The following is a 72,089-nucleotide window of genomic DNA, read 5'->3' on the forward strand; positions in this document are numbered from 1 at the left end:
ATAAATGTACTTATTGCTTTTTTTCCCTACTCACCTATGAAGTACGGTATCATTTGCAAAAAAAAATAAAAAAAATAAAATCCGTCGGGGGGGACAAGTTCCCGTGCCGCCCCCCCCCCTCGCTGGATACGACAGCGATCGGAGAGGAAACGGTGCAAAACCTCAAACCATCGTAAGGCCGTGTATTCGCATAGAATGACAAAGATTCAACAGAACTGCTTTGATGGATTGAATATGAAAGCATAGTGTGATAAAGGACGTGCATTAATTACGCCGACATGTGTCCAGAATGCTGGAGCCTTTTAGACTAACTAGGTACATAGTGGCAGAAGACAAATAAATTTATAGCTATGTTAAAATGTGTAAATACCGCCGAACCATTAAAGGGACGTACGGTGACTGGAGGCAAACACTTCAATTATGCTGAAAATGTTAAAGTGATCCCATAGCTGTAAGATTACAGAGTCTATTGAATTTACGAGCAATAGTCCGATGACGTGTACACAAATAAGCTTAAACACGCTGTCTTAGAAGACAGTGTTCGGTGTTTCTTCTTTAAAGCCTTCGCAAGCCTCATTTGATATGACAGCCATTGAAAAAAAAATGAAAGTAATTTTGCTTGTAACTTCTGTTCGTAGAACAGTAATCCGAATAGGCCCACAGCTGTCACTGGTCGTGCTATAGAATTCTTCATTACTGCCGGAATTGTGTTCAAAATCATGCCATACAATGGAATATCGTGACCATGAACTTTCCGAGAAAAATTGATTGCATTGATTGTATTCGATTTAATTCTTTCGGTCGGCTTCATTGTTCGATCGAGAACCCTGACGATATTTCTGGAGTAAAACCACGGCTTCTTGACCTGCAGCAGGTCGCCAGTCTACTTGTACTTGTTTTGTATGCTCAGCCTGATGTCGTGATGCGGTACAAAAATATGAAAACGAAATCTCTTGAAGAATTTAATATTTGTCATGTGTTGTTACACGGTTGCTAAAGCTGTTTCATAACTAATGTAAATGCAATAAATAGTGAGTTTTCGTAGATTCCCTCATTGAACACTTTACAAACGGTCAGTCGTTTTGTCAATACACTTGTTCTGTTTTTTCAGATCACTAAAATTTAGAAAACTCGTGTCACGGTGGATGACTAATTCTAATTGGCGCGAAGAAGATAAAACTTCATGTATTCATGGAATGAAAAAAAATGCACCTGTCGGTCTGTCAGTTTTTTCATGTGCAAAAATGTACAAAGGTATCATGAAAACAATTTTTGTTGTAAAGTAATGAGTAAGGAGTCATTAACTTGTCCTAAATACCCTTTTTGAAATTCTCACGCAAATTATGTCTATCCGAGAACCAGAAATAAAACCCGCTCAAAGTGAGAGTGTATGGTCAACTGAGCACATTTCTTACATACGAATTGAACCAAAAATTAACAATAAAAAATATCCCCTTTGCCATTCTTGTTTATAGACTATGCGCATCCTCGAGGTTTATTTACTCGTCAGAAGTCGACATCTTTCGTTCACTTCCTCTGTCTTGATTTTTTGTCCTCATTTCACAATTACCCCTAATTTTGTCGTCCGTATTGAGCGCATGCGCACTCAGTCTCCTACATGTACATATCACCTTTAAATAACAAATTCCCTACCAGCGTTTCCATCGTTCTCAAGTGGGCCCCATTTCCAATATCACCTCATAATGTCTGCAGATGGAGAAGTCTACAACTTCCCTAATGAATTTGGAGTATCAGGGTTTGTCACTGTCATCGTTCAGAAAAGAACGAGGTTAATTGGGAAGAAGTCAGTCGGCAAATCAATTAAGTCATGCGTTTCCCTCCTCCTTTTGAATGTGAGCAGTAATGAATGGGACATAATTACGACAAAGACTTAAATGTAGTACCGCAGTTTAAGTTGTCAACATTACTTTCCTGTTTGACAGTATGGCAGACAGTGTTTTTTATTCAATTTGGGATTTCTGTGAATTGTCAGGGAGTGGTATATATGTGAATGATAGTGGCGGGAAATAGACCATCTCATTTGAGCGTGGGCGGGAGGGTGTGACTATAGGGCCTAATATACTTTAGGGCAATGGTCGGAGTCTAGTTTCCTGACACATTTAAGTTTATTCTTTTTGTCATTACTGGTTAGGTGCAATCAACTGCTTAAGTTAATAATTAATGTTTGGTCTCAAAGCACTTCACCGTGATTGCCCCGTTCACTGGCCTAGTATGAGATCAGTTTTTCTGAAGTAGCTTGAGATCAGCGTAAAGTCATTTCAGCCCTCCCAGGTAGGGCCTACACATTTATGCTCCTGGGTAGAATGTGGTTAAAACCTGTGGGGTTCGAACCCACATACCGTCACATGTGAGTTGAACACCACAGTGAAGCCAAACGTGACTTGTAACACCTTTGACGCATTACACACTCTATCATCAACTTTATTTTAACGATTTGGACAGAAAAATACTCATCTGTATTTTTGTTTGACTAAAGAGACAGTAAGATTGGCTATTATCAAATTTCTGTCGATCAGAGATTCTGCCTTTCTGCTTTTCGTTTCAATGTCTGCGGTCGAACTTCTTGTGTGTGAGGGAACCGCGTTGAAATGTCACGACATCGTAGGCCCAACAGTGAGTCCAACTGACCAAACTTAACTAGATCGGACAAGACCGATGAACAATAATGTTATTGGACAAAGAAAATGTAGTTTCTTGAAGTACCTGTCTAGTAAAGTATGATACCTTTTAGCTGTGCACTGGTGATCCGTGTCACTTAAGCGTGTAATTTCTTCCTTCCTGCTGGTCCACAGAAGAATAAGACTCAAGGAAGAACAGAAGGTGCTTGCTTCAAAGTGAAAAAGAGGGGTCTGTGGTTATTAAGTCCAATTTGACCCCTCGGCGAAAAACCTAACGAGATAAAATAATCACCTTCGTACGAGCTGGGATTAAAATTGTCAAGCCGCAGGCCACTGGCCGCGGTCTGAACAAGCGACAGACGGCCCCTGGTTGTTGACACAACCCATCAAAGTTTGGCTCAGGCGGACACTAAAGGTATCACCTCTCGTGTGGTTGGCAATTGCATTACGGAGATGGAAGGAGTAGTTTTCGCTTCGAGTTAAGACAAAATGCACACATGTTGAAGGCTTTACCGAAAGAGGTTTGGCAAGGGGGTGTGAGTTTTAAGTTTGCCAAGCTCGCATTACTTACAAACTCTAAAATGAATCTTGACTGAATGGAAACTGGGGCAAGCTCATTGCACCTACCTGTAAGTAATATAAGGGCTTGTATACCGATGTATCGTCACTATAGTCTTAGTACGTTGATAAAATCTTCAAATCGTACAACAGGGTAAAAAAAAACCCACAACAAATGTGAAAATAGAAGAAATACGCAGCAAATTATATTTCAAAATTTCACTTGCCACAATTTTATCAGATATTTATGTTCCTTTAGGGATCCATTCATTTTTGCATTTTTCGAGACGGAGTACCTGTACTTCCGGCCAGACGTTCCTATTTATCTGCCAAGTTTGTTATAATTATTAATTCGTTGATTAAGAGTGCCACAATAAAGTTACTCTGGCAGGCCTGCATTGCGGGTGAAGAAACATGCAGGTGTGTATTACTGGGCCCAAGAGAATATGTTCCACCTTTGAAGTGTCGCTAGCCACGCGAGCGCTCCCGTGAGACTTTTCAGGCAACAGCGCCAGGCGGGAAAGACTTTCAAAATATGCAAACAAGGGAAATTGTTATTGCAATCTTGATGCTGGTCGTTGTGGTTTGGACTTGGTGTAGAAGCGATGAGATGTGATGAGGACTTTGGACCATTGGGTGACATAAACCTGAGGAATTTCTTGCGTCATTATGAGTCATGATAGCATGGGATTACTTAGAAAACAAACGACAAAATCGGATCATGACTTGGGACGAGAGAAAACGAAAAATGCTGAGACCAGACAAGAAGAGATCGGGGAAACAAGAAGAGATGAAGATGATGACACTAACAAATATGGTGCGTTGAAGAGAAATAAGAAGTCTTTGCTGAAACAGGAGACGTTGTGATATGAGATGAATAAAAATGTACAGTTTTGTTAACCCGAGTGAACTACCTCCTTAGGGGACCTAATCATCACCATCTATATCTCAATGCTACTCGACCTTGCCCCAAACGAGGTCAGTTTTAATAATATCAGCATCTCGAAGTAGTCTTGTATTTTTCCAAAGTAATATGTTTCCCTGTCGAGTGTCAAAACAAGCTGGACTTGGACTGGACGCTAATGAGTCAAATTCAATTACACGCAGTGCTTTCCAAGATTCGCGGACTTGCAATGTTTGGCGAGATAAGAGTTTGGATTAGTCCCGTGTCTTCAGATGACTATACGATGTGCGCTTCGCGCCTTTGCGAAAATGATCCCGCAAGGAATGATGGGATTACTCCGCAGATAAACCGGTACTCCTCCCCGGGGATTGTTTTGATGGCCCATATATAAGCTGCTTCTATACAGAGGCTGTTCATGTAATAATTATTAGCAACTGCTGCAGCGGTAGCAATGAGTAATTTATAGGCCACATTTCTGATGAAAAGATTCGTTTATGTTTTGTCACTTCTGGGGGATTCCAGATCACTTGGAAATTGTCAGGATGAACGGATAAATTTTCGACCATTTTCAATGCAGATAGTGCTTCATTTATCATTTACAAAGCCCTGAGGGTGCTGATAGGTATGACATTTCTGTGACAAGTTGCAAGCTTGTATGCCTTAGGGCAAATGAACACTCAAACTATTAAATTTAATGACATCTTGACATGAAGTAGCATTGTTATCATTTAGTTACACTGAAACAAGACTTGCTGTGTGCACTGAATATACATATCATTGAGATGCGTGTAGGCGTACAGCAGCTGCTGTCTCGCCCTCAGATAAAGAAATAACCGTATGCAAATAACATGTCACACGTCAGTGTTCTTTACGTTTTAATACATTTCACGCGTGACCTTGACGCGATGTCGTCCCTGGTAACAATACCACTAATTTCATCTTCATTTGAATCTGTTTGATAGTATTTGAGGGAAAACATCACATAAAGTGCACGAAAAGATTACTTTCTGGTTTGTTGAAACTGTTAATGGATGATGTCGAGATGACAAACAGCATCCCACGTTTGATTTAAGAAAGAATGACCTTACAATGTAAGTGAAAATGTTTTAAAGCTTAAAATAACGTTATCAGTGTGTAACAACGAATGTGCCCTGGGTGTCTGAATTCTGTGTTAATGTCGTTTCTCTCTTCCCTTTGTTTGAAGCAAAGAAAGTAAAATCTCAAAATTCGTAATAAAGTTTGTGCCTATAATATTGCTGTGCTATAAATTACCCTCCAACTCATTATCTTGACGCAGCCCGGGGCTTGGAGGTGTGAACCTCACAGCCGACTACGCCGAAACGGACTGGCAGCTCCAAGTAATCCGAAAAATTTACGCGGGTAAATGCATCGCAGGTTGCCTTGACACGATCTCACGTAATGGAACGTGTTCCAAGAGAGTCGATTTAAAACTTGAATTCGTGATAGCTTCAACTTTCCCGAGAAGCTGGTAAACGCTGATGTACTTTGCTGTAGGTGCTTGATAATAAGGTCACAGTAGGGGTCACGTGCTTCGCCATGCGCGAATCAAGCTTGTAAATACTAATATAGCTCTGTGAAAAATTGTCTCCCTTCTGAAGGGTCTTTTTACCCATTCAACTTTCACCAATCCGCTTAATAAGACAAAGAAGGTCCTACCTTTACCCGCGTGAGGATAGCACGTTCGGCGGGGCTTAGCCACTTTGAATGTTTTACTTTACCCTAGAATTTTTACAGTTTCCTCAACGGGCGAGCAGTTAGCTTTAAAAGGCTTTAAATTTAACACTTTTCTTAATTCGTGACTTACATCTTGACAGCATCCCTATTTTTCAATTCTTTTTCATTTGACCCTGTGAAAAGTGACATCGCAAAAGATTTTTCACTTACAGTCAAACACACGAGAGGAAAGGAAATGGAATCCATTTCTTTTGCATAACTACATCTACATGAATCGTTCCTTCAACCTTCCATGACATCTTACAATTTGATGCCCTCATGTAACAGATACGATTACCAAACCAAGGAGTAATCATTTCTGAACTGAACTTCGACGCTTCATTTTTAGTCTTTGTTTAAAGCTGGCTGCGCGCCCTATTGTAAAATCCATAGTTTGGCACTGTTCCAAGAAAATTTGGCACTGTTCCAAGGACTGCTCACGAGCACAAAATAAAAGGAGCGACAAAATTGCAACTAGGATCTTTAATTGGACATCTAGAAATTCAAACGATGGGCAATTCAGTTAATAACTTTGCTTCCTGCTCAAAAATATCAAAAATGTATACAATATACTAATAAAATCTTCCAAAAATATCAATTGCCGATACCCCTGAGCAGTACTTCCGAAATGTTTTCTGATTTACATTAATTTGTTATTTACCAGTAATTAAGACCTTTTCATGATATGAATTTATCCGTCAAAATAACATTATTTAACGGTTTTCTAACAAGCAATGCCGCAGGCCTCCTAACCTCACGGAGCCACAATTCGACTGCAGCAACCCATGATCCCTCCGCTGTTGCCGTGCATGGACGACGACGTGAGGTAGAATTTTCCCGCTTTGGGCCTCACGGATTCCTCGTGCCTACACAGCCAAGACGAAAATCGTCGCCTTATTGCCACAATTCAATTCCATCAGCACAGCCATATATGTTTTTATTTTGGGGGACCCGTGCACGTCCCATCTTCATAGACGAAGGAACACTAAACTCAGAGTCGATCTCTCGTTACGGGGGGGGGGTGGTTGAAACCTCGAAACATTCATGGATTTGCAGACAGTTTCCCGCCAGTGGGCTTTGCATGGGTGGTACCCTGGTCACGTTGCTACGCAAAACACCTGTTCTTTGCCGGAATCTATCGGCAATCAATAGCTAAAGCCTGCGGTCCGATTTCATCGTGTTCAGGGACCTACGGGTATGTCCATAAGAAAAAAAGTGGAGACAGATGTAGACAGAGATAGAAGCCCCGAATTAAAACGGCGCGGATCGGTTATGACGTTAAGCCTGCTGTGCCTCGGGCAAACAGATCTGTTCGTGCTGCTCTCATGAATCGGAGCTTGACTGGGAGCGCTATTTTTATTTCCGGCATCAGGCCCCATTTTATGCAAAATGTGATTTGAAAATTTAACCGTATAAAACATGGCAGCGACCCTGTGAAAGGTCATTGAACCAGTACAGAGATGTGATAGCAGGCAAGCTATAAAAAAAGTTTGACTGGAGGGTTTACCGAATTAAGGTAAACTGTTGTAACTTATCTAGAAAATTGGGGAAAAACAAAAAAAAAAGCTAATACCAGAGATGAAAGGCATGGATGCACGGTACAGAACACTGAAGAAAATCCCACACAAATCAGTTGCACAGTAAAGACATTTTGATCACTGGCGGAATCAGGATAACATGCATGCGTCCGACATTTGGACAGTGGTTGGTGGTGAAGTTCGTGCAGATGAAAATGATGTAGTGATGAATAATAACGTAATGCTAGTGGTATTCTTTGTTATGTTGTACTATTCGTTGCCATGGTTATCATGGTGGTGATTATTCGTGGTGATTTGGTGAAGATGGTGTGATGCTATCGTGGAAACATGGTCATAGTGGTGTTTCATCTGTAACGTGAGAATTCTACGTTTTGATTGGGAACTTCCCTACATACATTTTAGGCTGTGCCCGAAACGAGCTTCCAGAGCTAAGGCTTGGTCTTCTTCCAGTGGATTGAAGACCTAGACCTAGCTCAAGACAACAGATTCGGATGCATCTTTACTCGCCTTTAATACACTGACATGGCTCAGGTGCTTCGCTTTGACGTCATTCGTTTTTAGACACTTCGAGTACATTTGGTCCGTCACTAGACATTAGACCATCAACCCGCATTCTAAGGCAGCCAATAGAGTACTGTACGCTCCTTTTTAGCTTGGGTAAAAAATGTTCATGGTTCACATTCCCGGGGACTCCTAGGCGTAAAAGGTTCCTTCGAGTATGCCATCTAAAAGACTCAAGCACAGTTCAGACAAAAGTGTTGCCCTGGCAACCATGGACGGACAAAAAGTAGAGGGAGAGGACCCCCTAGCACCTTTTTGGCGCGGTTGGCAAATATGCAGAAATCATTATAGTGAATGGTTGTTTTGCGAAGAGTTTTGCAAGCAGCGTGGTTTGGACAACACAGAGACGGCGACGCGATCGACTTGCTAACTTAATTTGTCGGTTCGAAATCAGATTTCAGATATCGCAGTCAGTTTGAATTCAGATAATTCACAGTCTATTCTGGGTTCTATTTGTAATGTAGCCGCATCGGTACTTGCATGCATCTTGTATCATGGACATCGCTATAGGATTTTGGTGGATAGAGCTACTTTTGGGAAGAGGAAAGCACTCATCAGCTAAAAACATTAACACATTAACAGCAGGGGCATAGCCACAAGGGGGCCTGGGGCATGTGGCCCCCTCCCCCAGTTCCCCCTGGTGTCCCCCCCCAAAAAAAGGATGAATGGATTTTGAACAAGGCTAACAAAAACTTGCCCCAAAACACACAACTGAAAGCTGGTGCCTCCACAAGATGCTGGTGCCCGCCCTGTGCCCCCCCTCACTAGTAAAAACCTAACTATGCCACTGATTAACAGTTAGACAGGTTCAATTTTGTGGTTTTCCTTTAATCCTTTTTTCCATTTTTCATCTTCCCAAGTTTTCAGGGGGAGCAACCAGGTTTCCCCCTAGCCCCTTCCCCTTGCGACACCCATGTACATCGCAGAAGACAATTTATTTACCGTAGACGTGGATGTATGCGCGGCAAACGCATATTCCCTTGTGTGAGCTCAATACTGTGGCTGCGAAGCAGAGTTAGAAGAAAGATAGATAGGGGAGAGATAACCCATGTTAAAGCGAAATTCTGTGATTGATTTGATCAGGAAATCCCAAAATCAATTCTCTTTGCTCTGTGAAGATAAATTGCTGGCTCTGGTTTGTATTGTCGCTTGGCCAAAACTCGTCCTTAAGAACTATCATTGGAACATTCGGTTTTATAACAGAATAACGAATTAGAAGCCCCTTAAGCATCCAAAACCTAAATAAATGAGCGTTTAACCATTCCTAGCTCTGTGGTTTAACAGTGTACCAGTTACGTTGAATTGATAAAGACCGTGAAATGGGATAGTTGGATACCGACTATCTTTAGACTTTAAGTGCGTTTTCAACAATACCCAGACGTCTTGATCACCAATACAGTCGTTATATACCCACTTCACATGATAGTTTCGCATCTGCTGGCAATCACAGATCAGTGCTGGCAATGCTCTGACGGCAGTAGAAGACAGCGCCACCCCATGTATGGAACGAGCAGGTTGTTATTTATACCTACTTTCAGAGGTATACCCCAGGACTTCTCCACATAGCTCGTGATGCTCAACCCCCCCGGTGCACCTCAGGGGACTAACTAAGAGGGACAGCTACATCGGAGCTGATAACTGTATTGCATCTTCGTTTTTTAGAAAGTAAAAATTATTGTTACAATGTTTATAAAGGGTAGCTTAAACAGCTAAAGCTGGTTTTCATTGAGACCCTGTGTCATTAGATATTCAAATATAAATATGCCAAAAATTACTCAGAAGTATTAAGAAGTATGAAAAGTAATTAGAAGTATTAAAAAGTCCAATTAAAACAAAGGTTAAGAACACTATACAGTCATACGAGAGCCATAAATTCTCAGAGTAACGTATAAAACTAAAAGGAATTGTACACTAAGAGCAATAAAAAGACAAAGAGTAATTATATAATTAAAACAGAACATCAGGAAGGAAGATACTGTGAAATAGATCAGAAAATGACAAGTTAAAAAGTGTTGCCTATAAAGGTGAAATTTAAAAATCGATAATGACGAGGCGGTCTTAAGACTTACAGGCCATTTATTCTAAATATGGGCACCACTTAGCTGGAAACCTCAGGCTTGTACTCTGTTTTTACAAGAGGAATTTTTAATATCATATTTGCGCCTTGTCTTGTTTGCCGATTCCTAAATAAGTCGACATATATAGTTTTCCATATAACCCGGCATATTGAGTAAACATTTATATACTAAGACAGCTTTCTTATTAAACTCTAGCCTCTGCGCAAATATCGAAGGCGTAAGGTTGTGACATCCGATGATTAACCTAGCAGTTCTTTTCACAATTTTATCTATGGCATCTTTGAGTGGGGCTTGATCCTGCTGGCCCCTCCTTAGGCGCGCCACTGCACTGCCCATTTTAGCTGGAATACTATCAGATATTTTGTGAAGCTGATAATGTGGAGGAACCAGCCAGAGGTTGCAATAATGCCACTTGTCTGACACAAACTGAAAACATTCTGCTAACAAATTCAACCGACGTTCTGTTGATAGTATACCAGACTATTGATTCGTAGTTGGACGCTTCATTTCAAATTATTGGATAATTATACCATCTCAGGCTGCAATACCAGCGGTGAGGGCGTAGGCTTAAATTATGAGGGCGCAAGGTGGACTTTTTAAGTACTACCTTCGATTTGCTTTTCAAATTTCCGTCATCCAGAAAATCTGAGGAATTTTTCATCTTACCTAATTTCCTAGTCGTCGTCACAAATCTGTGCCATTGATCGTCTTTACCGTCAACGTCTGTTTAAGGTTAAACTTCACGGTATTCACACATACATTATTCCAATCTTGTTCTCATGAATTTCTATGCAGCTACCCCTGAATGATTTCTGGACATGTTTCCGAGATCTGGAGGGGACAGCAATCGATTATTCAATGAAAGACATTACAAACACTCGACTCCACGATGGTTTGGAAAAACGCGCAACCCGTCTGAAGGTAATGCAAGCCGCATACCGCACACCGTGAGGCAATTTTGTGAAGTGTGGAAGGGGAAGAGCATGACATTTCAGCGCTACCCTATTCTCTCGGGTTCAAGAGCGAGAATTTGTTTAAGAGTTGGAGACTGCAGACGCATTTGGCTTTAGAACCCTTCACTGGCTGTTCTGTGGGCGGACATGTCAAAGGTTCATGCAATGCCAGTGGGGACCTAACAGGTAGGCCTATAATGTCTCGCACACACTCATCATACTTGATCCGTAGTTGAGAGGACCACACCTGTATTGTGAATTATTTATTAAGAGGACCGAACATATTGTGAGAGACCATCAAAGTCCTCACAGCAGCTGTTCCAACACTTTAATTTGCCCAACTATTAAATTCTTCCCTCCAAAAATCCCAATTTTACCCGTCACCAGCTAAAGGGCAGAGTGTATGTCATGAGTTGTGTGGCTTGACGGCGAGTGTGCAGCGTTGTACCAGATCTCCCTTGTACAAGTCGACTCAATTTGACGTTCAAAAGTGCACAGGTGTTCAGAGCAAATTGATGTTTAAAATAAAAGCATGTTTAGCTTTGTATTCTTTGACTTTGAGCCTATGTAGACCTCCAAACCCGACCTCCAAACTTCCCCCATAATTTACTTATTCCCCTCCGTGAAAAATACTTTTACACCAGTACCCTGAGGGCGCTGTTCAGTCCAGAAAGGTCGGTTTCATGTGCAGTTCTGAAAACCTAAATTTGTTTTCCAGAGATCTCTTCTTCATCAGCGTTTACTGCATACTCCAATAATTATAATCACCAAATTGAGAAACATCATGAAATCAGAACCGAAGAAAGTCTTTTATAGGCTCCCGCAACCAGTGTTCAGCTTTATGATACTCTCAATCAAAGGCACATGCTATGCTCTTCTACCAGCCGTACTAACTTAAGTTAGGCTATATACAAGGTAGTTTGAGGTTTTTCCAAAATCGAAAATTCAAGGAGAAAAGTACGTTATGGTGTGATTTCATTATAGGCAGGTACGTAACCCCTCACATTCTCCGTATTCTCCCCGATTTTCGCAGGCCTTTCAAGAATGGCTGCATGCGCGTTCCTTCGCTGAGATTGCGCAAGGCATGGTAGGAACATAGAGTTGGATATAATGGGGAACCAACTGCACAAGCATCCTGGCCCAGCATGCAGTTGGACTAGTCACCAAGTTGAACCTCTTTGGATTTTTATGTAACTTCATTTTTTAGCAATAAAAGCATAACATTGCCACATGGGCCTATGTGGTCAACGTTCGGACAATTAATTCGCAACTTGTAAAACCCAATCTCAGACGAAGCCGTAATTTGGCAAAAGACCTGAGCACTGCATGGGTACGGGTACGGGTGCAGCCACAAAAGAGGAATACCGCCCCCTGTCGATTACATGTTCACATTCAAGATGGCGGCCCACATTGACTTCGATGACTCGGCTCCTTTCGAACCTTCTTTGAGGAATATTATCGACCAGACGTCACTAAAATGGGTATTTGTTGGAGGCAAAGGAGGAGTTGGGAAAACTACGTGCAGGTATGGCCAACATGATTAAATTGTTGCCAGAATCTTTTCAAATTTTGTGCGATAAGGTTTTGTCAAGACTGGAAAAGTAGGACAGTCATGACAGGACTAGACCATGTAGACCCGTGTTTATAAACAGGGCCCGACGAATACTCCTCCGTCGTATACTGGGCCCTGTCGCGATTCATAGGGATTTCTTTCGAAAAATGTATATCCAGGGGATAACTAAACATCCGCTTGATTTTATGAGCTGAAATTGCACCGGTATGTTCACTAAGTTACTGTGTAAACTATCCACTACTGGCACTAGGTTGCTAATAATTGCAGAAAACTTGCCTTTTCCTTGTTTGGAGGACAAAATGTTGCTTTTTTTGCCGTTTTCCCTCTCCAAATGAATTTAGCCCTACTTGCACAAAACTGATGGCTCTTTCCTAGTTTTGTCACTTTCGTGTCACATCACAGAGAGCAAGCCGCGCTACCAATGATTTGCCGCCAACAGTGTGTGACTGGACAGGGAACCAGCCAAGGGCATTGCGTATTAGCTGCGACACAAAACAGCCATAATTTTCTATGAGTACTTAGATCGATAGGTACTCTTGCAGATCTGAAGGAGATTCGTAGGTGCTGAAGTCTGGGTGCAAACTAGACAGGCTCTCTTATAGGGTACCATTACTTACCCATACAAAGGAGTCTGTGTAATGTACAAGTCAGGCCAAAATTCGTACGGACCGGGAAAACAGCAAAAAAAGGCAAAATTTTTTTCCTCTAAATGAAGAAAAGGTGAGTTTTCTACAATTAGCAACCTAGTAGATAGTTTACACCGTAAGTAGTGAGCATATACCAGTGCAATTTCAGCTCATAAAATCAAGCGGATGTTTAGTTATGCCCCCAGATATCCTGGATAAATTTTTCAAAAGAAATCACTATGAATCAGGACAGAGCCCAGTATACGATGGAAGAGCATTCGTCGGGCCCTGTTTACGGGTCTATGACAGGACTTGAGTCTAGGACAAGTCAAAAGCGACAATATACATGTAGACCTGGCCCTAATACATGTACCAGTATACAGTACCCCCTCTGTGTCAACCCCCGATTTTGCACACGACATAATTTATTGCATGGCTGAATTAGAGTCAGTTAGTGAGGTTGACATGAGTTTTTGGGGGCGCTAATATTTGCATCCCTCCCGTCATGCCTGTACATGGAACATCCTTGACCGTATAGTTGCCAGGTCCCTTATTTTGCCACTTACTGTGAAAACCAATTAGACTTGGCAATAGGTGGGAAAATTAGGGACCTGGTGACTATATGGTCAAAGACGTTACGCCTACAGGAGTGTACAAGGTTACATGTACGTTACTTCCAGACAAGTGAAAAGTGACAGATTTAACCTTGTATTGTTACTGACTGATTTGTCAGCTGGTAGCCTACATAAAGCCAACAGGAACTTTAGGCTATTTGGATTGCTTGGAGTACAGACTTAGGCCTACTCTGCCATCATAAATCTTTATGCCCTTAATTTTGTACGTCCTTTTAGTATGGTTAGATGTAATCTGAGGAGATTCTTTACATGGTTTACTTATGTCTATTGAAACAGTGAAATTTGCAAGAATTTTGCTTAACTGGGCTGTAGAATATTTACTAGCATTGTTGCAGTACAAGTGGAAAGATCATTGTCAGCAGCATGACAGCTTGACCAATTACAGCGCTGCTCGTATCTGTTTCTTTTCTGTCCCTCTCACCCTTTAATAAGAGTTGCGCTTGTATTGGTCACTTCTATTTTGCAGTTACAAAATAAATCAAAGAAATTAATGCAGCTCTTAAAAACAAACTGAAAACAACTAAAACATAACAGGTGGATCATAATGCTCAAGTCAACTTGTCTGCTGTTAAGCACATGTATGTAATAATACATGTATGTATTTCACAGTGTTTGGCATATTTTGTCATTTTTCTGAAATACTGTGAAATTTCCTCCGTTTTTTCTTCATTTATATTGTGTAGTTGCAGTCTTGCCATACAGCTGTCATTGCATCGTCAATCAGTCCTCATCATCTCTACAGACCCTGCCCACAACATCTCTGATGCCTTTGATCAGAAGTTCTCTAAGGTACCATCCTTGGTCTGCGGTTACAGCAACCTCTTTGCCATGGAGATTGATCCCAACTTGGGCATGAGTGAGCTGCCTGATGACTATTTTGGTGATGACAGTAAGTACACTGTATTGTCATCCGAATTGTATCCCAAGGAAAAAAGGAATCTGTAAAAGGTTGATAACTCCAAACCTGTCTGATCCTTTGAAATACATTTGAAATTGAAGGATTTTGCAGGGTTACAAATGTAACAGTCCAGCCACTGTTTCTATGACAATCCTCACTATTGTGATGCCTCTACTTGGTTGTTTAACATAGTGTTTTATCTTCTTATTTGTGTATTGTTTCAAACTTCCCCTGCAGCCTGGGCAATTGTGATTTCTTACATGAATTAAAAAAAGTTGGAGCGTATGGAGAACAAATGTGACATTCTTACCATTCTATGGCAATTGGAGAGGGACGAGTTCTCTAGATTTCAGGAGAGGTGTCCTAAGCATTGTGATGCTACAAAGTGTTTGTCGGCAAATGGCAGAGTGTCAAGAATGTCGCCATTAGATTCTATTGGTTGATATGAGTGGATTGAGGAAGATCTTTCACCAGAATAACTTAGCTCAAAATTTAGGATTCCTAAGTAACAGGGGACCTGCAACAGTTCCTTCAAATTGGTTTCACCTTTTTTATGCAATGAACTTCTAGCCCATTTCAGCTGTGATGATATCTGTCTTCAAAAATGTCCTACAGCTTTCCTATTCTATGATCCTTACAGTGGTTTATCAGTTCTCAATTGTTTTGCTATATTGTTGTGTATTTATACATTATTTGCTGGTGTACATATCCTGTTTTTTGACAGGTCCTTGGGCTGTTGGTAAACAGTTGATGCAGGAACTCATGGGAGCATTCCCGGGCATCGACGAGGCAGTCAGCTTTGCTGAAGTCATGAAGTAAGTTACGTGTACCTTCATCCTTGGCTCTAGTCAATGACTTTGTCTACTCATCTGTATTGAACATTTTAGACTGTGGCTGGAGCTAGTCATACCCAGTTTGTTTTAGACTGTGGCTGGAGCTAGTCATACCCAGTTTGTTTTAGACTGTGGCTGGAGCTAGTCATACCCAGTTTGTTTAAGACTGTGGCTGGAGCTAGTCATACCCAGTTTGTTTTAGACTGTGGCTGGAGCTAGTCATACCCAGTTTGTTTTAGACTGTGGCTGGAGCTAGTCATACCCAGTTTGTTTTAGACTGTGGCTGGAGCTAGTCATACCCAGTTTGTTTTAGACTGTGGCTGGAGCTAGTCATACCCAGTTTGTTTTAGACTGTGGCTGGAGCTAGTCATACCCAGTTTGTCTTAGACTGTGGCTGGAGCTAGTCATACCCAGTTTGTTTTAGACTGTGGCTGGAGTTAGTCATACCCAGTTTATTTTAGACTGTGGCTGGAGCTAGTCATACCCAGTTTGTTTTAGACTGTGGCTGGAGCTAGTCATACCCAGTTTGTTTTAGACTGCGGCTGGAGCTAGTCATACCCAGTTTGTTTTAGACTGTGGCTGGAGCTAGTCATACCCAGTTTGTTTTAGACTGTGGCTGGAGCTAGTCATACCCATTTTGTTTTAGACTGTGGCTGGAGCTAGTCATACCCAGTTTGTTTTAGACTGTGGCTGGAGCTAGTCATACCCAGTTTGTTTAGACTGCGGCTGGAGCTAGTCATACCCAGTTTGTTTTAGACTGTGGCTGGAGCTAGTCATACCCAGTTTGTTAGTGTCTTCCACTGACTGAAGTAGAGTAAAGCTGCGTCTGAATCACTTGGCTGTGGCTTGAAATCACCTACATCTCTATGAGAAGTGGCTGCGGCTACCACCATAGACTTGTGTATAATTTCAAGCCCCAGCCAACTTATTTGGACGTGGCTCTACTTTCTGTCATCAGCCATTTCTTTAGTAAATGTTTACAACCTATAAAACAATATCAGTATTTATCTATCACGCTGAATTTCAATGTCTATTTTCCACTATGTCTTATTTCCGCCTCATCCTCTTGAAGCCTCACCTGGAGTGGCCTTTGTGACTTGTTATTGGCCACCTGTATTATAAAACGTCAAGAGTTCTTTTCCATTGTTTTACACCCCCTGTTGGCCTTGTTTTAATTACATTCATCATACTTTACTTGTTTGTTTTTGCAGGCTTGTGAAGAACATGAATTTCTCAGTGGTTGTATTTGACACGGCTCCAACCGGACACACCCTGAGGTTACTGTCCTTCCCCGCGCTGGCAGAGAAGGGTCTAGGAAAGTTGCTTCAACTCAAGAATCAGTTCAATCCCTTCATCCAACAGGTACCCATTATCCTGTCATCCATTAGGTACCTATTATCCCCTCATCCAACAGGTACCTATTATCCTTTCATTCAACAGGTACCTATTATCCCTTGATCTAAATGTTCATGTGACGAGTACCCAGACATAGATTGTTTACCTTTGCTGCTCTTAATGTACATCTTCCAAATCACTCTGTTATTCTTCTGAAGAGAATATTGTGTACTGCAATTGTTGGTATCCACAACATTCACTCAATGACAAGCATAATAAGCCTGATGTGCAATTGTTTTCCTTTCCTGTCAGAAAACTTCTTGTTGGAATCGTGGCATATCTGGTTAAATGGCAAACATCACACCAAAGATTAAAGTGTTTAAAAGGTCTCCTGACTTGAAATGTTCAGAAGGTTGTCTTGTTGCCTGTAACATGCATTGTTTACACAATCCTATGGAGATTCATTGTCCTAGTCCCCACTTGGCACATGTAGGAAAGCAAGTACACACAATCCTATGGAGATTCAGTGTCCTAGTCCCCACTTGGCACATGTAGGAAAGCAAGGACACACAATCCTATGGAGATTCAGTGTCCTAGTCCCCACTTGGCACATGTAGGAAAGCAAGGACACACAATCCTATGGAGATTCAGCGTCCTAGTCCCCACTTGGCACATGTAGGAAAGCAAGGACACACAATCCTATGGAGATTCAGTGTCCTAGTCCCCACTTGGCACATGTAGGAAAGCAAGGACACACAACCCTATGGAGATTCAGTGTCCTAGTCCCCACTTGGCACATGTAGGAAAGCAAGTACACACAATCCTATGGAGATTCAGCGTCCTAGTCCCCACTTGGCACATGTAGGAAAGCAAGTACACACAATCCTATGGAGATTCAGCGTCCTAGTCCCCACTTGGCACATGTAGGAAAGCAAGTACACCCAATCCTATGGAGATTCAGTGTCCTAGTCCCCACTTGGCACATGTAGGAAAGCAAGTACACACAATCCTATGGAGATTCAGTGTCCTAGTCCCCACTTGGCACATGTAGGAAAGCAAGTACACACAATCCTATGGAGATTCAGTGTCCTAGTCCCCACTTGGCACATGTAGGAAAGCAAGTACACACAATCCTATGGAGATTCAGTGTCCTAGTCCCCACTTGGCACATGTAGGAAAGCAAGTACACACAATCCTATGGAGATTCAGTGTCCTAGTCCCCACTTGGCACATGTAGGAAAGCAAGTACACACAATCCTATGGAGATTCCGTGTCCTAGTCCCCACTTGGCACATGTAGGAAAGCAAGGACACACAATCCTATGGAGATTCAGTGTCCTAGTCCCCACTTGGCACATGTAGGAAAGCAAGTACACCCAATCCTATGGAGATTCAGTGTCCTAGTCCCCACTTGGCACATGTAGGAAAGCAAGGACACACAATCCTATGGAGATTCAGTGTCCTAGTCCCCACTTGGCACATGTAGGAAAGCAAGTACACACAATCCTATGGAGATTCAGTGTCCTAGTCCCCACTTGGCACATGTAGGAAAGCAAGTACACACAATCCTATGGAGATTCAGTGTCCTAGTCCCCACTTGGCACATGTAGGAAAGCAAGTACACACAATCCTAAGGAGATTCAGTGTCCTAGTCCCCACTTGGCACATGTAGGAAAGCAAGTACACACAATCCTACGGAGATTCAGTGTCCTAGTCCCCACTTGGCACATGTAGGAAAGCAAGTACACACAATCCTATGGAGATTCAGTGTCCTAGTCCCCACTTGGCACATGTAGGAAAGCAAGTACACACAATCCTATGGAGATTCAGTGTCCTAGTCCCCACTTGGCACATGTAGGAAAGCAAGGACACACAATCCTATGGAGATTCAGTGTCCTAGTCCCCACTTGGCACTTGTAGGAAAGCAAGTACACACAATCCTATGGAGATTCAGTGTCCTAGTCCCCACTTGGCACATGTAGGAAAGCAAGGACACACAATCCTATGGAGATTCAGTGTCCTAGTCCCCACTTGGCACATGTAGGAAAGCAAGTACACACAATCCTATGGAGATTCAGTGTCCTAGTCCCCACTTGGCACATGTAGGAAAGCAAGTACACACAATCCTATGGAGATTCAGTGTCCTAGTCCCCACTTGGCACATGTAGGAAAGCAAGTACACACAATCCTATGGAGATTCAGTGTCCTAGTCCCCACTTGGCACATGTAGGAAAGCAAGTACACACAATCCTATGGAGATTCAGTGTCCTAGTCCCCACTTGGCACATGTAGGAAAGCAAGGACACACAATCCTATGGAGATTCAGTGTCCTAGTCCCCACTTGGCACATGTAGGAAAGCAAGTACACACAATCCTATGGAGATTCAGTGTCCTAGTCCCCACTTGGCACATGTAGGAAAGCAAGGACACACAATCCTATGGAGATTCAGCGTCCTAGTCCCCACTTGGCACATGTAGGAAAGCAAGGACACACAATTCTATGGAGATTCAGTGTCCTAGTCCCCACTTGGCACATGTAGGAAAGCAAGTACACACAATCCTATGGAGATTCAGCGTCCTAGTCCCCACTTGGCACATGTAGGAAAGCAAGGACACACAATCCTATGGAGATTCAGCGTCCTAGTCCCCACTTGGCACATGTAGGAAAGCAAGTACACACAATCCTATGGAGATTCAGCGTCCTAGTCCCCACTTGGCACATGTAGGAAAGCAAGGACACACAATCCTATGGAGATTCAGTGTCCTAGTCCCCACTTGGCACATGTAGGAAAGCAAGGACACACAATCCTATGGAGATTCAGTGTCCTATTCCCCACTTGGCACATGTAGGAAAGCAAGTACACACAATCCTATGGAGATTCAGTGTCCTAGTCCCCACTTGGCACATGTAGGAAAGCAAGTACACACAATCCTATGGAGATTCAGTGTCCTAGTCCCCACTTGGCACATGTAGGAAAGCAAGGACACACAATTCTATGGAGATTCAGCGTCCTAGTCCCCACTTGGCACATGTAGGAAAGCAAGGACACACAATCCTATGGAGATTCAGTGTCCTAGTCCCCACTTGGCACATGTAGGAAAGCAAGGACACCCAATCCTATGGAGATTCAGCGTCCTAGTCCCCACTTGGCACATGTAGGAAAGCAAGGACACACAATCCTATGGAGATTCAGTGTCCTAGTCCCCACTTGGCACATGTAGGAAAGGAAGTACACCTAATCCTATGGCGATTCCGTGTCCTAGTCCCCACTTGGCACATGTAGGAAAGCAAGTACACCCAATCCTATGGAGATTCAGCGTCCTAGTCCCCACTTGGCACATGTAGGAAAGCAAGTACACACAATCCTATGGAGATTCAGTGTCCTAGTCTCCATTTGGCACATGTAGGAAAGCAAGTACACACAACCCTATGGAGATTCAGTGTCCTAGTCCCCACTTGGCACATGTACGAAAGCAAGTACACCCAATCCTATGGAGATTCAGTGTCCTAGTCCCCACTTGGCACATGTAGGAAAGCAAGGACACACAATCCTATGGAGATTCAGTGTCCTAGTCCCCACTTGGCACATGTAGGAAAGCAAGGACACACAATCCTATGGAGATTCAGTGTCCTAGTCCCCATTTGGCACATGTAGGAAAGCAAGTACACACAATCCTATGGAGATTCAGCGTCCTAGTCCCCACTTGGCACATGTAGGAAAGCAAGGACACACAATCCTATGGAGATTCAGTGTCCTAGTCCCCACTTGGCACATGTAGGAAAGCAAGTACACACAATCCTATGGAGATTCAGTGTCCTAGTCCCCATTTGGCACATGTAGGAAAGCAAGTACACACAATCCTATGGAGATTCAGTGTCCTAGTCCCCACTTGGCACATGTAGGAAAGCAAGTACACACAATCCTATGGAGATTCAGTGTCCTAGTCCCCACTTGGCACATGTAGGAAAGCAAGTACACCCAATCCTATGGAGATTCAGTGTCCTAGTCCCCACTTGGCACATGTAGGAAAGCAAGTACACACAATCCTATGGAGATTCAGTGTCCTAGTCCCCACTTGGCACATGTAGGAAAGCAAGTACACACAACCCTATGGAGATTCAGCGTCCTAGTCTCCATTTGGCACATGTAGGAAAGCAAGTACACACAATCCTATGGAGATTCAGTGTCCTAGTCCCCACTTGGCACATGTAGGAAAGCAAGGACACACAACCCTATGGAGATTCAGTGTCCTAGTCCCCACTTGGCACATGTAGGAAAGCAAGTACACACAATCCTACGGAGATTCAGTGTCCTAGTCCCCACTTGGCACATGTAGGAAAGCAAGGACACACAATCCTATGGAGATTCAGTGTCCTAGTCCCCACTTGGCACATGTAGGAAAGCAAGTACACACAATCCTATGGAGATTCAGTGTCCTAGTCCCCACTTGGCACATGTAGGAAAGCAAGGACACACAATCCTATGGAGATTCAGTGTCCTAGTCCCCACTTGGCACATGTAGGAAAGCAAGTACACACAATCCTATGGAGATTCAGTGTCCTAGTCCCCACTTGGCACATGTAGGAAAGCAAGGACACACAATCCTATGGAGATTCAGTGTCCTAGTCCCCACTTGGCACATGTAGGAAAGCAAGTACACACAATCCTATGGAGATTCAGTGTCCTAGTCCCCACTTGGCACATGTAGGAAAGCAAGTACACACAATCCTATGGAGATTCAGTGTCCTAGTCCCCACTTGGCACATGTAGGAAAGCATGTATAAAAAAAGTTTGATGTCGTCAGTACAGAGGCCGAATCAGATCGTTTGTTGTTGCTACTGAGAATGGCTATGTGATAGATTTGTGAAATATTAGAAAATGTTAAGTTCTGTTCTCATTCCATGACTGCTTTCATTTGCCCAGCATTTCTGACTTCCTTGATTCTCCAGATTGGTGGTATGCTTGGACTCCCAGACATCAGTGCCAATGAGGTCCTAGGAAAATTGGAAGACACACTGCCAGTTATCAAAAGTATCAAGGAAGCCTTCAACGATCCCGTAAGTCATGAATATTCATAAGTGCTTGGTTATTTATGAATTGTTATTGGTTGAGGATGTCTTGGATAGCTTGATTGGTGTCACCATGTGTTGTCACTACTCCCATATTTGGTATCTACGCTGTGCAAAATTCATCATTTTACACCATATTTTTGTTTACTCTCATCCTTCAAGTTTGTAGTAAAATGAAAGGATCACCTCTGCAAATTTGGTAACTTTTTATTTCCTGTTTTCCATCCCCCAAGTGGCTGTGGGGGGACTGTAGTGGCAGGATTACTGCTTTGGTTGTCTGCTGCCCTCATCTGTTCACATTGCAACTTTCTATTTTAACACTCCTCAGTCCTCAGTCCTCCAACAGGTGAAGGATTGAGGAGGGTTAGGGTTAACAAACTCACTGCCAATTACCAGGACAGTTTGCTCCTGAAATCGCATTTGTTGGTTGAAGCCTTCATCAAAGATATCAAAAGTGTGTTCTTTACCAAAAAGCATTTACTCAGAAATGAAGAGATATACAAGGAAACTGTGTTGAGTGTGTGTGAGACTTCATGTTTAACATCTTTAGTCTGAGCTTTCAAAACATGTATTATTGAGAGATTCTTTAGAAAAACTACAGTTTGAGTTACAAATTGCTCATGGGTGTAGGATATGTCTCTCTGTGGCTGATGTGAATAGCGCCATCTACTGTCCATTATCATATCAACTGAGACTGCAGCCTCTTGTTACAGCAGTGGCTAGTAATAGTACATGTATTGTATGTACTGTACATGAAGCATATGAAAGTCTCAGGCTAGCTTCAGCATCCAAGTCCCATAGACATCTACACTGTATGTCACTGCTAGCCACAGCCAGTAATTTAGTGAGATTCACTCTACATAGACTGCTTGAATTCCAGGCAGGGTTGTTAACCTTTGATGATTGCTGTCTGTATGCAATATACCTCTACCCACCTGTCATTGGTTGTCAAACAAACTGACACATATGTAGTCTGATGACAGGTAATGAGAGTGTTACTGTCACATGTTCCATTAAGTACATTGTAAAACTAAATTACCTGACAGTAACACAGATCCAGCAGGTCCACATGGTTAGATGTACTCACAGATATTTGTGGTGAAAAAATTAAGTCTTGGTCAGTGAAACAAAGAATGTTTGTTACTATCGAGTCTCTTATCTTTATTCAGCTTGAGTTGCTAACTTTCATCAGGTTCAATGGTGACACTTTATCTCACATACAAACATCAGATAAATGGCATTCATGCAACAACTGTTGTGAAAATGTAGAAATTACAAAAATACCAAAAGCACATATGAGACTGAGCCTCCTGTACCATCCTGTAATCTTTCCTTGCTTCTATATACATTGTACATACATGTACATATATCAATCCATAGCAGGTGTTTTTTAGCAATGGCTTCTTATTATAAATTGAACAGTGCAACATTTTTTTAAATGTCTGACTATTGATGTACAGTATATCATTTCCTTAGAATGGATTTTGTAGAGTATCAAATAATAGAGGGCACTTTATAAATTATAACTAGCTTAGCTTAACTAAAGGGGCCTGAGAAGCAAAGAGATAGGCATCAAGTTTTGACTGAACTTGTCAAACAAATGAGGCATTGATGCCAAGCCTCAAATGTTGAATACTGTGGATGGTATCACTGGCAGGAAGATGTGTACTTGACACAAATAACAAGGGTCATTTCAATTCTGCATTAGGAGAGTTTCATGCTCTTCAGCTCTCCCGCTGCCCACTTCCACAAAGGATGTGTACTTCACCCTCATATATCTCTGCCCTGCTCTTCTATAAATCTGTCTTTACAAACCAGTAAACCTCACCCAACAATATAAATCTGTCATGATTTCTAAGGTCTCTTATTCTTTCAAGGAGGTAATGGAGAGCTACGCCAAAGAGTGGGAAGCAAAAATCATGTAATGCCTGTACAAGATGTCTGGATATGGATCATTAAACAGTGTTCGGCACATCAATTTTCTTCTGTCTTGATATAACCCAGTGCTTCCATTAAATTTGGAACTTGTAAGAAATGAAAGATTTGAAACAGGTGCTTTGGAGATTGAGGGACTCCAAAGTGCTCTGTGCTTGTCCAAAACCCTGTGTAGCATTCATTCTGGCCTAGATAGATTTGATTAAATGTGAATTTTTTGTTTGTTTGTTTGTTTGATTTTTTATAAGTTCAGATAAGATTGGCTAAAACTATAAAATATTCTACCTGGACTGAACATTTTTCATTCATTTCTGTTCTCTCTCATTGGCTGGTTGGACTTATCCACCTGATATTTACATGTTGAGAGAGTGGTTCTCTACCAAATTAGTTGCAAAAAGTTGTCACTTATCTCAGCAAACATTCACGTAGCTTACTTCAATATCACTTCATGTCTTCAATCTAGATGGTTTCCATGAAGTACTTAAACACAATATGAGTAATTCCTAGCAGTGATTATAGCTAGTAGTATTTAACCTTCTTCATGTCTGATTTTAGAAATCCTTTTGCCTCTACCTGCCTGATTCCTTCAGGTTCTTTTCAGTTCTTAATCCTTTTGCAGCCATTTAGGAACTTGTCCCGTCTTTAGTTTATCAAAGATTTCTAATGCTGCTGATCTTTGTTTTAGAATGGAAATGAGCACGTTCATTGTGAGAAGAGTAATTAATGTTGGATCATGATGTGATGCCTACATTTGTGTTAATCTTAAAATTACTGGTTATGTAGAACTGAACATGCAGGTCATTTGCATCAAGACTGTTCTGTTCAAAGTATCAAGTAGTCAAACATGTTTATGGAGATGTTAAGTGCTGCAAATAACAGCACTTAAGATTAGGAATCATATTTCTGTATCATTTAAATCAATTTTTGAATAGTATTGCATGTCAGCTGCAGAAATTGCTTCAATAGAATTTAGATACCAACTCAAGATCACAAATTAAATGTAACCTTTCTGATCTACCGATACGTCTGTAATGGATTTCCCAACCCATCTTTTCCAATTTGTCTTGAAGTATTCGAGTACAGCATTCTTTGTATGGCTCAGTGTTTGTCGTTTAATGTTACAGAAAACAACCCCAATACAGCACCGTTCAAGTGAAACTGTCCCCATCCATTTAATTTCTTTCCACAACAACCTTGGCACTTTCCTTAGTCCATTCATCAACAGAGATTCTTCATTTTAAAGGGGTATGTTTAAATGGCCACAGGTGCATGTACATCATACATGTACATTCATATTCTACACCTAAAAAACTCCACACGAAATGATCCAACACATCACAGCAAAAGTTGACCACTCCAGGTCTGTCTGTCATTAATATGGAAAACCTGGACCAGTTTAGCTTGCAGACTTCTGCTTACTGTATGGGTTGTAAATTTATAATGAAAAGGAGATTGGCAATAATTACTTGTTTACCAGTCAACAAGTACATGTAATTATTGGTTTCATTTAATCAATTTTCCTTCCTTAATAGCTTTTTCTTTATAAACCCAGTTATTAACTTCATTAACATACTCACTTTACACACACATTGTTGGTAAAAGTTAAACATTCATCTGGAGCCGTGAATGTTTGATCACCAACTTTTCAAGTTTCTGCAACTTTGACAATATCCTAGAACTAATCTCCTGTTGTTTTTTGCAATTGATTTGAAAGCCTTTTAAAAAGTTTCTCTAAAGATGAAAAAAAACTTGACAGATTCCCATTACTTCAAGCTGAACTAAGTAATTTGTGGAATCTGATCATATGCACAAACCAGTACCACTGCATGTTTTGTGGCCTCACATGCTTTCTTGACATGTTTTCACTGATGTGCAATAGGTTGCAATCTACTCATTTTCTGTGGCATTATCTCAAGTTTGTTGAAAATGAGGTCCTATGTTTTTCTGAGAGGACTCCAGAAATGTTGCCCTTTGCTTGGTCTTAATTAATTGTTGATTTCATCACAATTTGCATTCAGCTTGGAGTAACCAGTTACCTGGTGTTTGGGCATTTCACAAACAGATGGCTTTTCTTTCCAAAATATCAATGTTGGCTTAAAGTAACTGATACTCTGTTTGAACCAAAAGAGAAATGTGAAGAAATTCTTTACACCTGCAATATTTGTGACTTGCAATAATGTATCCAGCTTTTAAGTTAGGGTGGATGGGGATTTTTCCTGAAGTGAGTGTGCCAAATTTTCCTTGTTTGTAAGATAAAAGATCTTGTGAGAAATCTCGCAAGCTGCACTGACTCTCTCCACTTTTAATTTCAAAATCTGGGATACTGTGGGACTTCAAACGACACAAGCTTCTCATAACACCCTGGAAATTGTTGACACTGTCTCCATTTTGGATGGACCAAGATTTTTTTCCATTTGCCCATCCTTGCGAAAGGCAAGCACAGTTAATGGAAAATTTATGTCACTGACATCATAGGAGTATTTCTTGAAAGCCTGTGCAGGCACAAAGCTTTGCCTGGATTCAGTGATCACAGCTGTTCGCATGAGTGACTTCTCAATATTTGTGTCCTCTTTCGTGTGTGCCATTTTAGTCATCACTGTCAATATTAGCACATTATATTTAAGTGATGCCGCCCTAATGGCGTCAGTTTCCAGAAGTGGGGTGGGGCATTTCATCATGGGGGGCAGCTGGGAATGGTTAAAATGCTGTCATAATTGCCAAGTATTAGACTGTGGCTGTCCAGTAGTATCTACATCTCTATGTCATTGTAGTGGTAATAAAAAATTGTCCAAGTTTCAAGCTCTCTTTTCAGAACTGATGTGTGTTGTAGCTTTCAAACATCAATATCAAGAGGGGTTTTTGCAGTTTAATAACCCTTCAAGTGTTCAATTGTGATTTGTATCCATATACTGTGTTCATTTTTGCCCCTTATGCACATTTCAATGAGTTCCAATTTACAGTCTAGGTGAGTCTTATACATCAGCCACCTGCAGATATGGCTGCCACCTGCAGATATGGCAGCCACCTGCAGATATAGCAGCCACCTGCAGATATGGCAGCCACCTGCAGATATGGCAGCCACCTGCAGATATGGCAGCCACCTGCAGATATAGCAGCCACCTGCAGATATGGCAGCCACCTGCAGATATAGCAGCCACCTGCAGATATAGCAGCCACCTGCAGATATAGCAGCCACCTGCAGATATAGCAGCCACCTGCAGATATAGCAGCCACCTGCAGATATAGCAGCCACCTGCAGATATGGCTGTCACCTGCAGATATGGCTGCCACCTGCACATATGGCTGCCACCTGCAGATATGGCTGCCACCTGCAGATATAGCTGCTATTCCTTCATTCTCCTAATGTCAAGCACATTCGTTTTTCCCAGCTATTCCGGTTATTTTGTATCATATTTTGTTTCTTTGTTGGTGTGTCATTTGTCCTTGATCACCACTTCTCATTGATTTTCATTTATGTTTATTGTGTGGGTGGCTGTACAACCCTGAACGTTGCAGTTTTCAATTACACCGTTTAGAAAATTTAAGAATTCGGTAGGGTTTTTCAAGTTCTAAGTTAGACTGAGGGACCAAAATGTGATAAGTGTGTATGATGCTATAAACTTGAAACTACCTTGAATTAATTAATATTATTAATGATATCAAATTAATATGAAAGGTAGCCATTGGTGAGACTTGATTCATATCAACAGGCAAATGGCATTCAAATCAGCCTCTAGGAAACTTTCTCTTCCATTCTTAATTTCCTTAAAAATATTTTATCTGCCAATTGTTTGGTGCTTCATTTGAGAAAGATTTGGAATGAAGGATGCCAGCCAGGTTAATTGATTCCAACTGTCCAACTTGCCTCTTGCAGGATAAGACAACATTTGTATGTGTCTGTATCGCTGAGTTCCTCTCACTGTACGAGACAGAGAGGCTGGTGCAAGAGTTGGCTAAGAACAACATTGATACTCACAACATCATTGTGAATCAACTCTTAGTACCTGAGGAGGCAGGAAAGATAGAGTCCTCAGTCTGTAAGATGTGTGCAGCAAGGATCAAGATGCAGAATAAATATCTAGATCAGGTACGTTTCCAGCTTTCAATACATTGACTTCCAAGGTATGGTTTGTTGATTTCAAAGTATTGTTCACTGACCTGTTAAGTACTGTTTGGTGACTTGAAGAGTGCTATTTGAAAAGTACTCTTTGTAACGAAAAATATGTTCTGTTAATTTTAATAAAGAGCCATCTATTGATACATACAGGTTCCGCGAAATCTTTGCTAAAATTTTGTTACTTTTTGTGTGAAATTATAGATTGAAGATCTCTACGAAGATTTTCACATCACAAAACTGGCGTTATTGGAGTACGAAGTACGAGGCCAAGAGAAGGTGGCGGCATTTTCAAAGAATCTGATGGAGCCTTATCCTTGTTTTGTAAAGAATACTGAAGCTAGTAACACATGATGGACATTAAAGGGAGGCATTATTGCCTGATGGAATGGGGGGGTAATTTTATGACTGGCATTATTCCTTGTACCATTATCCTGTCTAAAGACACCAGTGACCACTGATTGCTTCTTTACCAAACTTTGCAGATAAAATACATATGTTGCAAAGCACAATAGGCCATGCTGTATTCATTATCTGTTTACATTCCTTATCCAAGATTTGTAAAAAAGGTGTTGAATCAAGAGTCATCTGGTAAGCAAAATACATCCAACCAGAGCTTGAGGAAATTGCAGGTCACTGGTACCTTCAATAGGGTGACTGGTGCCCTTAAGCAGGGTGACTGGTGCCCTGAAATAGGGTAACTGGTGCCCTCAAAATAGAGTAACTGGTGCCCTTTAATAGGTACCCTCAAGTAGGGTGATGGGTACAACTGAACACCTCACTGGCTCTGTGAGGACATTGAGAATAGTTCCATTCTGTGGCTGAGTAGGTTAGACTGGTTCCTACCCAGCATTTCAATGCTTAGATTATAACGGAAGGTTCAGGAACCATCTTACCTCATTCCATACTCGTTAGGCTGTGTCCGTATTACTTGCAGCAGTAACTGAAGCATCTGTAAGAACTGAACTTACAGTTAGCTGGAAGATTGCAACTGGCAAAGTGCACACATTATCTGCAGCCACAGCCAACCAGCTACATGTACATGTTTAACATTGGACCTAACCTCAGGCTGAATATACTAATCCCTGTTAATCCCTGACCACTGCAGGCAAAGGAATAACAACAATCCTGAACTAGTAAAAAGCCGTGTCTGAATGACTGGGCTGTGGCTAGCAATAGTCTATGAGTAATGGCAGCAGTCGGTAAATTGGCTTCCACAGCCACTATAGCTGCTTCCACTGAATCAACCTAAGAGTCCTTTACATGTTCACACAGTTGAGATTCAGAGCATCCTCTCCAATGAAGACAGAGTGCAGTGGTTTTTGTAGTCTTTGTAATCATATTGTCCTTACTACCTCTATACTCTATTGATTACGTAACATATTTAAGCTAGCATTTAAAATCCTATAATTCAAGCCAAGTATACAACAAAAAACACCATTGGTGTGATTTTTCTGGTAGTTTTGTTCCACATACACAGTCATTTAAAATCTCTTCTTTGAAAATGGTCAAAAAGTAACATTTTACTCTTAGTTTGTCTCGAGTGAAAGTTATGTGTTGCTTTCTGCTGTCATTTTTCATTAGACAACTGCCCAATGAAATTTGTGGATTTTTGTAGGAATATGAATGAAATGTGTTCAGTAAATTAAAAATAAAATTTATGATATCCTTTGTGAAATTTTTTGTGTATTGGTAGAGACTTTGTTGAATTGTTGAATGGAGGGATAATATGTTACTTGTATCTGCTTTGGAAAGGTTTACATGGTCAAATTCTATGAACAAACTATTTTTAATCCCAAATAACCACCGTGTTGTCTTTAAGAGTTGGTGTGTTTTCACTTTTTCAGGAAATCTATTGTCATTCATCTTTACGGACTAGTATGTCTGTGAATTGAATCCAATTTGTATTTCTTTTGACCGAAAGGATAATAACTCTATTCGTCACTGTTCGAATCTTAATTACTGGGACAGCAAACAACATGTTTGTCCCAAAGGGCTGAAGCAAAAGACCTGTTTTGCTAATAAATTGACGAGGAAAGGGACACCACGACAGAGGACAAATGTTTACTCATTTTGCTTTGAGATACGAGAATTGTTTTCTTCCGGAAAATAAGTGTTTTTGGCCGCACGAACCATGTTAAGAATTAAGCTTTTATCGCTAAAACGATTCCCGAAACTGTGTGTAACTGTCGTGCTAAAAGGGGTCACGCGGGTTTCTATAATTGTTGGACCGATCTACGCTGACCAAAAAGCTTCCTCAGGCACGCTGCCATGTGGTCTTGTTTGTTGTCTGCTAAATTTAAATTACAAACGTGAAATCAAAAACTGAGGCTATAAAAGTCATTCAGGAGTATATTTGTCCCTTAATTTATTCCCTTAATCTACTTTCAGCAGCCAGGTTTGCTTTCATGATCTATTTTTACCGTCTGGGTAGTTATTGTATAATCGATTTGCCGCCTCAAATTTGCTGTTAGCGTTCGGGTCTGATTCGATCTGATTGTGACTACTTACTCTGCCATCACACATAAATTAACGTTAAATTGAGTTCGTAAGTTTTTCTTTTCTTAAATACGTTATTCTTGGTTACTCATAAAAAAGCAGTTTCTGCCAGATCTAAATTGGTCGCAAAAACCGTTACAAAAATGGGGTGTTCAGGAAATTATCAGATATGTGGCCGAAGAAAAGCGATAAATGATAGGATATCAGCGCTTTAATTCTGAAGCATCTTTTAAATGCTCTGATATTCTGTAGAACAAAAGAAAAGCGAAATAAAAACACTCAAATTGACTAAATTCGCCATTGGTTGAAAACATTGCAAGCCCGTTGAAGCGTGAATGAAAGATCTAGGACTGGATGTCAGTATCCATGGAGTGGTCTTAAAGATGCGAGTGCACGACAATCCGGCCATTGGTAAACTGGCATATATGTACATGTATTTAATCCTCGATTAATATTACCTGTATACTTAACTACTGATTATTTGTAGAAGCATGGAGCTCCATGGTCGAAGCCCAATACTAAGAAAAGGGAAATCTGTTTAATTTGAGATTAGACGGACATGCTTTGAGACCAGCGCAAGTGAGAAGAAACCATGCCATTCACCTTTTCAGCATGATTTCTCTATAATTATTCTGCTGGCATTTCTTGTCCCACGAGCTAGCCTCACTACGCTGTGAGTGCCGTTTGTGGTGCAGGGGCGAAAGATAATTATTTCAAACGTGATTTCAACCACTCAGTGCAATGGCCGTGTTTAATGGTTACCTTAGCCATAACGATTGGAGTTGGTGGACCATGCACGATTGGAAATAATGTAGTCCGATGTGCCGTGAAAGTAGGAAGCGTTGTATTACACGCTGGCAAGCACCCTGGTTCAGTTCACCGTGAGACTGGTTGTGTTTGATTCGTGTTTGCCGACCGACGTATGTTTCGATTTCACCGGTAACTGTCAATCTATGAATCTCTGCATTCTTATTGAATGATCTTTCTTTAAGTAAAAAATGGACACTTGTTTTTCGAAACAGACTTTATTTTGCTCTTCTACCCAAAACTTGGATCTTCTCCCTTTCAGGAAAACCGGGTGCACCGGTCAGTTATATTGGTTTGAGTTGGGTAGTGTATTTGATGCATTCAATCCAAGGCTGCCGCAGTTAATCTCAACCGTCTCTGGCATAATGTCGGGTTCATTATGTGGTGTGTTTGCTCACTATCTAACGTAAACCTATCAAACCCATAATTGTCTTGTGGGACAACAATTGTATGAATGTATCTTGTGTAGGGACAAAAAGTATATATTTTCGGTTTTTATGATTATTTTAATTCACCGGCAAACTTTAAGGATTCGTAGATGCAACTACCCAGCATCGGTCTTCAAATACATATATGTAGGTGAATATTGTCACGAATGTGAGCGTTGATATGCTGTCCCAATTCGATGTTGCACCCGGGAAGAAAATTTCCAACCTGTCAGCTTTAAGTTTTTGGTATCTTAGACACGTCATAGGTCGCTCATCCAGTTAGACAATAAACGTAAATCTACCTAAGACAGGTGAATAAGTTTTTTCTTTCTGAATTAGGAGCATCTATAATAGCCAGTCTCCATTATTAACAAATACCACACTTTGCGCTTACCATGTGTCAAATTTAAAAAAAGACGAACTAAGTTGTACAAATTTGCCCAGTGTTTCCTCCTTTTTAACGACCGTTTTCTTTTACCATTTGCTTGGACTGGAAATCTACAGAAGTTTCCACTTAGCACAGACGAATATCATTTGATAGCGGAAACATGCGGTGGTCTCGACTCCTGCCGTGGTTTGACGTTGAAATGTGGCGTTGCATTATGTAGGCTAAGCTGGTAAGGAGTTGATTGGATCATAGACACCTGTATGCAGCCTTACTGACTGAACTGATGTAAAGATTGTGGTCGTACGGCGATCCGTATAGTTCCTTTAACTATGTGGGAAAAAAGGCAGGGTTGGCGCGATGTACCTGCGTCGTGCTCGTAATTTACCTATTTCACATAGTGGGGGAAAGTGATAAATTCCCCTAACAGGCTGTGTATCTTTTCTCTGTGAATTAATCTTCAGTGATGGCCGTAGGTATTGCATAGTCCGTATTTAGGTTAGGTACATTTCTATCCTTTATGGCAGTTTTGAGGTTCCTCAAAAATTGAATACTTGACCGACTTTTATTATTAATATAACAGGGTGCTTTATCTTTTTAAATCAGCAACATTGAAACGGCTAAGGAAATGAAATTATACCATGGAAAGAAAGTTAGCCAATGCAGTGTTTATCTGGAAGAATTAATTGCAGTAAACTGCCTTGTTTGAGAACACATCATTATATTCTGGTTGTGTTTTATGATATTGATACATTGCAAACCTGGTTGGCCGGGCAGTATATTCAGCCCATACGAAGTTTTACGTCCTGGAGCAGTTCCCAACACAACGCTTGCACTTTCTCTGATCTTTTGTATTGACTTGGTATTCCTAATTGATGTCAGGTCAGCGAAATCTGCAATATCCGATCGGAACTTGCCTCAAAATACGCCTTTTCTTCGTTTCCTTTGTTTTCACCAAATTGCCGATAGGGTAGCCTGGCTGGGCAATAAGCGATATAATGGTTTGCGAGGTCTCCACTTGCTAATGACCAGGTAAATTGATTGATTTCTACCAAAATGGTTTCGGAGGATCCGGGCACTGTTGAGTCTAAACGAATTTCCGTAGAACGCCTCACGTCGAAGTGGAGAAACACCCAGTCCAGCCCGAGGACACAATCTTAAGACTTGACCCCTTCTACAAAGAAAGTGTATATCCCGGTCAAACAACTGGCCTCGAGATGGTGGCTTTATGAACCAAGTTGGTATTAATTTGTATCGTTTTTACCGCCATTGGCATCTTTTAGGTCAAGTGATGGAACGTTCATACTTCATGTAACAGTTAGGTCCATCACACAAGTCAGTTATACGTTACTGATTCGACATAATCTGAACATGCATATATAAACTTAGCTCTCGTGACCAGAGTTCGTTTCTTAGCATGGGCATGGAGCAGAAAAAAAGGTTTATATTACCAAGAATGTAGGTCTACATGCACATATTAGATTAGGACAGTAACGAAATAAGCGGTTATTCGTTAATTAGTGACTCATTCATTTTACTAGCTGCCGTATCGTAGTGCTTAATGACCAAATTTTATAACCACATGCGTACTTAGTGTGTGAAGGAGATGGAAAGACAGTGTTAATTCCGTTGAGTAATTGATCATGAATTTGAATACCCCCATACTTGTATTAAGTAGGCCTACCAGCTTGTGAATTCCATCCGCTTCTTCTCCATCATTTCTCATCTCATTCCTTAACTTGAAGTGTTTGCCAACCGTATAAAGGACCTGTTCTCCCATCCAAGTTCTTTCTGAGTCTACCAGCAGGCCATCATCCCCTGAATAGCGGCAGACCTTTGATTACAATCTTCCGGCAGAGTGGTTGATTAATAGTGACATCGGGTATTGTAATGATGGATGAAGTCTCTACCCAATCAAGCGCGTTGATCCGTCTCCGGCAAGCCATTTTGAGGAGGGGGGTCAGTTTTTTTTAGATTTAAGAGTGTATCTTAAGCTGGCACTGACCAGTATGTAGCCGCTATTTTAACTTGTTTCTCACCCAGTGGGTATGCAGGCCTACCTTTATGCTCGACCTGTAGTGTCATCGATGTGGAAACGTAAGCTTAAACCAGGCTGCTAACGGATTGCATGAGTTATCAGGTCACGTAGATCGTTAGACATAGTGTTGAAATGCACAAGGCATGCTAAAATGGTCTCAAGGAATGACGCATCAGACGTCGATCATATCAGCTTCAGAGCTTTCGAGATATGATTTTTTACTAAACCTGTCAACCCCCGCGTGGGCTTAATCCCCAAGCTCTAAACCAGATTAAGTTGTCCTTGAGCAGTCTACAGGTATAGGCCTATCCAAGCAGGCCCCCAGTAATGAAGGCTTAGTTTTGCCGCACTTGGCTGCGGCTGGTTAAACACGCCCGTACGAAGTAGCCAAAGCCACTGGCTTCCACAAACGCACTCTCAACAAGCCGTGTCGCATAACCGTGAAAATAGCTGGCATAACGCTGAAGCCGTAACTAACAGCTCTCATCATTAAAGTGATCACCTGCCTTGATTTGTGTCTGCGAGTAATGACGTCATGATTAGGTTGCTACAAAAATTGCACTGAAAACATTGTTAAGCAAGTAAATTATTATACACTGAGTAACGTATTTTTAATGAAAGTTCAACACTGTAAACGACACAAGTTAAACGTCATATTGCACTGATTAATAAATGAATCTAAAGTTGCAAACTACACTTGATGTGTGTTACAAGTAAGATGAAATTAAACTAGAATTGCAACTTGAAATATAAAAATTCATTCAATAAAGTTAACTTTTTTAAGTTAATTTAATCCGTTTTGACATAGATACTTAAAAATTTGATTTCTTGAGCAATATTTAAGATTATTTAGGAGCTCCGCTAAAATCTTCATTCAATTGAGGCTGCTAAACACGAATATTAATGAAGACAAAAATAAAGAAATTAGGCCTCGCTGAATTAATATGTACAGATAGTTACAGAATAAAGATCCCTTCCTATATATTACAAAAGAATTTCATATTTCATCGCTGAGTCAACACGTTCAAAGACACCAGCTACACTTTTTTGCACGCTTTTCCTAATATTTGCAACACGACCCGCGTGTGAAGAGACATGAACATCAAAATGGCCACGGCTTGGACTGATGTCATGAGCGATAACGCTCCAATCAAAAACTAGGCCAACATTGTCAAGTACCTTTGCCAATTGTGCCACAGAAGACACACGTTTGCTGGCAAAGATATTTCTTTCTGCGTTAACATTTCCTGCCATCTTTTTTGTAAAAGTTGACAATTATTTGTCTGTTAAAATTCAGATAAATTTCATATTTGCTGTTTTCTCCCTTCAGATTTAAAGGAACCAGGAAATAGAATTTTTTCATAAATTTTTCATAAAACCCTTGAAATTGCATCTTTGGGTTTAAATTAACCTGATTTTACATTTTCGTTTTGCAATTTTAACCATATTTTGATGCTTTTTTAGTTTTCAGGCTAGTGCTTATTTGCATATTCACGAGCAGAACTATGATGTCATCCAAGGCATTGAATCTCGATGTTGCACTGATTTGTGCTCAGAAAATTTCTAGATTTTTTTAACCACTGCTAAGGCAGATTTTATTTTCTTTGGCAATTCATTGCTGTGTAAGTATATGGCAATTTCCAGCAAAAATCGATTTCACAGAAATGTTCCCAGAGAGCAAATTTGGAATTCACAATTTGAACATGAAACCATGCAACCTGAACCACGTCTTCCTGGATTTACATCAAAGCAAAAGCGCCCTCACTTGTTCAGAAATGCTTGGTCAATTTCTAATGTTTGAAAAAGTGCACCGTTCAGTTCACGTACCTCAAAAAAAGATGTCAAACAGTCTTCATACATGGAATAAGAGTACAGAGATACACAAAAAAGAAAATTCCTTGCCTTGTTCCTTTATGTCGCACGATATTCCTACATAAATCTTACAGATTCTCGGTGTGCCTTGTTACAATTACGGTTAGAAACTTCTTCCAAGTTTTTTATTTCCATAAAGGAAGTCTCTAGTAAGACGTCCGTCACAAAAACCCCCCACAAAATCCATTACTTACCTCCTGTCGTCCTCTGAACGTACTTTTCGAACTCAATTCATTTACAAAATAACATTGGTTACTTTTGAGTTCGGCATTTTAGGCTCATAGAAATGCACAATTCACACGTTTACTAAGCACCCATTTGAGTCCTGGATAGTTTTGTTCTGCATACCAAAGAAATAGAAAGATAAGTGGTCACTTTGTACAGTGCCCTTTTACGACGGGTGTTGATCGGGTCAAGAGGAAATAACCTGCTGGTTCGCGAAGCAAACATCGACTGTGTTCACGGTCGCTGTTCATTTGACAAGCTCGCGCGCGCGTGCCCTGCTGGAACTGGCCTGCTTCCTGACTAATAAAATTAAAATGAAAAAGGATTGCTGCTGTTTTTCCAGTTGAATGAAGTAATTGCGTCATACAGAACGACCTTGACTTCATTTGGACCGACACTAGACACTTTGCCACAATTTGTTTTCGCTAATTTCGATTGATATCAGCAAGTGATCAATTTTGGTTGCATATGACTATTTCCGTCACTAAATGCACGTGCGTACCGTGCTTGGTGACGCAGTTTGCCTAGTTTTTGATCAGATGAACCTCCCTTTTTCACACCTCTAGCCACGGTGTAATTGTCAAGAAATCATAGAGTTCATACAAGTCTTTTTACAGGTGAGTATGAAGAGCAGTCCAAGCCTGAAGAACAGTTATTCTAACTGAACGACGTTAACTCTACGAAGCTGAAATTTTGCAGAAATCAGACACAAGAAAGAGTTATTTCGGCATGCATGCCGAGTACTACGATTCACATATAATATTCCTCATTATTATTTCAGGCATAAACAAAATTTGATAGATCACACATTCATCGGTGCGCTCTCATTACTGTTAAACCTGATTGATGGAAATCTGATCTACGATAGGGTTTTTCTTTTACACATTCTAAGTCAGTCGTGCAATGCTTCACAAAAGCCCATGGCTCTTACTGTAGTACTTTGTTTCCGGTTATTCAAAGCAGACACTCTAAAAAGGTCCTAACATTAACTTAGTTGTTTTTGCAAGTCGTCTCACTCTTTCATTCATGTTTCAAACAAAAACCTCCAGACATTTTCCTTTTGTCTCTCACTTCTTTGTGTCATTAAGTTTCAAACTCAATATAGGTCTGCAGAGTTCATGGTTGTTGGCGATATATTTGACTTTCATACGCACTACATGTATCAGTTTGTACAACTCCCAATTCTATATTAACTGAAATGATAATATTCCAAGACCTATCAGTAGATCGTGTCGGAATCTGCTAAATTGCCTTTTTCCCTTCCATCTTTACAATAGTTTAAACTCTTTCTGTAGCGCACACGGATGACCCACTGACACTATCAACGACAGTTGAGCCACCTCCTTGGCTCATACCAAAACGGCTGACAGTCGTTGCTCGTGACATGTTGCTTGGCCTCCGCCGCACAGAAGGAGACTTAAAGCAAACCTACCAACACAGAAAAAACAGCAACGAGAAAAATTTAACTTAACACAAATCAAGGCACTTAGACCTAGCTAACAATGTGATTTTAGAAGCCCTGAAGAGTCAGGTCTCTAGATTGTAGGTTATATTATAACCATGCATATACCTTTAAGGCCCAACGACAACTATGGCGAAAACTGGCCGATACCAAGGCGTAGATGAGTGGATTCATGGCGCTGTTCAAGAAACTCATTAAATTGAAGATCTTGTCTGTCAGCCTCAAAGGGTCGCTGAGTGTGGTATCAATTACATCAAATCTTTTGAGGACAGCAAATGTCACAGTGGGACCCCAGCAGACTGCAAAGACGACGATCACCACTACAAGCATTATGGTCATCTGTTGAACATAAAGACAATTTACGGTTAAACCATTTTTCGATGGTTTGATTTGCCAGTGTCTTTTACTGTTTTCGGGTTTCAGCTTTCAGTCAGAATTTCCAAACTGCAAACGTACTGAGGAAACAGCGATCTTTAGACATGTGCAACAATTAGCTATTTCGTAGGGAGAAATCTACGTCAATATCAACTTGTTGGTGGAGTTTCCAAAGGCTTTATGTGTATTCCACACAGTGTGTTCCATTTACTCCCTCGTGTTTACCCGACTTGACATTCAAGTTGACAATTTCATAGGCCTACTCTTGCGCTCACCCCGGCCTGGCCCATTAACTTACTCAGAGAGCATCTTACATAACAATCAACCGAAATGCAAAACATGGCAACGTGACGAACTCATTAGTCGAAAGATGGGAAGTAAAATTGACTTCAGTGATTCTGCCAAATCGTTGTACGTATTGGCTTAAGTAAGTTCTGCGAAATAAAGGCAAGGAAACGCGTGTGCAGTGGATGTCCATCGCTTTCGAAATTTGGACTTTATTTTGCAAATTTAAACGCTAAGTGACCTGTTTGCTCTGTTGGGAACCTCAAGTAATCCGAGATCGTTCGTTTATTGCACAAGCCTGTGTCAACAACGGGGGGGGGAGAGAAAACTCAATGCGTTGGGCGTCACCAACCTGTCTGATTTCTGCCTCCTTACTCTTAGCTGATTTATGATTCAGTTTCTGCGTTCCATTCACCACATGCACCGAGCCAGTCTTGGTGTGTCCGTTGTGCGTAGTGCCAGCCTGGTACTTGCGTGAATGGCTCATGGCCATTGCACTAGATTTGGTGCTCTCGCTTGGTACCTGGCGGGTGCATAGCGTATGCATAATGAAGGCATAGGCCCCTGTTATCAGAATCATTGGACAGGCGAGTACCAGGAAAAACTGGTAGAGCGCGTAAACCTGGAGTGGTACATCAGTCCATAACCTGTCACAGACCACATAAGGCCCAATTGCGTCAACAAAATTCTTGGTGCCCTGAAAAAAATGGTAGAAATTGAATGTAACGAATGGATTTGTCTGAATCCAAGACTAAATTCCATTCGAGTTGGATGGCAAAAGAAAGCGAGAAAATAACTGATCATGCAACGGCATTATAAATATGACCAGTTGTTAACAGTTTTTTATTGAACGAAGATACTATACTGTTGTTGCATTAGTAAGCACTGGAGACCGGTGTAATGATATGGACACGTACTTACCACGGAAAAGATAGCGGGAATACTAGACAGTATTGAGGTCGTCCATACAAAGACCACAATCTTGTAGGCGTTTCCTATTGTCAGCACGGTACGAGACTTCAAAGGGAACTTAACGGCATAGCATCTATAAGTAATGTAATTTACGCTGCATTTATTAGTAATGTCCTCAAAATATGAAGCTGGTCATATTTATGCCTAGGTAGCTCCAATTTGAACACGGCTGATCCTGATGTCTGCTTCATTTTGTCGCTTAATCTGACCAAAGTATGGTTCATACTTAAGTCTTAGTGTGACTCCTTCATATTTCTCCTTTCTAATGAACAAGAAGCCTTTGATTTGAATGGTTCCTCTGACTTGGTTGCATAGACATTGTGACAGATCTCTTGAGAGCGCCCTAAGACCCAATTTACAAGGTGAGGGAGGTTGCCATACCCTATTTCCTCTGAGAAATCCGAAATGTTGATGCATATTTGCACATATTGTGAACTACTCATTATTACACTTGTATAATATAATTCAGGATTCACAACGGGAATAAGCACATCTGCCTTGAGTTCTGAATGCGTTAAGTCTACCGTCGTACTGTGGCACACTTGTCAGTGTCTGGTACACCAACATTTTGATAGCAGACATTTTGAAACGGATTTCTGGGGGAGGGGGTCATTTCTGATTTGAATAGTCAACGTTTATGACTCGCATTCCTCAAAATGCCTATTTTTTACATAACGTGTTTTAATTTCAAACTCTTGATATTCGTATTGTAATGTAATTAAGGATACGCGATTACCAAAATACCTACCGCTCCAAGCTGATGGCGGTAAGGTGGAAAACTGAGCTGACAGCGGACAGCAGGTGCAAATAGACTGGGGCACGGCACATGAAATCCCCATAGGGAAAATGTCCGTGTACGAACAAAACGTTGAGTTTCCATGGCAGTACTAGAACCAACATAATAAGATCAGCCACACAGAGGCTTCCTAGCAAAGTATACATGACCGTGTGAAGATGACGACACCTCCAAATGGTGTAGACAACTATGACGTTGCCTATGGTACCAATTGCCATCGCTATGGCGTAGCAGGAAATAGTCAGATACTTTTCCAGGTAATATCGAAACCATGCGTCGTGGTCGTAATAATTTTCTTGTCCCGTGTCATTAACTGGTAGTTCAGTCTGGTATCTCAAATTTGCATCTTGCAGCCCGTCTGTCGGGTGAATGCCTAATGACGTCATGTTCACTGTAGGATCCATGCCCTAGATTGTATGGTGTGCGTACTGAGGAGAGAACAAAATCAATCTTAACGTTTTTTTGGGTTGACCACTTCAGCATAAACTTTGGATGTTTACTCAAGACATACGACTCCCTCATCAGGCCAGATATATTTTGTCTTGACATTACCATTATTCTCTTAAGAGTCTGACTCTTTTCTTTGATGTCGAATCGACGCTTGTAATAGATTGGCTGGTCTTATACACTGTAGCGGTTTGGGGGTATTAATTACAAAGGATTGAATACTTCCCTATACGCCTCACGGCCGACCGTCTCGGCCCTCTCTCAATATTCCTAATTTTCAAGATTATGATACCAGCGAGGCAGCGACACCCAACTGTTATAAATAGCAGTCTGGTTGACGGGAACTTGAACCAAAAGGAGTTTTTAAGACAGTCTTCGTCGAGGGAGAAAACAGTAATGATGAGTGAACACCACATATTGGTGAACGGCTTCTATAATTACCTGCGTGCTGTTGTACTGCTTACTCGATTCGAGCCAGTTGGTGGACTCAAAGGAAGGACTCTGTGAATGAAAAAAAATAGGTACATTACACATTTTTGATTGTTGCTGTTGTCATAGTTGTTGGCTGTTTCCTTTATTGTGGCGTTTAACGGCACAGATCTGCGTAACTTGTTCAGTTTACCCTCATCAAAGGTACAGACGAAATGTTTATTGAAGCGTAGTTCACAGTGGCCAAGAACTCACCAGATAAAGTTATTCACTTTTTCTTCATCAGTCCCATAATTTCTGGCCTAAAACCCTTTTCCGCTTCGCGGATGGTGGTCAGCTGGGAACTCGGTGACCACAATAAACAAATTTGATCTAAAAGAGTAAAGTGTTATAAACATCAGAACCGTTCATCGATGACTGGACGACTTGACTTGCGTCACGGTATCAAAAAAAGTCGATTCGACCCTCGAGGGAAACAAAGCAGGTTGGATTAATTCCTTGACATGAGACGTTGACCATGTCGCAAGATCAAGCATTCCGGTCCATGCCAACCTCTTGCACGGGTCATTCTCTTTGGCCCACACTACCGTAAGCAGGCCATTACCCAAGAGAACATTTTCCAGCAGAGATCTTTTCATGAGATTCTGACGCCTGTCTAGGTTTTATACTAGTGCGAAAATGTAATGTCATCCCACGGAGAAAACTTCTCAATGTTGCTTTGCTAACAAATTGAAATAAGAAGAAAGCAAAAACTTCCAATTTCTGGTGTTTTGCTGTCCAACATTTCCAGTTTTTGGAGGGGGTGATCTGTTGTGTAATTACACGAAATACAACCCTTTCGCAGTTATATTTTTCATGTACAAATTCACAATTCAAAGAGAAAATCTTTCATTTTAAACAGAGTATTGTCTTCCCTGCATTGCATCGCAGCAACAGCGCCCTCGTTTTCCCTGGATAATCACGGGATAAGTTTGAATGTTTATAAGTCCGTTAAACAAATGCACACAACCCCAAAGGGGAAGGTTTTCGTACACTGAAGAAAAATTGCACAAAAATATGCCTGAGAAAGATTCATTGCATTGGACCCTTAAAACAGCTCAGTCTCAACCATCGTCCTAAACACGTAGTTCAATGTTTCCACTCTTCACCCAACGACAATATAACGACAGTGTAAGCCCACATCCATAAAATCCAGCGACTGCTTCTCATTTTATAAAAATTAAGTAAATTATCTGACGTTTGACATCCACTTTCGACCGGTGCTCCCTTTGATGTTTTCTCAGATAAGCCTAGGAGGGGTAATTTGACCCCGTTTATGCCTCAAGAGAAGTGCTTAGCTAGGAATTACTGTATGGATATTGTTACTGATCGCGTGCACGTTGTTTGTTAACTTATTCATATTTTATGGTAAAATATTGATCTCAAAAATCAAATTTACTTATAGGTGTGGATCGATCAACGTCTGAAATCCAATCCGCGAAAACACATTTCAAGACCGCACCGTCCAGGTATAGCCCGCCGGCCGTCGGCTGCTTTGTCTCCCGAGTGCCATCTTCATTTTCAAATTGAGTGGGTTCGTTTCTTTTAGTCTTCACGCGTCACTGAATTATACAATTTGATAAAGCGGCGCAAATCTACGGCGTGGTTTATTTTTGAGGCCGATTTAACCCAAATGTATGTAAACATGGTAGAGTGGTTTAATAAGCGAAGGGAGAGTAACTCATATTGCTCAGAGCATGTGGCCTGACATTGACGAGGGAGCAATCCATCCCTCCGAAAAGTGCGCTTCGTCGAGTACCCGACTCAATTCGGGAATATTTCACACCGTTCAATTAACGACAGGCAGTGTTTACCACATACCTCACGGTAGCCGCTCTAGAAGTAGTCTTTTTCTGCTACTGCGCTCTGGGTGATGTATATGTGGGATATTGTTCTTACCTGTATCGCAACAAAGCGTTTTTCTGTGTCTTGGGGCCAAAACGGATTTTTTTGCCAAAAACGAATTTTCTTTTATCTGCAAAAGAATTCTCAATCCACTGTCAAAAAAGATATACTAGAATCGTTTCTAATATGCTGGCACATTCAGTTTCTAACCAAATTGGCAATGTAGGATAGCTTATCCCCTCTCCTCGCTGGACACGCCTCTGGTAACACAAGTTATTAATCCTTTGAAAAATATTGTCACACTTTAATTCAGAATCATTGCAACATCTTAGCCAAATCTTAAATGTTGAGATCACCGATTGCATTCTCCGAGTGCATTTGCCTAGCGAAAAATCAGTGGCTATACCAGCACGAAAGATATGATGACAGGTTATTAAAATGATAACATTTGCCAACTTTAAAATTAAGGAATCTCCCTGAACAAATATAGTGACAAATGGGAAGAACCACCAAGGGCTGGATAGCTCAGTTGGTAGAGCACTGGTATGGTTTTCCGTAGGTCGCAGGTTCTAATCCCGCTCGTCCATTTCATTGTTCGTTTTTTATGATCTCCAGTATAAGTGGTTATCTGACTGAATTCAAACATACAGAAGAAAGTGGCAAGACCCAAAGTGTACATTTGAATAGGAATATAAACGTGTATTTGAGTTGAAAATTTTTATATTTAAAGGACCAGCTTTGCTTGTCTTTGCGAAAATTGATTCGTGATTTTCGAATAATGTATTTTTTTACTTCTATGTGATGTCAGATAACTCTTTTGTAGACCATTTTTCTTTCATTTAAGCAGTCAACTTTTAAATTAAACAAGATAAAAATAAGCAGATGATTAAACCATAACAGGCTTGCATAGACCAAAGAACCTAATTTTCATGACAGATATCGACTCACTATCTCAAACTTATCTCCCAGCGGCAGGTGTACTGCATTGAAACAAAACATCACTGACGCGAACACCTGTCGAATCGTAAAATACGTAAATTCATTTTCCCGCAAAATAAACGAAATTCATTTAGATAGACAGACGCATCATAAATTTAAAAACTGGAATTATTTGTTATGAAAGGCTCAGTTTAATCAACAACCAGTACTGTTTCCTTTTTCTCCAAAGATGAAGGGCAAACACACCAGTCAGCCGAGTGATGGCTATGCTTGAATAGGTCCAAAATGTTCTTACCCTTTATCTGAAAACCTTCAAGTCGCCCTCATTATGGGATTAGTAATCATTATTATCGCTTTCTCATTACAACTGACATCATACTGTTCCTTGTTCGCGCATCCTGAATTTATGACTTAAAATGGTTTAGTTTCATTACGGACATATTTGGAAAACAGTGTTCCACCGATTACGGCAATAATGCTTAAGTAAACAGTTTGGACCATCAGTGTAGTTCGACTCGACTGACTAGCTCGTGGATTTGAAAAGTTCATTTGTCTCACCATCCTTCGCTACGAAAACACTATCGAACTCGACTGACATTACTGGAAATTAACATCTTTGGGTTATTTCACATTACCGTCAGTTGAAACATTGCACAACAATTTTTATGGTAGAGGTAGCAGACTTTCAGTTTCGTTCCCACAGTTTTTACTGTCTCTACCGTTCAAGCATAAATCAGCACCCACTGCAAGAGCGATTGCTAGAGAGCCGTGAAGGTGATGTTGAACACCTCGTTGATTCCCACGAGCACTACAAAATACACATACGAGGTGTAAGGGAGACTTTCCATAATACTGCACCTCAGCAAAACACTTACCTCTTTGAGCCAGCATTTTGCAATTAAAGTCCGAGATATATTGACCGTGCTGTTTTCAAAACGTGAGGCAGCATGCGATAGCGTCGTCGAAAATTGCCTTGGCAGCATTCACCACGTACGTGCGAAATGTGACAAAATAATGTACAGCCTCAAATGGCACCAAAGTGCATTCGGCTTACTATTAATTCGCCGACTCGAGATGGTTTTGAAAATGTTCAACAAGCGTGACAAGGAACTTGACAATGGCCTGCACACCTGCAACGCTAAAGCCGCTCAATAAAGGTCATGCTGGGAGACCTCTTACAAGTTCCTGGCGAGAAATTTCAAATATACTAGGACATTAACGCCACGGGTGTCGTCCACAGACTTTGTTAATTCGCTCCCCGTTCAATCAGGCACGACTGATGCTGTCGAAAATGCTTGCTACTGAAATTCACGGAACATGGTGAGTGTTCACATATAGCGACGCCTATCATGTTTTCCAGCCGGGACAATCTGGATTTCGTGGTAGGATCAAAGTGTCGACCCTGTAGCTTTTTTGACGTATGGCACAAGGAATTTATTGGGTTGTCACAGTTACAGCGCCATTAACGCCATTTTGCTTATACGGTGACTGTCTTTCTACGATCATTTCTAACTACAAAATTCACTTTTTTCACATTTTAATACACATCCTTACTTATTAGTTGTTGAATTTTTGTAAACACATAAAATTAATGATGCAATTAATGACATGCAATTTAGAAGCTAAGCACGCGTCTTTATACAGACTTTGTTTTTCCCTGCCTGTTGAGGTGATTAATTTAAATATTCATACATGTTTTCCCAAAGAGCAATACGGTCAGCATCATCAATTAAAATTCGGGAATAATACTTCAACCTATTCCAAAAATTGGCTTGGAGAATAGTGCACATGAACAATGTAAACTGAAAGAGTAAACGGCCTCAGCTGGAATTACTGTTTACTTTTCCCAAACTGACAATGCTTTGACCGTGCGCAGGCGTTGGGCAACCGGGAACAGAGCGCCAATATTCCGGTTAATGAATTGATCTACCCGTCGAAGTTGTCAGCCAGTTGTAGCTGAAGGCGATATTGTGTCGAAGCTGGTGAAATCTTCCAATGTCCTCAATACTGCCACATTTTAAGCAACATGACTTCTGAATGGGAGAAGATGGACTGCCTTATGGTCAGTCTTCAAATGCCATTAGCAATACCTGGCTCGTAACCGTTCCAGTCCAAGGCATCAATAGAATAGGCTGAATTTCATCAAATTTGAAACATAACTTCACAGAGTGAACAAGTCACGCAAACAAGTCCATTTGCACAGATTAACTTCCTGCATGTCTTCATTTCTAGGCCTGAGGTCATACCATAAGCGAACAGTTTTCTGCGAGACTCATTTTTGTTTGAAATCGTTAACTCAGCAAGGAACAGAACTTGAAAAAGAATTTGAGTAGTGAACACAGCAATAGAAATATAACTTGTTGGCGAGGGACGGGCAATCTAGGCATTGAGGTACGCTTTGGGTTAGTGTGATTTCCAGCTGTAAACGCACCTTGAAGAAGTTAAAGATCACAGGGAGATATTCATGCTAGGAGCCCTTAAGGAAAACTAGGCGCATTGCTCGGTCCAGTCCTTTTAGCGGAGGTAAACATTAACCCGCGGGGTGTTCTCTTTGGTTGCCGCAATAGTGGTTGGCTGTGACTGTTACCCCACGGCCATCAATAATATACCGTCTTGAAGGCTCCTTCTTCAGCCACATTCTCTACAGGATTCAAGCCAAACGAGACACCATCAATAATACTCAAGATCTCAGGACTCGCCTTTATTTATTTTCGTACTTGCCTCAGCCGATTCAAAAAACGATAAGGATCCTTTATTGTTTGCTCAGGTTGCTCTTCTTGGACAGATTTGTCTGCCTTTTCCTCAGCTTGAAAAAAAATTACAGATTTCAGCTACCGACGATTCCGACGAAGACTTTCGTGTGCAACAAGCACGCGGGGTTATTTACTTAAACTTGGCTGGGCCTTAGACTTGAAACTTCGGCAAAGAATTGTCACCACCAGTGCCGGAGATTGATTGGAGATTGTTTTTTTCAATACGGCAGTTTCACAATAGTGCGCCATCAAGAGTTTGCAACGCGTTGGTCAATCACAATGCGCGAAATTTGTCGACCAAATGCGCGTTTGGAAAGGGTCGACAAATTTGGCGCGTTATGATTGGCCAATGTATTGCAAACTCTTGGTGGCGCACTATTGTGAATCGCTTGTATTGAGATGTCAGACGTGCATATCCAAAGTGATAACTGACTCCATATCGCTGTGGCTGTGATTGATTCTCTGTGTTACAGGTGTCACAGCTCATTGATCCATTTTTTTCATGCATGATCCTTCATTTTATGGGCATGACGTCGAGAACTTTCCAAGCTGCGCACAGGTGGGAAAGTACTTGCCAGAACAAAATGGCAACGCTATAATGCCCACTAGGTTGGATGGCCTTGAGCAATTGTTAGGTTTGGCTGTTTTTTCGTTTTGCTTAATTTTTTCTGTTATTTGGGATTATACTTCAAGGAAACAAAATGTTAAACATCATGCTTATCAAAGAAGTCACATGTCTGCCGGGTATTAAGTTTTGTAAAACAATACCGTATAACCTTTTTAAACGAAATTGTTATGACTGAATCTCAAGCGTATCCAAAGCCACAGGCTTCAATTTGGGAATATGCTGCGACGACGGTTTGCTTAATAAATGCATCACACTGCTTTGGTATATATTTGTCCAGAGCTGTAATGAGTTACTAAATTTTGTGACTCGAGCTCAATGCCAGTTAGTTAACGTAGTGATTCGAGTCAAGTCGACTCATTGGCTGGCAAGAACTCCAGTAGAATAGAGTCATTTACCCGTCATTTACTATGAAGGAAGGACAATGGACGGCCGCTGTGGTGCATGTTGGATAGCCGCAGTCGCAAGTCGCGACATGTCGTTAATACTACAAACCGCCACCATATGTCACTGAAAATATTTTTTGCCCCAGGAAGTTTGCTTTTATTTGGGGGACTCGTCTTATTTGATTTCTCTCCAATCGAGTCTTCTGACGAGGGACTCAAAGTGCGTCAAGTGATTCACCCTTCTGTACTCGAGTCGAGTAGAGTTGCCAAAATCTCGACTCAAGTCAGACTCGAGTCGATTCATAACAACCCTGAATTTTTCCAGTCTTAGAAGAATAACGATAATTTAGCCAGCGTACTCTTGTCTTATTTTCAGTCTGACTTCACAACCTCATCATGCAATAATCATAGAGAGCCGTGGGGGAAATCTGTTTTCCTCCAGCTTATAAAAGTTCTTTTTTGTTTAGTTATTTTGACCTACTTGATTTATTGAGGGGAACCACAGAATGGGCAGATGGATATTACTTGTATACAATCCCTAAAGAGACATAACCACACACCAATGAAGAAATGTCAAACGGGAATGTAATATGAGCCTACCCTGTTCTCTTTCGGGAAATTCATTTCAAGCTACGACCCATAAAGGACAGGACACAGTCTCAACAATAACTCATTTGAACTACGCGGGACTAATTGAGGATAAGCGCTACGCATTGCTGTGATGAAAAAGTAGATACTACATACGTTTATGCTGTAAAGAGAAAGCTTTCACTTTAAAGTTTCGAGTCACTTGGAATTCAAATTTAGTCTTATTATAATACTTGCTGAAGATAATTACAACCATGACTATAGTTTGGTTTCTATCGCATGTTTTGATAGAGATGAGGCGTGTCGGGTAATGATGCAGCGTTCACCGAACTTGATCGTACTAAAGTCCTCATGGAATACAGTGATGGGGTTAACGAGTTCAGGATATCTCTTCTCAGAGGGCTCATGGGGCTACTGTGTAGCGAGGAACACCACCATGTGCGTGAGTGTGTGTGAGTTGACATGGTATTAGCCAGGCACCTCGGTGCAGATAGTAACGCTTGTCATTCCCAGACAAATCTCAGAAATCGTAACAACGGTTGTCGTGGTTATGACAGTCCCGACACAACAGTGATAATTGTGACTGTGTGATGCTTAGCGATCTTACGACAAATATCTGACAGCTGTGACGATCCTGATAGTTCTCGTCACAGCCGTCACGGAGCGATCTTTACCAATAGGGCTAATGATGTTTTGGTCGCCAACAACACAAAATTGTTCCGATGTCAGCCCGAACCACAAACAGTAAAAAGTTAGGGGTGTACATGTAATGTTTGGTGATGAACGTGTTTGCTCAGTATCTTTCATCTGACCAGCCTTCTATTTCGATGTTATGGAAAAATTAAACTGTTTCTCTGACAACGCATGTTTAGTTCCCGTCCCTAACTGTAAAGACTTGTTCTTATAGTCAGTTCTTTTCATGTGCCTTTTTGACAATCATTAACATTTCTGTGAATGATTTTTTAAACACGAAGGCAACTATCAATCCTTGCGCCCATAATCTAAAAACCTATGGATAACAAATGTCACAAATCGATGTAAACATTTTGGCCAAGTTTTGTTTAAATCATATTTAATTCAAATGCAACAGGTATACAGCAACATTGAAAACCAAGCTATAGGTGTTGAATGGGGGTTTAATGTCCTACGCCAAATTTGTAGTTTTCAAAATGCCAATTACATTTGTAAAAAGCTGTTGGTTTTCATTTGTAGGTAAGTGTGTGACTGGTTGGCTTAGCGATTACTTTCGATATTTTTAGCTTCTTGTATTAGTTTCAGTATGGGTTTCAGTATCAAAGGCGACGATCCGTGCTTTACCTCACTTCCAAGCATCGTAACGCCTCCCCTGGTGAGGGATGTGCTTTGCATAGACCAATATTTAATGGGAGCTCCGTTGTACTGTAATGGATTCGGTATGCACTTCGATTATACTCAAGTGAGTAGTTACAGCCGTGGCGTAATTAAAGCTCAAGGATTCCTCGCTGAACGAGAAAATGCTTCATAGCAATTTAACACTGTTGTAGAAACAACTTGGCATCCGCATTAATTGAATGTTCTCCTTGATAGGAGGTAAAGGAGATTATTTTTTCTGTTTCTTTCAGAGGAAGTTGAGTACGCCAGCTATATATAAAATAATGCAGTCAAAACTTTGAAGCACTTAACTGGAAATATGTTATTGACAAGAAAACATAATTTGAATGGATGTTGCGCTTCTTTCTTTCACAATATTTTGTCTTTCAGGATACACCTGCAACATAACCATTATATCTTGACTTGAAATTGTTTGTCATAATACTGTTATTTGTAAAAGGCTGTCAGAAATTCAGTTGATATCGGGATGTTGTTTAAATTGTGTCGACAGGAACAATTCAGTTGCCTTTATTTCTGTCTGCAATTCTAACCATTCCAAATTAAATGTTAACAGACATAGAAATAAAGCAACGCTGTCGTTCTAACAATCCACCTGGACGCCTATCTCTACATGTATGCAGATACAAATCAGGAAGCATATGCTAAAGATAGCCAAAAGGTAATCGTTTAAACATCCTGTATACTTCCTGCTTTCCCTTCATAGAAACTCCTCTTTGACATGTGCACATACAAATCAGGAAACATGCCCACGAAACGTATCTGAATGGAAACATGTTGAAAGTGTTTGCTGGTTGATAAATTGAAACGAGATTTTTAAATACTGAATTTATGAACTTTCTTCCACGGCCTCCGACTAAATTGTGAGGTTAAAGAAAAAAAATCAGTTTCCCTATATAATTTGTTTCATGATTTATGCTCGAAAAATGTATCCTCTTCGAGTGATCCCTGTTCACCACTTCCCATGTTGTATCGTGTATGTTATTAGGGCGTGATCCCTGGCTACATGTGTTTCAGGTTTAATTGTTTCTGGCTAGCACCCCTCGAACAAAGATATTGACAAATGGGAAGAACCACCAACATTCTGGCGTCACGGTACTATTTACGACAAACATTTCTCTCTCTCTTTAGCTTCCCTCCAGGCGACGCAATCAGACGATGCGACGGCACGACTGCTCCCTTGCGTAGTGCCGTCGGGTCGCACCGTCGCCTTCTTGCCATTATGTTTGTACACACGCGACGTGTCGCGTCGTCGCCCGCCGCGTCGTGCTGTCTCAGGTATTTTCCCTGTTGCATTTTTTCCGCCTAAACGTCGCCCCTTCCGTCACCCGTCGCGTCGTGTCGTGCACCGCGTCGCCTATTACGTCGCCTGAAGCACGACGCGACGCATGACACGACGCACGATGGTACGACGCGACGAGCGACGGAAGGGGGACGTTTAGGCGACAAAAAATACATGGAAAGGACCTAAGGCAGTACGACGCGACGGGCGACGGCACGACGCGACGCATGAAGGTGACGGTGCGACCCGACGGCACGACGCAAGGGAGCAGCCGTGCCGTCACGTCGTCTGATCGCGTCGCCTGGAGGGAGGCTAAAAACAGAGAGAAATGTTTGTCGTAAATAGTACACTATACAACATAGCTCAATTGGTAGAGAACCGGTACGGTGTTCCGGAAGCCGCAGGCTCAAATCTTGCGCCAGGCAATTTCTTTGTTCACCCTTATAATTATTTAAAGCACCTTGTGAGTTTCCCTATATAATTTGTTTTAATTTTTTTTAAATAGGCTGAAAAAGTATACACGTACAAATTCGATTTCTTGGTGTTAACTGGCTTGCATTGGGGATGTTAATAATTTTACACTAGCGTTTTTTACCTTTTACACGAACTTATATAATGGTTTCCCTATGTGGTCTGACAGTTGCGACAACAAATAACCGGCCTTGCTCAGGTGGGATTCGAAGCCACGACTTCCTGCTTACTGACAAGTACAGATGTCTTTAACCACTCGAGTTTGCCGAGTTTGCCGCCATCGGGTGGCATGGCTTAAGGTACCGCTAATAGTCAATCATATTTACTTGGCTTTACGTCTGGGTGTCCATCTTCCTTACCACAGGGTTTGCTGTTATTTATGAACAAACTCTTGATTTATTTTCGGACCACACTGAGAAATACAGAGTAAATATATGTACGGTGCTGTTATGATATCACCTAACATTAAAACAATCGATTTCTATACCTATGGTACTGGCTCAAGTTCTTCACACATTGGTTAAAATTCCGCCCCTTATAGAGCCCCAAGTTATTTTACTACGTCATTATGAATTTATATTGATGGGCACAACTTATAAGTGATGAAAAATATTGATCTGGGATTCTGGGTGCACAAACCATTAAGTGGAGAGATTTGACCTTTTTAAATCCTTCGCTTATAATCGTGTTTCGATGAATTCGTTGTTTTTAGCTGAACGAGTCGTATACGAGGCACTCTACTAACAGTCTATGTATTGGTGGTATGGATTTTATTTTAAAATCAATCTTGCATGGACTTTTCAGGGTCTAGTCTTGAGTAGCAAAACTCACGCCAAGACGACACAGGTTGACGTTTGGTTGATGGATCCCCGTCAAATGAAAGAAAACTAGACGCTCAACCCTCTTTTGGCATAGAAATTTAGAATGCACAGTGCTGCGAGAACATAGACTCTACAACTGTCTTCGATCGGTTTCGTCAGGAAACACCATAGCCTATTTGTATATTAAACCTCCTGAACGTTTTCACTTTGGGTTTGATAAAGTGTGTGTCCGCATCGCAGAAGAATTAATCACAAGCAATGTCATGGGTAATGATTGTTTTAAATTTGAATTAAAGATAAAGAAGCAACTAACCATGACGATGAAACAAATAACAAAGACAGATTGTCAAAACTGAAAGATAGACAATTCTATCAAGGCTGACTGACAAACAAACCTCTCCCGAATATAACGAGTTGAATCTGAAGTTTCTTATTTTTCTTGTCTCCTTTTAACCTGTTCCCGACATATCGCGTTTTGTGAAACAAGTTAGATTCCATATCGCGCTTTAACAATAAGAACAAAACTTAAGCTCATTAAAACAATTTTGGGTTGGAATATGAGCCTCCTTTACGAAGGCAAAAACGCACCAATTGTTTGTAAAGGATTTATTGAGCATGCGCTGCCTGATGTCCAGTTCCACCCTTATGATGTACATTTACATCCCTTCTCCTTCTCGTTCTCACCTCATGTTTCTCATCAGCTGCCAATCAAGTCTATCCAGAACACACTGATGAATTATCCTGTCCTAACTGGCAATTTCACGACTCCCACAGCGGACTCCTGTAGTTTTCACGTTTTGCCCTTGAACAAAAATAAACTACTCAACTCCGATGTTGAATTCCGGTGTTGAAACAACACTTCCTTTTCACGCAGAACACTAGAAACACGTCATGGTACTTGGTAGCAATGCACTTTGTATTGATCGACCGCTGTATCAATATTGCACCAATGAATTTTGGTCTGAACTAATCAGATCTTCCTCGTTGCTAATTAGAAAAGGACTTATGTTCCCTGGCTATAGTTTCAATCATGAAATCCTCTACGTAATGAGATATTACTCGCAGACATGATGACCAAATATTTACCACACAATAAGTTTTTTGTGTATATTGTTCACGCACTACAGCCTGCATCCCTGTCTTTATTTAAATTGGTGGGGACTAATCACGACGTAATTATTCTCTTACCTGCTCTGCAAATCCCTTCAGCTCACGCGACGTTAATTCGCTGGCTAATCAGACAATGGACAATGCCTCGTAAAGAAGTCCATGATGATCAACGTAATCAAGTTTGTTACTGGTGTACCTAGACAGTCGAACACTTCATCTATAATTTGGTAACGAAAGTAATAGTTCAGAAGGATAAACAGGAAATGAAACGAAAAGTGCGCTGGGATTCCTTGCACTATGGAAATACCAATGTCTGTATCACGCTGAGCAAATGTGCTGTTGGTTCACAACATGATACCACTCAGTATCACATGCCCCGTCACTTTTTCAACAAGTCTTCAGACAGCAGGCAATGTGCGTGGCCCCTCGCCAAGATCATCCAAGCGTCTGAGCTCTCCCGCAACTTGTGAGGTGTCATCATACCGTCGCCCTGAACTGGCATTGGATTTTGTGATTGGCACCCATGCAGATCTTTGTAACAGCAAGCTCCATTCACGTGGCGCGCACCGCCGCGCAGAAATGAATAAATCAGACCTTCCACGCCTGCGTGTTCATGCGCACTAGTGATGACGTCGTAATTAGTATTCACTCCTATATTCATTGGATGGATGGATGCTCTAGTTCCAGATCCTCGGGCACGCCCTGGGTACGGTACACGCTTGCTGTTTACTGGCAAGTCACATTTCCTAGATACCTTGTTGGCTCCACGCATGACAGAAAATGCCCCCATTAAACTGACGAGGAGCGAGACTGCAAAAACATTTCCAGGAATCTACACGGTTTGTTTCCGCCTATAAGTATAGTGTATTCCCCCGAAATAAGACGGGTCAGTTACAACAAAAACAGCAAACTAGTGGAGCTCTTTACAGATGATACAGTGGACAAGCTGCAGCAGGGGCCTATTTCATAGAGCTGCTTACGCACAAAATTTCCTTGCTTGATAAATCAGGTAACTAGCCAAAACTCCATGTGATGTATATTGTTTTGGGATCGTATTTCTGTCTTTTGGTTATCATGACAATCACATAGAGTCTGAACTGGTAACCTTTGTTTTTTTGAGCAAGGTTTTTCACGCTTAAGCAAATTTTGTGCTTAAGCAGCCCTATGAAATTGGCCCGAGGTGCACGCAGAATTCCGATAGTTGTGGCTGCCTTTGCTCGAGTCTTTATAATTGTATTGTGGCCGTCAACCCAACCTTTTTAGTTTTGTATTTGAAAAGAATGTTGCCTAAAATGATGGCTGGTTTTGGCGACCATATTCTCTAGGGAGTATAATTTGGCACCAATCACCGATGTGTAAACCCCGGTCCAATTTCACATGCAGCTGGATTTTTATCATAAAATTATTGTTTCACTATAGCTAGGGCAGAAATTCAACACTTTTATGGTGATTGATAGAAGAACTCTCTTAATTGCATTGATATGTAACATAGGTCAACTCACCAGGAGGTACTACGGAGACATCGGACTTGGCTCAAATACGTTCATTGTGTTTACACACACAACTCACGTATAATTCAGAGGGAAATTACGAACTGCGCATGTCCCCTTTTTAGGGTCATTTGCATGCATAATGAGCGACTTGGGAATTCGTGCCAGGCAAACAGCTGCTTCATTTCATTGAATTTACGTCTTATTTTCACTTTGTGGAAATTAATTCCTCCCCCAAATATTTTCATGGTAAGATAAGGTCTTTTCCTGACGTGTTTTGTGAAAAAAATGAGAAATAGTAGCAGAGTGGTAAAAACTATATTTGTGAAAAGCTCTTTTCGTAAGCGGCAGTTTTTTAAAGTTTTGATGCGATTTTTGAAGGCTCGAAACAAAAGAATTCGAAGTTTTCCTGAGGTTTTCAAAAGTGGGCTGGGGTGAAGAAAGGTGTGAAGGTTTAGATTTGCTGACGGTTTTGTGCTAGATTTTTTCTCTTACCGACCGGATGCGTTTGCATTGCGACCAGCACCTCAGCACCAATTCCGTTCATCCAGCATAATCTTACCGTCGGCCTTGCGAGCGTAAGAATTCAGTGACTTGGGAACAAAAGACGAAAAATACAGTACGTTAACATGAAGATTAATCTGTCATTTTAAAATTGCCAGGAAAATCTTGAAATTCACGGTATATATCCCCAGCTTTACATGTACTGTGCACGCACGAACCACACGTACACCGGCCCCGTCGAAATTTTCATGCACCTTATACGTACAGATTTACGCCGCGGTACGCTTGTAACAGGCCACACTGTACCCGGTAACGTGTACGGTACGTAGCTGGATTGGTTTTGAGCATGTAAAACACGTAGATCGCGCTGCGCAGAAGTATCAAGTATAACTCGTGAAAGTCGAACAAAACAAATCTAGCTACATAGAACTGATTGTATTGTGAAATTGAGATTCTGGCCTGATGTATGGAGTGTCTCACTGTTCTGGGAAAACTTCTAAAATTTAAAAGTTTAGTGAAAAAAAGACCACGTGATCGGTTGAAAATGGAATTTATTTATTATCTTAGCAACCACTTTGAGGCTAAATTTCATATTTATGTAGCATTTCTTTCATGATTCTGTATTGTTTTATTCGGTTTAAGCCTTCTAGAGCACATACTAAGAGTTTCAATGTGATCGTTTTTTAATTTGTGCAAAAGAAATCTTCAAATCGAGAAGGCTCAACAGAGGATTGGCAAGTTGCTAAGGACATTTCCGTATGGTTCACGCCGCGCACTGTCGAAGTCGTTAAAGTAACCAGGAAATATAAATATTTTTATAAGTTTTACTAAAAACCCTTGAATTGCATCTTTGGGATTCAATTAACCTGATTTTAAATTTTTGTTTTGCAATTTTAACCCATATTTTGATGTTTTTTGTTCTATGGCAATGCAATTTACATATTCACGAGCAGAACTATGATGTCATCCAAGGCTCTGAATCTCAATGTTGCACTGATTTGTGCACAGAAAATTCTTTCAGATTCTTTTAACCACTGCTATGGCAGATTTTATTTTCTTTGGCAATTCATTGCTATGTAAGTATATGGCAATAATCCAGCAAAAATCCTTTTCACAGAAATGTTCCCAGATAGCAAATTTGGGATTCACAATTTGAACATGAAAACATACAACCTGAACCATGTCTTCCTGGATTTACATCAAAGCAAAAGCGCCCTCGGTTGTCCAGAAATGCTTGGTCAATTTTTAAAGTTTGAAAAAGTGCACAATTCAGTTCACGTAACTCAAAAAAGATGTCAAACAGACTTCATGCATGGAATAAGAGTACAGAGATACACAAAAAGTGATTCTAAGAAAAATTCATTTCCTGGTTCCTTTAATTTCCACACGTTGAATGGGGGTGAAACATACGTGAACTGGTCATAATCAAAGAATATACCGCGCCTGGTTTGGGTACACGCTCAGCCGACATTTACGCATCATCACCTTCTGTACCCACAGATGCCGCCAAGAGGCGTTTGTAGTCATAAACTGTGGCCATTTTGTATTTCCCAGTGCTATCAAGTATCTTTAAGCAAGAATCAAGCCACTGGGCACGTTGCACAAACGTGACTTCACACGGCCAACTGAGGAGTAGCTGAGCCAAAATATTCCATTGCAATGTCAGCATAAAGCACAAAAATGTTCCGTAAAAAGCACAAAGAAAATAATAAATATACATCAATGTAGGATGAATCCGACGCTGTTATGTATGGGAATAAATGATATTTTATCAACAATTATTGAACCTAGACTGGTCTGGAAGCATTGCCAAATTTCAACTCGCTCACCTAAATCTTTGATATTAACCAAATTTCTGATCGTACCAATGTAGGTTGACAACATTATTGCAAGAGTCAAATACTGAATTGAATACCATTGGAATGAAATCGAAGAGAAACATTGCTTGCGACTAGGTCATTTAACAAATCTGATTAGCGATCAGACAAATTAAGAGTGGCAATTCTCATGACCGTGGCAATCTCTGACCCGTAATGGACAACCAAAAAATCCAGACAAAAGTCTAATAAGATTTCTGAGCGTCTACCGTCAAGAATTACACCACGAAAAATGACCCAGATTAGGAAAGCAAAATGGCGCTGGATGTCCCTTTAATTCCCACAAGAAAGGAAAAAATATTGTTGCCTGACAGTAATCTCATTCGCAATTATTTTTTAGTAATTATCATTTATGCAAGAACTGTTCTATTATTTATTTATTTATTTATTTATACGATGAGCAGGGGCAGATCCAAGAAATTTTTCAGGGAGGGGGTCAGGCTTGTCAGCTTTTTTATGTCAGGTTTTGGTAGGTAACAAGAGGAGACACACCGGTAGATAATAACATGAACTAATTAGTTTGATTTAAAAATGCAGTACATTTTTACTGATACTTTTAAAAACACATCAAACCAGCTATTCAAAACGCTCACCGTGGATAATAACACTTTACGGAATATCATTTGTTACAATAATAGTTATTTCAGTGTTTTAAATTTGTTTTTCTTTTTGCTATGAGAGCAGTGTGTGTGTGGGTGGCTGGGGGGCGTCCACCCTGGGAATCCGTACCTGGCGAAAGCATTTAGTTTTCCTATTTGAACTTGTCAGTGACAGAGACGAGGATATTTTCAGTGATGCTCAGTCAATGCAAGGTGACTTTGAATGGTGTCAAGGCATCCTCCATATAAATCAATCGTCTGACATTTGCGCACTGGTAATTCCATATCGAGGAGACCAAAGCCCTACACATTAGCTGAGATATTCACCGGGCAAGAGACATTCTTCCATAATTCTCCAGGACTTGTCTTCTGTTCGTGGATAAATAAACAAGTTGGTTTTCTATCCTCGGGACGTGCTCTAATTCCGATATCTTAGAGACAGCTGCCTGTGTGATGACACGTGTCGAAGTAGGCCAGCAGTGTTTTGACTATGGAAAATCACATTCACAGATTGCGAGCTTACCCGCCATATCATGACTTAAGAGAATCGTATTATTCATCAGTGACGTTAGTTATAAAAGGATTTACAAGAAGACAGGGAAGACCGATTTCAAGCCACGTCTTTGATAAATTGCGTGATTTCCTGACCAAATGCCTGTGACAGCGATCATGGGTATGGGTATTGGACATGTACATAAGCTTTATCATGTTGCTCCTATAAAAAGTGCATATCGTGTTCAATACGCGAAAGCTTCTGGATTTTGGTCAAAATAAAATATGCCTGCCTCAGGCACATGTTGCATATGACAAATACCTCTGATATCCGATCTTTAGCAAAATTCCTTTTCACAGAGAAATGTTGCTCATTTTCTCAATGTTATTAACAAAAAGGAATTCTGAAAAGCAATGCATTGAAAGTTTTGATCATGTTTTTTGCACACATCAATGCAGCATTGAAAATGGCCTCACAGTTTTTGCTCGTGAATGTATAAACTGGCGTAAGTATAAACAAAAATAACAAACAAACCAATGACAAAACCAACAACAATTACCTTTCAAAATACCTTTTTAAACATCGAAATTGAAGTTCAGAGTAAATGAAACATGATTAAAGGTGCCTTTTCAAGCATTGTAGTTTTTTTCATTAATGACATTGCATGGACTATTATGTGCTAATCATTTGTCGAAGAGTAGCTCTCATCTACAGGCAACAGACTAGCTTGGCAGACCGCTGATTCCATCCCCCACGGTATAAATAATTAGGCAGTAGAATGAACATGCACCGCCTCTCGTTATGTAAATTTATCAAAATGAGGGATGACAAGCGTAAACCTGCATAGTCAGCCGAACAGCGCTCTCACTGAGCCACAGTCAAATTACTTTGAACAAAAGACGAGACAAATTGAGCTCTCACCAGAAGGTGAAATGACCCGACATGAACCCTGTTAACAACATCACTGACACACAGTTGGGGTATGCGTTGCCGTCAACAAGTCGTTGAAGCCCACCAAATGGGCCGGCATCAAACGTTACAATCACCCATAAATAAAAAAGATCGGCCAAAGTAAACCATCATAAAAACGCTTCTTGTGAGGAAGTTCACTAGGCCCGATTCAGCACTCTTTGTGTTTATGAGAGGATCATTGGTCCTGCATAATATTAAAGTGTTAAACTAACATTGTTTCGGCAGTTTAGTGTTAAATCTACTCTTAACAAAACAAGTGTAAATTCATTCTTATGTGGCATTAATATTTCGTCAATGGAAAATCTCCAAATAGCTTGCATGTTGTTTTATTCATCAGATACCATTTTATTTTTATTTCATGAACAGCAAGTTATTATGTAAAACTTTCGATTTTAGCTAACCATGACCTCCAAGGCAAACGTTAGAAAACGGATTTAAATTTACACTGTTGTTTTAGATGACTGTTTTGGACACGATGGAACCATGTTGAAATTGCCTTCATGTATGCACCCATTCTAACATTCCATTTTTTTCAACAGTGACAGGTTATCCTGCCAATGTTTCATGTTCTGTTTTACATAATTGGAACATTCAAACGCAGCAGGGAAAACATGGGAAATTCAAGACGTCTGGCAACAGATAGAAGTGAATCTGTTATGCGAAGCAAATAAATTTATTAATGTTATATTCTGTCAGGATGAAATGGATTTTTTATTCCACTGGTGGCAACAGACGGCACCAGAAACAAGGTATTTACCCTGGAGTCCAGCAGATTATGAATTCACCTTTCTTCTTTCTCCCATTGTAAAATTATCAAAGATAGATATCACTTCATCCGTACCTGATTGTGTCTAATGTCAGAGGGGAACTCTTCTGCTATATTCTCTCAACTCAATGACTTTTCAACTTTCACATTTTAGGCCCATTTCATCTAATCCATCAATTCACCAATGCACCTCATCTTTAATTCATACCGTAAACTGGAAACTGTCACATCGTTACGAAAGTATAATCATAATTCATTAACTATGGATCATTTATTTCGCCTTTTCACTCTGCCTTGCCGGAAGATCGCGTGCGTCTACAGTGTCATGACAGTTTGGGCAAACTCACGTTTTAGTTCATTTCGGTGGCTACATAATTACTCTCTCGCCATACCTGATAGGGCAAATATGTTGTGTCTACTTGTAGCCTGAAATGTAAAGGGGTGTTTATGCTGCGGACTTGGGTACTATGAACGATTAAGACATTTTGTCAGATTTAACAATGGTTATTTTGATACAATATTGTTAGTGGTAACTGTGTAAAACTGTGGCTCAAGCCTTGGGCGTATTGCACTACTGCCGTCGATGCTCTGTATACCTGACAGACAGAGAGTTCATTTGGGTAAATCCTCCGGTGTGCTTCGGACAAAAACTAGCTCTATATAAAGGAATTTCAGATCCAGACCTGAAATGTACAGTGACGGTCGTACTGACGTCAGATTACTTTCAGTTCTGTGTGAAAGTCATTACTTTAATGGACTGGTACTGTGAAATCAGGTTCCGTTGCCCTTTGTGCTTAAAATAATATCACCAGACAGAGTTCCACGTAGAATAACATTCGATTGAAGGTGGTCATCACATGTGCTGTCAGCTTGAACTGTTGGATGTTTGGAGATGATTTACAATAATCCAGGAAATCAGTTCGTGGCACATGACAAGGTGAATCCAGCTTCGGTATAGAATTAGGTCGATCTGGATTACATCTTGCTCATCGGTGGTGCTACCAGAAGCGGTGCATGGGGGGGGGCTTGGCTAGCCCCCTTCCAAAATTTTGTCTAGCCCCCGCCCCCCAAAAGATTGAAAAATTAATATTACATTGGCTACTATTACGTGCCAAATACTTAAAAACGCGCTCTGTCGGTTTAAATTTTTTCCGGATTCCCAAAGTGAAAGAGCAGTAGGCGCTTTATTGAAAGTTAAAAGTTGACGTCACGTGTGAGAGGCCATCCCCAACCTCCAATGGCTCTAAAACCTCACCTGGGTGCTACAATACTGACGTACATTACACAAGTGTACTAAAAAAACTAATGTAAAGCTAGATAAACTTTAATGCATGCTACAAAACCGTCTCATTACACTTACAATCAATATTCAGCTCAGAGGATAAACTTCTTTGTCCACACTGCACATTTCATTTTTCTCACGGTCCTTCTGCATTCATTGCCTCAAGTCGGATAAAAATCCAACCATTCCAATATTCAAGGAAAGCTAAAGATAGCTGTGTTTCTAAAAAGCGTCTGGACCGTGTTGGTATGAACATGGCATATACAGAAAGGTTTGGTTTTGCTAATGTTGGTTAAACACCAAAATAGCCTCGGTAATTGAAATACTATCCGTCATTACCAGTAAGGTCCAGATCAATACTGAAGCATCGCAACTGCTCATGGACCATAGCCACGTTTTGTACTTAAGGGCATTATCGCTTCTACAGTGTCAGTCAGCGGTAAGTCAGACATCTAGGTGACGGTCATGGGCCGGAAAGATAATTGCAATTCCACAGTTTGATTGTCTTGTTATTCATGTATAAATTTGTTTGCCCCTAACAAATGACTTTCAAACAGGCGATGGAAGACCCATGTTTGTTTATTTTGTCTCACTCGTGCCATGTGGAATAGCAACTTTCCTCTTGCTGTCAAAAAGGTCAAGAAATTAATTTCATTTTTGATCGTCATGCTTGTTTTTTTTTCAGTAATGCCCAACAAATCTGTTTCACTAATATCCGTAATTGATAGCATATTATACTGGTACATTCCTAACTCAGTTCACGCTTTTCTTCAAAAGATAGTTTATAACCGAAGTAATTGTTTGCAAGCAAGACGCATGTTCTCAGCTGTCAGTAACGGGCTCAAACAAACGTGACAGGTGCAATCCATATACGCCTCCGTCAACGGAGCTGAAAACAACACTTCCTACACGACCAATCTCCTTCTTTCCCCCGGGAATATTATTTGTGCTGCATCCGGGCATCATTGCTGAAGGGATGACGTCAGCTTCAGTCATACTGTAAGCTGCGAAAATTAGAATTCGTAAAAGATGCGTTGTATTTTAAAATATGCGACCTTATATCTGACAATAATAATGTCGACTGTATATATATACAGTTGAAATTGTGAATACTACAATTTTCAAAAAGCTTACTTTCCTTTTTTCATTCCAGAACTCCGTATAAATCGCTTCTCGTTAGCGTAGATCCTGAACTATATGTTTTTTGGGGGGGTTACTTGCTTTTTGGGGAGGGGGAGTTTGTTAATTGTTTCATGTAAATATGGGAAATTTATCTATATGGACTGGAAGTAAGTGTAATCGCTTTGGTCTACGTCTTATTACGTAGCTCAGTCCATAATTGGAATCACGGTACATTTAGATAAGTTATTTATTAAAAAAATCGATTACATTAACAACAACGGAGGATGACATCTCGGAAGTGTTATTATTTGTACATCAGCAATAATGTAATGCATAATTATATGTCTGCCTCTCTGCAACAAACGGACATAAATTCTTAGGGGCCTGATCCACCCCCCCCCCGATCCGCCCCTGATATAAGAATTACTTTTCGAGGTCAAAACTGGAAAAGTTCGAAAAAGCATTCGGAAAGATATGCGAGTTACCCGACAGGTTGGGAATGGGAGAGGAATTACACTGTGGCATACAAGTGTGTGGAAGTTAAAGATTAAAAGGGAAGACGTTACTGAGGAACAATCAGGAACACTAGGTAGGATTTGTTTCCATTTTTTTTCAATGTTTGAGCTTGTAGCTTCCTGGAGCATTAACAATTTTGATATTTCCTCCGTAGACCCGCAGTCGCCTGAACAAGGTTTACTGAGGTTTCATTTGGACCTTTTTACTGAAAAACTAAATGTACGCCTAATCAGCTTTCTTCATAGTGTGAATTTGAATACTGTCAGGAAAAGCTGTAAATTTCCCGATAAAGCCACAAAGTTTTGCATCTTTTATGGTTTCAGAGGGTAGTGATTGATCAATTGGAAAATTGGAAATGTTCCATGTTTCAACAAAAAGTTAATCGAAAAAAATGGGAAGGTCAAAGCGATTTGTACTTTGGTTTGTCATTTATCAAATCCTAGAAGCAGTTCCTCTTATCCAAGTCTCTTCACCGTGCGTATATTTACTCACTTATACTCAAGGCGACGCCTGTGTAATTAGAACAAACGTTGGCTAATTGATGGATGGCTGGCGCCGGGATTAAAGGGACTTGAAGAGAGCTTAGTGAAAGCATGAGTTGCAGGACGATAAAAGTGCCCAGGCTTCCCGAGGTCTGCAGTGGATGCATGGCGAAAGACAAATCTTTGATTATGGACAAGTAAGCAACATCTGTCTATCCACGTCCGAAAAAACGGGATCTGAATAATAGCTTAGCAACACAGGTGTAAATATACGTAGCAAGCTCATTTTATTGCTAAGAAAACTTGCGCTGAGACTAACGTGGCATTGTATAGTTGGGCCATCCGCCAAGCGATGCAATAATTGTAACATCTAGGCCATCCGCCAAGCGATGCAATAATTGTAACATCTCGGTTTTGCAAAGCACAGAATGGAAATGGAAGATCTGGGAAATCTCGGTGATTAGTTTAACCGTTTTCATCGATAGAATCTCAGTGTCTTCTGAGAATTGTGGCATCTGTCCTCTTCCTTTGATTTGAAGTTTTCTTTTGTATTCTGTATTACAGACAATATCTTGGAATTAAAATGGATTGAAATCTAATAAACATCGTCTGATTTCTCCACAGTTTTAAAAAAGATTGCAAGGTTAGGGTTATGGCTGGGTCAGTGGAAAGTTTAAAAGCAGTTGTTTCTAATGTGATGATATCTTTTCTACATCCATCAATGTACAATGACAGGAAACACAATAATGATTGAATTACAGGAACATAGCATCAGGTCTGGTTATTGTTCAAATTGAAGAGGTACAGAGCATGCCTGACTAGAGTTTTTATCACTTTACAGAGAAAGTTTGCGTGAAGAAAATGAAAATACACGAGCAAAGAGAAACCGTAGTGCACTGTATAAATCTATTTTCACCGTTCATTTCCGAATTCAATCAACTAACCATGCAAGTTGGATGCAATTTATTGTTCAAATTGAAGAGGTACAGAGTATGTCTGACTAGAGTTTTTATCACTTTACAGAGAAATTTTTGAAATCTCTTCGCATGAAGAAAATGAAAATACACGAGCAAAAAGAAACCGTAGTGCACTGCATAAATCTAATTTCACCGTTCATTTCCGAATTTAATCAACTAACTATGCAAGTTGGATGCAATTTTGTTAATTAATGGGTCCATGCAAATGGATGGGATGATATTCATCACGGGCTTCATCTAAGAAACCGCCGACACGTGGTATGGAAAGTATACACATTCATGTATTCGCAGCTACCAAAGTAATTGAAGTGGATCATTTTCACTAGGCTTAAACTGTTGAACATTTTTTTTACATCTTCTTATCATTTTTATCAGAAACTGATATTAAGACATTTTTTCCAAAACATCCTTTTTTCCAGGGTTTAAACTTCTCCTTTTGTCAAATATTGACTTTATGACAGTTTGTCCAAAATACTTTTGAAAAAGGTTGATCTTATGTATCACTAAAATTTTTAACTTTTAGGTTTTCTCGAAAATATTTTTATCAAGGGGTTGACATTATAGTTTTTTGAAAAATCAGTACTTCGCCGGTTTCTTCCAAAAACATCTTTTGCAATGGGTTAGCCTCATGATTTTGATGCAAAAATCAATCTTTCGATAGCTTTTTAAAAAAAAAATTGTAAGGGGTTAGCCTTACCATTTCAATCAAACATCAATATGTCTACAGTTTCCCGTTAATACATAATTTTAAAAGAATTAGCCTGATCATTTTGATCAAAAATCAATATTTGATAGTTTTAGAAAAATTCATTTGCAAGGGGTTAGTTTTATCATTAACATAAAAAAATCGATATTTCGACCGTTTTTGAAATAATTCATTCGCAAGGGGTAGTCATCATTTTGATCAAAATCAGTAATTGGACAATTTTTATAAATAAACATATTTTGACAGTTTTTATGCAAAATTTTATTGCATATTTTATTGCATCATTTTTCTCCAAAATCGACGTTTGTACAGTTTTTGAGAACTATTTTCCAAGGGATTAACTTTTTCATTTCAATAAAATATCAATATTTCGACAATTTTTTGAAAGATGTCTTTTGCAAGGGGTTAGCCTGACCAGTTAAGTCAAAAATCAACATTTCGACAGTTTTGGGAAAATTTCTTATGCAAGGGGTTAGCCTTATGATTTTCATTAAAAAATGGATGTTTCGACAGTTTTTGAAAAGTTTCTTTGGCAAGGGGTTAGCCTGATCGTTCTGATAAAATAATCAATTTTCAACAGTTTTGGGGAAAAAAATTAAACCGGACTGATTAAAAAAAGAATGACACTTCCACTTTTCGGAGGATAAATGACCGTTTTAATGAGTCTCAAGACAACACAAAACATAAAAAGCAACGCAACTGCAGTTACAAAGCCAGTGACTCTATGTACAGAGGTGATCGCGCACAATCACTTAAGGACTAACATACCCTTTCTATATTTCCAAATGAACCTACTAACAATCACATCACACATATAAGTCGCATAATGGTTTACATATTACATTTGATGCATTCATCCATATGTCATTCGTTCATTTACTACTGATGCCTTTGGCAAATTGAATACTTTAAATTATTATATTATTACAAAACGCTTTTATGTAAACTTTATACACTGGTTTAAAAAATAAAAACTGACAATTATTAAAAGCAAACTTTCTGTCTTGTATATTGGGGGGAGCTAATCTAGCGTAGAAAAATACTTCGAAACATGCAGTAGAATCTAAACTTGGAACTTAATTAACTCGCATCTACCATAACTACAACTGTCATGTTAACTGGTTATGACTAATGTTTACTACTAGTTAAACTTACGGCACATGAGCATGTACTTAACAAACTGGCTTAAAACCAGAGAAGAAAAGAACAACACATCATAAATGTATTATTTCAACTGATACCTCTTGGGGTTTTTGGCTCTGCCTACTGAACTGAAAGTTCATACTGTTTCCATCTTGCTCTTCTGTGTGTACACGCATGTAGGTGCATGTCTCAATGACTTGAGAAAAAAGGAACACATTTGGTTCCGATTTAGTTTGCTCTGGAGTCAACATATACATGAAGAAGCTGGACAGCCAAGGTAAAGTCATTAAGTCGCAAAACTAGCACTTGTGATCCCAAGAAACCTATCAAGTACATGTACAGGTATATGTAAGACCTGGAAAGAGTCAGTGATAGGTGTACACAATAGGCGCAGCCTCAAGGGCCTGCTGCAAAACGCCCACTGAAATAGGACTGCCTCTTGCAGCACATCTGTCGAGAATCAACCCTTTTGGCTCAAGAATCTTCTTTATGAATTGACACTAACAATCAATGGTGGAAATGGAAAAGAGCAGCTTTTGCAACTTAGGGTACGTCTGCTTTTAAAATGATTAAGTAATTTTCAAGACAGCCCTGACACTAAAACATAAATTTATCAAATACGTAACTTATTTAAAAAGAAGATACATGTACATGTAGCATTAAACATGAAACATAACAAGACTGCAAGGGTCCTTCCAAACCAAATCACCAAGAAGAGGGGATGGTGATACCGATTTTTTTTTCAGACAACTTAGAGTTAGGCGCTGAAAATGTCTTCCGCATTCTACAGATCATGGAGGTATTTCTGACGATTCTCTCCAAAAGGAGAGAAGGTGCACGTATTCTGGCCATTTCTAAAATCCGGTGATATGATATGGTAAGACCTATGCTTTCAGCAGAGGAAACTCAATGCAATAGCTATCAACTACACTGCCAAATACTCCAAGTGCTAGCTTTCATTCAAATTACACATGTACAACAAAAATTGGCTCCAGGAAAACTGACGTACCTAGCAATCACAGAGTCACACCATTTCCTACAATGGAACGCATACTTCAGTAGATGAAACAGACATTTCTTATATCATTCTTAGCTGCTTTAAATACTTTTAAAATCATTGATATTAATACAAATCTCGCTGAGAAATTTGTCTGTCAATTTCACTTTTTTCCTATGTAAAAGTCTGAAAAAAAAACCAAAAAAAAAACCCAGACGTCCTTCTTTGCAAAACCAGTCAAACTTGGTATCAGGTCTTATTTACAATTCCTTCTGGATATCTATATTTACATATTTACAAAGGAAGACAGTTGTCTGACAGTTTGTGTCATAGCTACAAATGCGAGCCCACAGTTAAAAAAAGAAGCTATCTGTCACTTGTCAGTATCCATTCTGAATTGAAAATGGTCACCATAGTTCTCTTTTTTGGGGGGGGCGGGGCTGGGAAGGAGGTTCCCATTCTATGTGAAAGTACTCGTTGCATTTAAAAGTTAACCTGTAGGTGACAACTTTAAAGTGGGAGGTAAGCCTTTGCCGGCCTTCTCGTAGTAAACTCAAATTAACAATTTAAAAAAGAAATTTTTGATAATTTTGTTGTAAAAGATGATACGAAAATCTCTTTATCTTTCCCCAAACGTTGGTAACCTCCCCAACAAGTCCACAAGTCACAATATTATTTCAGTTATATACTATTAAGAATCGAGCTTTACCTAAATTGTTTGATGATGTTCCAGGCATTTCACAATTTGACTTTAAGTCACAACCCAATAATTGGCAATGTTACTATTCCATAAGGGAAACACAACACACTCATGGTCTAAAGAGACATTAGCCAAACTACTTTTGTTTTGTGTTAAAATCAAAACATGTGTGCCCATGCAAGAATGATAAATCCTAAAATTTATATTAAAAACAGGCTTCCTCAAACCCTGAATTTAAAAAAAGCTGATATGTGAATAAATAGAGGAGAAAGTAAATGTTTACATCAGAGTCTAAAAATCAATTAAAAACATTGAATTCTTCTGAACGAGCTATGAATATGTTAGCTACAATATACACGTCCTAATTCTCCAACATAGCTGCTTTCAATCGCATTGAATTGTCTACTTTTGCTGTTGGATTTTCAAACCCAGACAATTTAGTTGCACAATGTCATTTCTCCATAGTCACTTCAAAAAATAGGAACAAGGAAATACCCCGAAAACCATCCAAAATCCATTGCGAGCATTAAAGTCACTTCTTTTGCAATTGTTTCTAAAAATCTTCAGAAGTAATGCTGAAACTAAATGCAAGAAATGGAATGTTTCTCTTCTAATATTTGGAAACCAAACTTTCATGATACTTAGCGGGAACTCATGATTGCATCATGCTGCGGAACAAATTAATCACTACTACATTTACACAGAAATCAAAACATTTGGGGGGTTTATTTGCCAACTGAAGGTGCTGCTTCAACTTCACTTGCAACAAAACATGTCATGAGTGTGGACATCCTGTCTGAACATAAGCAAACGCCGTGCCTGAATGATTCGGCTACAGGTATACATAAAGCATGCACCATTGCACCTACATGTACATGGAAGCCATTTGGAACTTGGAAGTGACTACTGCCAAAGACTTGTGTATCACAGGTGACTGAAGCCAAAGAAATTCCGACATGGCTAGAATGTGTGATGGCAATTCATAAGCCTAATGACAAAAATCCAGTAAATCCATGTACATGTATGTATGTATGATGGAAGATGGTACCCACTGGACATCTGTATTTATATTCTCTGACATAAAATTTGAAATTGGTGTCTTCACCCAAGGGGGAAAGCAAGAAAGAGATGTGATGACGTATGCATTTTTTGAGCTCATAACCTACAAAAAAAATGGAACTGTTCAAACAGCCAACTTCAATCAGAAAATGTACAAAATATTTTGTTTTTTTAGCTTCCCCACCTACTGGTCGAGCTAAAGGAATTTTTTTTCCACAACCTGGTGTTGGTTCATCCAGTTCCTTTGCTGAGCAAATACACAGCTGTGAACCAGCTCAAAGCAATACAAATCAATAGCCAGTTGGCTGGTTCCCAGTTCAATAAGCTGCTTTCAAGAAATGTGATTATTTCAAGTTGACTGGCAAAGCAAACTGATTCAAGGGTTGGCCACACCAATAAGGCAGTTCTTTAGTCAGCAATCAGGCTTTAATCAAGTCATTCCAAAACAGCTTAACAGCTCAACACAATCATCTCTGTAACCTATCCACACTTGCAATGGAGCTATGAGCACTGTACAATGTACATGACATTCATGGGTAAACATGCAAAAAAATCATCTATCTTGGCTATTTGTGATGAAAAAAAGCTTTAACGATATCTGCTGTAAATCAAGCCAAATGCCAACATATATCTTGAACATTACCAGAAGATATTAACTACTGCTCTAAGAATTGTAGTTTTTCTCTCATGTTTACACCCCAAAATGGCATTTGAACAATGCCCTTTATTGGTAACAAATATCATCGATGAGAAGCCTTTACGTTTCACCAAAGAACATTTTCTGTACCTTGACAAGGCAGCCTGGGTCCATCTCATCTTCGACAGCTTGAAGGCATGCTTCTGCTACCAGTCTTTGGACAGGGTCCCGCGTAGCAATCAGCTCACCGTACAAGTACACGCCCATTGACTGCCGAAAGAAAGACAAAGAGAGAGAGGATTATGAAAACAGCACAACATTGGAAGCTGAACTATGCATCTATGGGCTACAAACAATAAAACGGGGCACCTATTCACAAAATGTAAATTTGTTCGGAACAAGCTCGAAAAAATTTGATCATGGTCGTGAATTTTGAACTGAAACAAATGTGGGTCAGTTTTGGAAGCGCTGTCACCAGCCTGATGACAACGAAGTGCTTGCAAAACATTGGAAAACATTTAGCAAAAAGCACAATGGGCTGATTACACAAATGATACTTAGGTCTTTGGATCAGGACAGCAGCACTGGTCAGTGAGTAGGATATATGATTTGTAAGTGGTGAGCAATGGATTAAAAGCCATCTTCTAGATATGTGCTGCATCCTTAGGTAAGCCGAGACCACAAGCTACACCAGCAATAGTCTGGTAATTAGCCTGACCTGAGATGGACTAGAATCCATCTAGGAACAGACATGCTTTCAGCTGTCCATGGTAAGACACAAAAAGGAAACACACTGTCCTTATAAGCCACACTGGCTAAGGCTAGATACCACATCCTGACACTAGCCTTATAAGCCACACTGGCTAAGGCTAGATACCACATCCTGACACTGGCCTTATAAGCCACACTGGCTAAGGCTACATACCACATCCTAGCTAGCCAGTGACATCATTTTCCACAGATTTTCAGTGACAGCTAAAGAGACAAGCTTATTTGAATAAAGAGAGAACAGCATTTTACTTCTACAAAGTTTCTCTTCAGACTACGCACCTGTTCTTCTAGTAGAAATATCCTGATATCACCATAGCCATCCACATAGCGGTTTCTGATGACCATTTCACACCAGCGATGTCGCACCTCGGCATTCTGCTTGACGAGTCCATAAGTCTCCTTCAGCTGTTGCATGGTCTTAGCGGTCAGTCGGTGACCGCTCTCGATGAGTACCTCCATGAGTAATACCAGCTGGTCTGGGCTCAGCTTGGCCCAGTTCTGATTGCTGGGATCTGTCAGTTTAGCCAAGAGCGCCCCCGTGTGTTTGCGTTTCTGGGGCTTGCCTCCATGCCTGTTGGCCTTGTCAACAGCCAACCACCTATTGCACTGGGAATAGTGTTCAAAACATTGAAAATGACCAGTTGAATGTTAAAACTTGCTGGAGGGTTTTAAGGCTCAGATGAGATAGGATTCACTTGCAAGACTACCAAAAATTTCTCAATAGCAAGTTGTAATAGAATGTGTTGAATGAAGTGATGCATTGAACAAGCAACTATGCCAAAGCCACTTCTGTTTCTTTAAACCATGACCTTTATCTGAAGTAGAACCCAGAAGTTTTCCCTGTGGTTTGCATTCTGAGCTGACTGAGGACGTTATAATCAAAGTGACACTTCAAATATGAATTAAATAAGAGCACTATCATTTCTCCTACGTTGGCATAAATTCTCAACAGAGCTGTTCTTTAATTCCAAATCAATCAAGTCAAGTGATACGATTGTGCTGTATAGCGAGAAAGTCAATCAGTACTTTTGTCTGTTTGCCCCCCTTCAAAGAGTAGATGGGTTCTAATCAGTCAACTTTGAAACTGTTTACTCAGTGATGGATTTACAACAAAAGGGGCGCCTAGATTTTACGAAAAAGGATCACCCTAGATGGAGAAGAGTCAAGCACAAATGGGACCTAAGTTTAGTGAAAGATTTTTGGTATTAAATAACTAGTTAAACGTGAATGAAGTAAGTTAAACATTTTTTCCTTTCAATGTTACTCCCAAGTGTCACAAAAAACCCTCAGGTCTGGTTCCCTTTTCCTCTATCATTAGTCTTACCTCTGCTTCCACCTGTTGTACTAGGTTGTTATCCCAACTGAAAGTCTCTGGTCGGAGAGCTGATGGCATGCCAGCGCAATCCAGCCACTCGGAACTCACAACCTCCGGGCTCAACCCATTATCCCTACACAGAAAATGACAATCATATTGGAATCATATCAAGCAAATCATACATATCTTCTCATTCCAATATTATAAAGAAAAGCATACTTCATTAATGTTTCGTTAAATTCATCTTGCCCGTGGCTTCAACTTAAAGGGCTCAGACAACTATCCACTTATAATCAATAAATCTGTGAACCTACTGCAGTTGTGGGAATGTCTCAAACAGCATGTTGATGAACTGCTGCGTAAGTACCAGTTGACCTCTGAACCTGTTCACGTAAGATCTGATGAATCGCAGTAACTGGGATGATCCCACTTTGAGTGAAAGATGCTGAA

General features: G+C 40.4%; 3 protein-coding genes across 6 annotated transcripts in view; 1 reads left to right on the forward strand and 2 right to left on the reverse strand.

Moving 5' to 3' along the window:
- The first annotated feature begins 12,346 nt into the window (after nucleotides 1–12,346).
- On the forward strand, nucleotides 12,347–30,031 carry get3 (guided entry of tail-anchored proteins factor 3, ATPase). The gene is made up of 7 exons (XM_087144461.1): nucleotides 12,347–12,490; nucleotides 14,483–14,688; nucleotides 15,422–15,512; nucleotides 16,742–16,892; nucleotides 21,816–21,923; nucleotides 27,745–27,957; nucleotides 28,189–30,031. Exons 1-7 carry the CDS (start codon nucleotides 12,348–12,350, stop codon nucleotides 28,336–28,338), a joined length of 1,062 nt encoding a protein of 353 aa, XP_087000587.1. The 5' UTR covers nucleotide 12,347; the 3' UTR covers nucleotides 28,339–30,031.
- A 4,683-nt stretch (nucleotides 30,032–34,714) lies between these two features.
- LOC110985837 (thyrotropin-releasing hormone receptor-like) lies at nucleotides 34,715–53,824 on the reverse strand. Of its 3 annotated transcripts, none has more exons than XM_022247216.2 (7): nucleotides 53,310–53,824; nucleotides 41,017–41,076; nucleotides 40,081–40,556; nucleotides 39,282–39,405; nucleotides 38,713–39,057; nucleotides 37,809–38,039; nucleotides 34,715–37,666 (listed from the first exon to the last, which is right to left on the reverse strand). In XM_022247216.2, the coding sequence occupies exons 3-7, from the start codon at nucleotides 40,530–40,532 to the stop codon at nucleotides 37,517–37,519; spliced, it is 1,302 nt and encodes a 433-aa protein (XP_022102908.2). In that variant the 5' UTR covers nucleotides 40,533–40,556; nucleotides 41,017–41,076; nucleotides 53,310–53,824; the 3' UTR covers nucleotides 34,715–37,516. The 3 variants fall into 3 exon arrangements, with proteins under 3 accessions (XP_022102908.2, XP_022102909.2, XP_087000608.1); XM_022247217.2 differs by lacking the exon at nucleotides 53,310–53,824 and adding an exon at nucleotides 44,703–44,868; XM_087144482.1 differs by lacking the exon at nucleotides 53,310–53,824 and adding an exon at nucleotides 41,260–41,328.
- An 11,826-nt stretch (nucleotides 53,825–65,650) lies between these two features.
- The window catches only part of aopep (aminopeptidase O (putative)), a 16,565-nt gene continuing 10,126 nt past the window's right edge, over nucleotides 65,651–72,089 (reverse strand). For both annotated transcript variants that reach the window (XM_022247100.2, XM_087144078.1), the window contains exons 8-11: nucleotides 71,954–72,089; nucleotides 71,649–71,772; nucleotides 70,604–70,930; nucleotides 65,651–69,823 (exon numbers count right to left, since the gene is read on the reverse strand). The exon at nucleotides 71,954–72,089 is cut by the window's right edge and continues 13 nt beyond it. In XM_022247100.2, the coding sequence (XP_022102792.1) occupies nucleotides 69,674–69,823; nucleotides 70,604–70,930; nucleotides 71,649–71,772; nucleotides 71,954–72,089 (737 nt within the window). In that variant the 3' untranslated portion in view covers nucleotides 65,651–69,673. The remainder of the gene's footprint in view (nucleotides 69,824–70,603; nucleotides 70,931–71,648; nucleotides 71,773–71,953) is intronic.

This window comes from Acanthaster planci, linkage group LG12 (assembly GCF_054643075.1).
Source record: "Acanthaster planci isolate LZ-2023a linkage group LG12, COTS_SCS, whole genome shotgun sequence".
Taxonomy (NCBI): domain Eukaryota; kingdom Metazoa; phylum Echinodermata; class Asteroidea; order Valvatida; family Acanthasteridae; genus Acanthaster; species Acanthaster planci.

What these genes read in the sequence shown, in the direction of transcription:
- get3 (XM_087144461.1), top strand. Translation starts at nt 12,348, where the DNA reads ATGTTCACATTCAAGATGGCGGCCCACATTGACTTCGATGACTCGGCT. An exon ending in GTTGGGAAAACTACGTGCAG is followed by an intron (nt 12,491 to 14,482) that starts GTATGGCCAACA and finishes TATATTGTGTAG; the next exon opens with TTGCAGTCTTGCCATACAGC. An exon ending in TGACTATTTTGGTGATGACA is followed by an intron (nt 14,689 to 15,421) that starts GTAAGTACACTG and finishes GTTTTTTGACAG; the next exon opens with GTCCTTGGGCTGTTGGTAAA.
- LOC110985837 (XM_022247216.2), bottom strand. Translation starts at nt 40,532, where the DNA reads ATGGATCCTACAGTGAACATGACGTCATTAGGCATTCACCCGACAGAC. An exon ending in ACCGCCATCAGCTTGGAGCG is followed by an intron (nt 39,406 to 40,080) that starts GTAGGTATTTTG and finishes CATTACTTATAG; the next exon opens with ATGCTATGCCGTTAAGTTCC. An exon ending in TTCCCGCTATCTTTTCCGTG is followed by an intron (nt 39,058 to 39,281) that starts GTAAGTACGTGT and finishes CATTTTTTTCAG; the next exon opens with GGCACCAAGAATTTTGTTGA.